The sequence below is a fragment of the Oryza brachyantha genome, chromosome 4 (assembly GCF_000231095.2).
Source record: "Oryza brachyantha chromosome 4, ObraRS2, whole genome shotgun sequence".
In the NCBI taxonomy this organism is placed as follows: Eukaryota; Viridiplantae; Streptophyta; class Magnoliopsida; order Poales; family Poaceae; genus Oryza; species Oryza brachyantha.
In genome coordinates, this window is record NC_023166.2 from 4,629,153 (window position 1) to 4,690,100 (window position 60,948).

Here is a 60,948-nt window from a genome sequence, read left to right on the forward strand (position 1 = left end):
GCGATTGTCTAGGAGGGATTAGGTGAAAGGTCTTATCATGGTTTCTGTACTAAGGTATCATGGTGATACGTTGGGGCATGGTAACATGCTGCGGAGCCATGTCTTGTGGGTAAAGTTGTACACCTCTAATCAGAGTAAAACTATTCGAATAGGCGTACCCATGGTTATGAGGCGAACTGACAGATTCGCTGGGATTAGTTGAACCTTTAATAATCTGATGAACACGGAATTGGTTTGACCCTGCACAATGTGGTGTAACTTTGGTAGTGGTTTGGGTCTATCACAACGTGGTGTAACGTTGGGCAGAGGGTTGACCCTGTTGCAGAGTTTGGGCCTGTTGCAATATGGTGTAACGTTGGACAGTGGATAGTTATTTTTAAGCATTTACTTTACTTTTTATTCAGTCTATTTTATCTACTGTTTTGCTAAATACTACCGCTTTTGTGCAAACTGACCTTAGACATTCTTTGATATCCAATTGCATTCATTATTCTTTCTCTCTTAGGTGTTACTTGTTGAGCACAGTGGTTTGTACTCAGCCTTGTTTAATTTTTCCCCACTAGAGCGAGTGTCATAGCCTGAGTCATTAGGTTGTTTCCAAGGTTGAAGTGAGGATCAGTCCGCCGTTGTCACACCCGGAGTTTTATCCCAAGTCTAATTCATAAAAGAAATTGGTAAACAATAATTGGCTTAATTAGCTCAGGAAAAATCCCTCTAAAGGAATTAATTTAATTAAATCAAGGTTCGCAAATTGATTAACTGGATTTAAACTCAAATTGCAGAATATAAAATGTTTCCCAAAAACTTAAGTTAAAATTCGGCAAAGTGGAGCTTTCCTTTTTCCCTCTTTTTTCTTTCTTTTTCCCTTCCTTCTCAAATTGGGCCGGAGTCCAATTTTCCTCCCTCTTTTCTTTTTTTTCCTTCCCTCCTCCTTCATCTCCCTCCTCCTTCTCCCGGGCCGGCCCAGCCGACCGGCCCATCTCCCACAGCCATCGCGTGGCCCAATGCCTCCCCTCCTTCCCACGCGCTCTCCTCTCTCTCCCGAGCTACCTCGAACCAACTCTCGCGCTGCCGAAGTCTGCGTCGCCTCCCTCGCGTCGACCGAGTCCGACTTCGCCGCGTCACCGCCGCCGCCGAATCCGGCGTCGTGGCCGACTCAGTCTCCAACCACCACCCCACCCTAACCGGCCACCCCCGCGCTATAAAGCCCCCACCGCGGCGCGTCACCGTGCCCGTTTTCCCTCCGCCGCCGCACCCGAGCTCGCCGCCGCCAACTCGATCTCGCTGTCCGTGCCTCGCCATCAGCCGTCACCACCCGTCCCACCACCTCACTGACGCAACCTCACCTACACCGCTGCCGGTGAGCGCCTGCATCTCTTCCTCTCCCTCTCTTTTCCTCTACGCCTGTGACCGCTTGAGCCGACGCTGCCGCCGTGTCCTTGCGCATTCCGGTTGTCGCCGTCATCCGTCCGCCCACCGTCTTCATCGCCTCACTGTCGCTGATGTGACCCCGTCGTCGTGGAGCGCCGCCGGGCCTGGCACGCTGTCGCCGCCTTCTCCCCGAGCCGGCGCCATCCTCCGTCGCCCTATTCTTGGTGCGGCCACCGTCTTCGTCACCGTCGTCCCGCTGTTGCCCCTCCGCTCGCTGACGCCGCCGGTCTGCCGACGCCGCTCGGCCGGACGCCGCCACCCTCCCCTACTTGGCCAGTGCCATCTCCCTCCCCTCTCTGCCCCGAGTCACCGACCGGTGGTCCCCACCCATTGGGCCCCTTTCCTCTCTCCCCCTATCACCGTCGGGTAGGCCCGGCCTATTAGCCAGACAGCGCCTCCCCTCTCCTCTCTCTCCCCCAGGCCCGCGGGTCATCCTCCCCTTTCCTCTCTCTCACCGACAGGTGGACCCCACCTGTCAGGCGCCATGTCTCTCCTATGCTGATGTCAGCAGCCCGTTAATTGCGCAATAAATCTATTTAGGACTTTTCTGTTTAGTTAAAAACACAGTTAAACTTCTAAAATTCATAGCTAATTCATCCGGTCTCTGTTTAAGTCCATTCAAATTTCATTAAATTCATAAAATTGTCAAGAATCCATTAAAAATACTTTCTTTTACTGTTTCAGTAGAGTTTGTGTCTGTTTTATTTACTTTTGTGCTTTGTCGCTTAGATTCAGACCCCGCCGAAACGCCGGTTTATTTCGAGATCATCACCGAAGTACCCCAAGGACCAGAGCAAGGCAAGTGGCACTCATCTTTGATCATATTGGACCCATTATTGCAAATTCTCTGCTTTATTTATTCAAACATGCATTGTTTTAATTAAAGTACTTATTGTATTTATTTTATAGGTAACCTATTGTTATGTCATTGTTTATCCAGCTTTATTTCATGATTACCAGGGGTAACTTGAATAGAGTTAGGTCTAGGTTAATGCTTAGCCATGCTTAGAACAAGTAGCTCATGGGATCACACTTTAATCTTTACTAGCTCTAAATAGTTGTTAATTATGATTCATTACCCGGTTCGGGTCAATGCCAACTAAAATATTGATAATGGTGGGCTGTTGGTGCATTGGTTTTGAGAGTCGCGCCCATGGCAATTAAGGACTGGTTCACAGTAAACCCTGGAAGTAATTTAGTGCTAACCACATGCCGAAATGGGTAAGGTGTGATTTGGAGCATGGCTTCGAACTATTTGACATACTACAGCAAGGGTAGGCGTGATGGAGTATGGATGGGACATCGTGGTGTAACGATGGCCTCTACTGCTTCCGGATCTACCAAGGCACAAGAGTGGACTGCCCGACTTAGTGTAAAGGAGGGGGTGAAACATGAAGTGCGGTGTGATTAAATAGAGAGGGTTATGTGACGGGTCCTATCATGGTCTCCTTTCTGGTATACCATGGTGGTATGTCGACGCACGTTCAAGCTGAGTCGTGTCTTGTGGATACAGTAGTACACCTTTGATCATTGTATAATCTATTCAAATAGTCGTGCCCACGGTTACGGGCGGAATCCTAGCTTCACTGTGATTAGTTCAACCTTTTAATGACTTGGGTAAACTGGCTTTCACTTGAGACTACTGCAGCGTGGTGTAGCATTGAGTAGTGGTTGGGCCTGCCTCAACGTGGTGTACCGTTGGACAGTGTTGTGGTATTTTACAACTATTAGTTATTTATTTATTCTTTAATTGATTTAATCACCTTTTTTTAGTTTAATCTCTGTTACTTATCTAAATGTTGCTTTATTGCAACTAACCCTAGCCTGTCCTTGATGATCCTTATGCATTATTTACTACCCTCTTTTCTATGCTGCTTGTTGAGTACAGTGGTTTGTACTCAGCCTTGCTCAATTTCCCCCCTTCAGAGATAGATGTGGAATCCGATGGAGGTGCCTCTCAGGAGTGAGCTGTTCCGCTGTCGAAGCATTGCCTGTGGACTGGAGCCGTATCCGCTGGAGCTAGTCTACGTTATCTTTCCGCTGCATTTCTCGTTAGAATAAGTGTTATTTTCAGTTGTTTCTAAGAACGATGGTTATGTAATCAACATTGTCTTTTTGTATACCCTGGCTCGTCCTGAACATGGATTTTAATACACAATTAAGTTCAGAAATTCGTGTGAGGAATTTCTGGCCGTGACTCAAGAATGTATGTGGAGTGGAGCCACGGTCGCCAAGCTGAAGATTAGATAATTGGAGTTTGTTTTTCTTTTTCCGCTACATTTCGATATACAATTGTTTTTATTTAAGTCATGGAACTGTGTATTCAAGTTGTCATAGTGCATACTCGGGCTGATTCCTGGACCGAGAATTAATTAATACATGCTATCGTTCGGAAATTGGTGTTAATTTATGGGTATGACAGATTAGTTGCATCCGGGGTTTCTGCAGCGCCAAAACCATCTCCCCCACGATACGCAGAGTTAGGTAAAGGTTCTCCACAGGTACTGGCCGAGAGTGCATCATCCATCACTTCGACGGGACGCACTACTCCTAGCATTCAATGTCACCGTTGCCATGGATTTGTCCATGTGCATAGAGATTGCCCTAGTCAGCATGCATACGTTACTACAGAAGATGGCTACATCAGCACCTCCGATGTTGAAGATGATGAAGAAGAAGAAGTTGATGCTAAGGATAGAGACGGAGAAGTCTTTAGTGGTAAGGACACATCGCCCTATTTGAACATCATTGTACAGTAGGTACTCAGCACACAAGTAAAACAACCTGAAAGGTTGCAACACAATAATTTGTTTCAAAGTTTCTTTATCATCAACAACCGTCGCACACGCGTGATCACTGATGGAGCAATAATTTGGTGAGTTCTGATTTGGTAAAGAAGTTTGGCTTGACCACACGCCAACACCCACATCCTTAACATATTCAGTGGTTAAATGACTCAGGACGAGCAAAGGTAACACAAGTTTGCATAGTTTCATTCTCCATTAGGTCGTATGTTGATTATGTTGATTGTGATGTGCTTCCTATGCAAGCTTGTTCATTTTTGTTGGATCATCCTTGGGAACATGATAATGATGCTACACACTATGAGAGAAGTAATAAATGTACTTTTGTGCATAAAGGAAAGAAAATTACTTTGGTTCCTATGACCCCTGCTGAAATTGTACAAGCCTTTAAACATAAGGATTTACCTAGTTCTAAGGCTAAAGCAATTAAATTGAAAGGTGGTGTTATGCTTGTGCCAAATGTGATCTTGCTGATGATATTTGTTATTCTTTGATATGCAAACATGCTCCATTTTCTCTTGATGATATCGCTAGCTCGATACCTTCTGTTGTCACTAACATTTTGCAGGAGTATGATAATGATATTCCAAATTTGAGAAAATCTAGGTTAGTGAAGCTGAAGGTCCTTTCAAAATTATTGAGAAGCTTCAGGGTGCATATAAACTCGAGTTTGGGGTTAGTCTCACTTTTAACATTTCAGATTTAAAGCCATACTTGGGTGAGGAAGATGAGCTTCAGTCGAGGATGGCTCCAATTCAACAGGGGGAGGATGGTGAGGACATCACTCCTTCGGATAAACATGACAACCCTTCATTGACCATTCAAGGTCCAATGACAAGAGCTCGTGCGTGACAATTGACTTTAGGGGTGAGTTCATTCCTAATTTCTAGTTTGTATGATTTTAAGAATAGATTGCTACCTAATGATTATATAGTGATTAGGAACAATGCAGAGGACAAGAAGACACATAGGGAAGGACTTAAAGGCATGGAGGACCATCAAGAGGCGTCCAAATTAGTGGAGGCCCAAAATAAGTGGACTTCGAGTACGATTTGGAGTCTAGAACCAGTCTACACTAAAACAGACGCACAGGTCGCATATGAGCTCGGATTGGGACATTCTTTATGAGAGCCCAACTTGCGAGTTTAATCATTCATCTGCAATTTGGTTGCGATTTGTCTTGTTCTTGTTTGTGTTCTTTGATTTGCAAGCAGGTTGAAAACCATATGAGATGTGGTGTTGTGATTGCGGGGCTCAAGGGCATGTTCATTCAGAAGCCGGATCGAGTTGACTCGCGACTCCACCAAATCGAGAGATTATCAGAACCTTTCGGAAGATCGAGAACCCTAGTCTATATCACAAATTGTCCATAGAGAATTATGGATGGTAGACAAAACCTTCATTGCTATTTAATTAACAATCATTGTATAGAACCTGAAACGGGTTTGTGAAAACTATTTGAGAAAGCCGCTTTTATGCAAAAGAACTCTATAGCATTCCTTGTTGAAACCTTGCATGTGCATATTTCCGTGGTGATTTGCTGAGTACTCTGTGTTCACTCTTGCTAAATTTAAACCTTCAGCCCTTGAGGAAGAGCCAATCGCAGACCCTTACGAGTGCTACGAGGAGTCCCCTGAAGGAGAAGATGCTTAGAGGTCACTGTCCTCCAGTCGTTGCTTGTGGAGTTATGCTGCCTAGATCATGCTATCCTACTCCCTTTATATAATTATACTTCCGCCAGACTCAGGCCTTATGTTCGGCCAAGTGCCCTAGTGTAATAAAATCCTGTGAGACTCTGTTCTGTATATGCTACTTGATGCTACATCTCAAAATTATGTGTACCAACTACTCGATTCATGGATTGGTACAACTAAACACGAGGAATTCCGCTATTAAAAATCGGGGTTCCATAAAAGTAAAAGAGACTGATCTCAAGACAACTAGGGAATGATAGGATTTATCTTAATCTTTTCGTAGCTTGGTTAGAGCAAAATCTACACATGATTTCCACTATTACTTGGGGGAAAAGGAAAAGGGTGATAAAGGGATCGAAACCTCTTAGCTACTTTGAGGATATAGAGGCTTCGAGCCGAAGGAAAAAAGCTACTGCTCCGGCTCCGCCTCTCGCTTCGTCCCCTCCTGCCGCCACCTCCTCCTCCTCCTCTCGCCTCTACCCCGTCACACCTAGCTGCCCATCCATCGGAGGAGAGGGAGGGAGGAGAAGGGCCAGGTGCGCGCTCGTCTCGTTGGATCTACCGCCGCCGCCGGCGGCAAAGGTCGTCCGACCCCCTTTTCCCTTCGATTCAGGGGACTTCGGTCAGCGGCGGCGGGGAGGGAGGTCCAGGTAGTCAGGTATATCCCGTGGTAGGATTAATACTATTGTGACTTTGTGTCACGAACATAAAAATGTATATGCAACTATGAAAAAGTCAGTCGCACATGTACACAAGAAGTCCAAGTAGAGAATGTTCAAGATGCCTTGGCTTTGTATATCTCATTAACCTTGAGTTCAACAGGGTAGGGGTACGGGCTTTTATAGCCCCGGAAAACCCCTTGTACAATGACCCAAATACCCCTGGGTAGTTACTAATAGAGCCTAAGGGTACAAGGGTAAAATAAGTAGCTTCTTAGGAACCACCACATCAGTTGTCTTCAACACTCGAGTGCACTCGAGAGCTGGTCCCCAGACATCTTGGCTAGAATATCCCTCAGAGTCGTGACGGGCAAGCTTCCGTATTCTGACCTGGTCCGAATCGTCGAGGGGGTGCCGGTAGCGCCTAAGTGTTTTACTCGAATACCAAGGCATCTTGGCCGAACATGCCACCGGAGGCATGATACTCGAATACCAAGGCATCTCAACCGAACATGCCACTTTGAGGCTCGCTTTTGGGCGAATAGGATGGAAAGGAGGGGCCGGTACCAACAAGCCCCTCACGGGAGAGGTTGAAAACTCGCTTCGGCCGAACACGGGTTCCTTCGAGAATGCCAGGTTCGCCTTTCCCCTATTGGCCGAAACGAGCATCAAGTGGCGTGCTTGGACCGAAAAGGTCAATGCAGATATTATGTTCATTATTACTTTACATATATATTTATTATTTTTTATATATTTTTCATTATTATTATTATTTATTTATTTTTTAAAAAATATATATATTTTTTAATTATTATTATTATTATTATTTTACCACTCCTCGGTAATCGAACCGTCGCATTCTCTCACCGGGTCCTCTATAAAAGGAGGGGGGTGTCCCTCTGAGGATTCTTACTCTCCCCTTGCACGTTCTTTGACTTCGCCATTCTGTTCCTGTGGTTTTCGAGTTTGATTGTCCTAGCGACCTCAACATTTCGCTTTCGTCGACCATTCCCGTTCTTTCGAGCATGAAGAACAGTAAGCTTCCTGCTCCCCGGGGCAAGTCGAAAACTCTAGTTTGTTCGCCGCGTGGTAGTAGCAGTTTGCTCGGGCCGACCAGTATGGAGTGGAGTATTATGTCCCAGATGATCAAGTTGAAACAGATTTGGAAAGCGGATGATGTTATCCTTCCTGAGAATGAGGAGTTCCCGGTTACCACACCTGCTGGCTATACCGTTGTGTTTCAATCCTACTTCGATGCTGGCCTCCGCTTCCCTTGCTCCAGGTTGATAGGCGAAGTGTTGAGTATTGATCAGATTGAATTGTGTCAGCTCGCGCCTAGCGCTATTGTTCGGTTAGGCGTTTTCAAGTGGATGATTCGAAGCTGTGGTGGGAAACCTCATGGTGCTGACTTTGCGTACCTTCAGAACATCAGGCATTATACGCAGTGGAACTCGTACTTTGGGGGGATGAACTTTCTTACTCGCAGCGGGCGAAATCATCTGTTGCCCATTCCTGGAATTCGAACGAAGTGGGGTAAGGATTGGCAGTCTCGCTGGTTTTACCACAAGGTTGGGTCTCCTGATGGGACTGGCGGGAACCGCATTCTTTAGTTTTGTGGCGACGTAACTGATTTCGTGCCGGAGCCTATCACACCCGGAGTTTCGTCCTAAGCCTAAATTGTAAAAAGAAATTCGTAAGTAACAATTGGCTTAATTAACTCAGGAAAAATCCCTCTAAAAGGAATTAATTCAACTAAATCGAGGCTCGCAAATCAACTAACTGGATTTAAATTCAAATTGCAGAAGTATAAAATTTGGCCAAACAAATTAATTTAAAACTCGGCAAAAGTGGGGTTTTCCTTTTTCCCTCCTTTTTCTTTTCTTTTTCCCTTCATTCTCAAATTGGGCCGAAGTCCAATTTTCCTCCCTCTTTCTTTTTCCTTTTCTTTTTCTTTTTCTTTTTCTTCCCGGGCCGGCCCAGCCGAGCCGGCCCACCGCCTCCCCCTCGGCCGGCCCAGCCGACCGGCCGCCCTCCCCTCTTCGCGCGCGCCCCCGCCTGGGCCACGGCTCCGGCCCATCTCCCGCGTCGCCCGCTCGCCCGCGCCGCGAGTCCGCGCCGCCTCCCTCCTCTCTCTCGCGCCACTGACAGGTGGGGCCCACCTGTCAGCGACCGAGCTCCGCCAGCCCGCGCCGCGCCGCGTCGGCCGAGTCCGAGTCCGCCGCCGCGCCGCAACCGCCGCCGCCGCAACCGCCGCCGCCGAGACCGTGTCGTCGCCGACTCGGTCTCCAACCTCCGCCCGCCCTAGCCGGTGCCGCCACCCTATAAATCCCGAGCCGCCGCGCGCCGTCGCTCACTTTCCGCCGTCCGCTCGAGTCGCCGCCGCGCTGCTGCCTCTCGCCGCCGCCGCGCAACTTCGCTGTCGGACGCCTTCGCCGCTGTCCAGCCGCGTCATCACCTCCGCGTCGCTGTCGCCGACCAGTCGCCGTCCTCGTCGTCGCCGGTGAACGTCCCCGCGCCGCGCATTCCTCCGTCACGTCGTCGCCGTCGCGCCCGGTCGCCTCGCCGCCGTCGATCGATCTCCGCCTCCACCGCCGATCTCCCGCACCCGCCCGCGTCGCCACCTCCGCCTTGGTCTCGCCGACCCGCCCGCGCCCTCGCCGCCGCCGGTGAGCACCCGCATCCTCCTCCCATTTTTCTCCCCCTTTCCGGCCGACCGTCGCCGAGTCGCGTGCCGTCGCAGGACGAGTCCGAAGCTCGCCGCTCCCGCCGGCCGCCGTGGTCGTCGTCTCCTCCGCGTCGCCGACGTCTGGCCGCCGTTGCTTGCCCCCGCGCGTGCCGCGCTGTCGCTGCTCGCCAGTCGCCGTCACCGCTGTTCTGCCGGGTTGCGCCCGTGCGTCGCCGCCCCGGCCGTCGTCGCCGTCGCGCCGTCGCTGTCGCGCCGCCGTCGCCGTGCGCCGCCACCGCCGCGTCGCCCGCCGCTCCCGCCGGCCGCCGCCGTCCGCCCGAGCCCGCGCGCTCTGCTCCTCTCTGTTCCCCTCCCGCTGACGAGTGGGCCCCACTCGTCAGTCGTTCCCCGCGCCCGCCTCCTCTCTCTCCTCCCCGGGCCCGCGTGTCAGTCTCTCCCTCTCCCCTTCTCTCACCGACAGGTGGTCCCCACCTGTCAGCCGTCAATTTCCTCTCTCCTCGCTAACGTCAGCAGCCCCATTAATTGCGCAATAATTGATTTAGGACTTTTCTGTTTAGTTAAAAAACCCAGAAAACTTCTAAAATTCATAAGTAATTCATCTAGTCTCCGTTTAGGCCCATTCAAATTTCATTAAATTCATAAAATTATCAAGAATCCATTAAAAATAGTTTCTTTTGCTGTTTCAGTAGAGTTTGTGCCTGTTTTATTTATTTTTGTGTTTTGTCGCTTAGATTCGGACCCCGCCGAAGAGCCGGTTTACTTCGAGATCGTCGCCGAAGTTCCCCAGGGGCCAGAGCAAGGCAAGTGACACTCATCCTTGAACATATTGAACCCATTATTGCAAATTCCCCGCTTTATTACTTCAAATATGCATTGTTTTAATTAAAGTACTTACTTTATGTTATTTTCGGGTAAACCTTATTATTATGCCGTTGTTTATCCAACTTTATTCATTGCTGGACCAGGGGTAACTTGATTAGAGTCAGGCCTAGGTTAATGCTTAGCCATGCTTAGAACAAATAGCCCATGGTATCACATTTAATTATGCTAAGTTCTGAATAGCCGAGATAATGATTCACTACCCGGTACGGGTTAATGTCAACTAAAATATTGATAATGGTGGGCTGTGGGTGCATGGTTTTGAGAGTCGCACCCATGGTAATTAAGGACCGGTTCACGGGAAACCCTGGAAGTAAATAAGTGCTAACCACATGCCGAAATGGGTAAGGTGGGATTTGGAGCATGACTTCGAACTATTTGACGTACCCAGGCAAGGGTAGACGTGATGGAGTATGGACGGGCAATCGTGGTGTAACGAAAGCTTCTCCTGCTTCCGGATCTACCAAGGCACAAGAGGGGACTATCCGACTTGGTGTAAAGGAGGGGGTGAAACCTGAAGTGTGGTGCGATTAAATAGGGAGGGTTGTGTAACGGGTCCTATCACGGTCTCCTTTCCGGTATGCCGTGGTGGTATGTCGGCGCACGTTCAAGTGTAGTAGAGTCGTGTCTTGTGGGTACAGTAGTACACCTCTGATCAGAGTATAAACTATTCGAATAGCCGTGCCCACGGTTAAGGGCGAACTCCCAGCTTCACTGTGATTAGTGAACTGTAATAACTTGAATAGATTTGTTATCACTCGGGACTACTGCAACGTGGTGTAACGTTGAGTAGTGGTTGGGCCTGTTGCAACGTGGTGTAACGTTGGACAGTGTTGTGGTACTTTACAACTGCTTATTTTATCTATGCTTTACTGTACTTAATTACCTTTATTCTTTAAGCTCTGTTATTTATTTAAACTGCTGCTTTATTGCAACTAACCCTAGCCTGTCCTTGTTAATCCTTATGCATCATTTATTTTCCCCTTGTCCGTGTTACTTGTTGAGTACGGTGGTTTGTACTCAACCTTGCTTAACTTTCCCAACCCAGAGCTAGAAGCAGAGTCCGATGGAGGTGCCTCTCAGGAGTGAGCTGTTCCGCCGTCGAAGTGTTGCCTGTGGACTGGAGCCGTACCCGCTGGAGCTAGTCTACCCCTTTGTTTTTCTTTCCGCTGCATTTCCGCTAGAATAAGTGTAATTTTCAGTTGTTTCTAAGAACGATGGTTATATAATCAACATTGTCTTTTTGTGTACCCTGGCTGGTCCTGGACAGGGAATTAATACACAATTAAGTTCAGAAATTCGTGTGAGGAATTTCTGGGCGTGACAAGTTGGTATCAGAGCCTCCTTTGACCGTAGGATCAGCCCAACGGAAACCCTAAGAACCCTCTACTTTTCATGTTTGTGCATAGTCTGCGAAAGTTAGAGTGTTTTGAAAATGGGTTCGTGTTTTTCAAAAGCGTGAGTGATTTAAAAAGACAAAACCCCTTTGATTGAAAAGCATGAGTAAATCGATTTACGGGTAAAACTTTATTTACTTTGTTTCTTTTATGATTTATTTATCTTGAAATAAAATTTTGCATCTATTGATTCCAAATCCTTGTGTTCTTTAGATGGCTGACCACCCCTTGTACCATCGTGGAAACGGAATGGCTGGATTCGTGGTAGAGTTGGCAAGAGTCTCGTTCACGGCAGGATACCCCTACGAGCCGGAGTACACCACGATCCATCCTCTGGAAGGCGAGTTTCCCCACCGAGTAAGATTGGAGCTGCATGGAATCCCCGGTTTCCTCCCTAACTTGGAAGCAGAAGGAGCCGGAGGCACACATGAGCATGCCTGCCAGGAAGCTGCCTACAGTCTGATGACAACGCTCAGGGCCAGGCATGACCTGACGTTTCGACATTCGGCTTACCGGTATCACCCTAGTCGTGGACCCAACTCCATGGTCAGTAGGTTTCGGTCCGCCCGAAGTGAGCAAGACCCTACCTTCGGTAGGATGTGCACGGTGCTGCAGGGCCTCGACCAGATGCATCACGACCTCCACGAAGCGTCCAAGGCTCTGAACGATGCCAAGCTCACCCAGATCGTTCGTCTGCAAGATGAGGTCGATCGGTTGAAGAAGGAGAACGCCAGGCTCAAAGGACTCCTAGAGCCCGGAGGTGCAAGGTGTCGCACGACGGCAAGGAAGCGAACCCGTGGGCCGCCCAGAGTTCAGTCTTACCCCGGTGCCCCGGATGAACCAAGACCACTGATGCAGATGGTGCCAACCTCTCCGACCCAGTGCCTGAGGAAGGTGTCTCCCCGTTCAACGCTGCAAGGAACCGCAACAGGGTCGTCACGGTCTCGAGCAGCAGTGAGTCCGCTTCTGGTGAAGATGAAGATGGCCTCCCCAGCAACTCAAGAAGCCGCTCTGAAGACGAGGAAGAAGATCCGTCTCCGGTCGTCGATCGTCGCTCTCCTTCCGTGCCCTAGACGCCGCCCTTAGCTTCGTTTTAGTCGTTGTGTGCTAGTTTTGGTGTGTTAGGTTTGCTTCGCTTGGGGCTAGTGGTGAACCATAGCAGTAGTGGGGTTATGGTTGTACCGCCAGGAGTTGTGTGGTTTTAAGTGTGTTTCTTAAGCAAGACAATTACAGTTCACTAATTAAATAAAGCCCCTGTTTGCTTAGTCGTTTCTTTTTCTTCTTTCTCTTTCTGTTCCTCCCGCCCCGCAGATGGTGAACACCCGCCACGGCAAGCCTCCACCAGAGAACCCGTCGCTTGCCCAGATTCTTGCTAGCCAGACGCAGATGCTCTCTTGGATGATGCAGCAGATGCAACAGCAACAGCAGCAACACCAACAAGTGCTCCACCAGCTTCTAAATCAAAGTCAGAACAACCAGCAACAGCAGGGACCACCCCCTGTGCAGTCCAAGTTACCCGAGTTTCTCCGTGTCCGTCCCCCAACTTTCTCAAGCACCACCAACCCCATGGAGGCAAGTGATTGGCTCCATGCTATCGAGAAGAAACTCAACCTACTGCAGTGCACTGACCAAGAGAAGGTTTCCTTTGCCGCACATCAACTGATGGGTCCCGCCTCTGCTTGGTGGGATAATTTCCTGGTTACCCGCACCGCTACCACGGAAGTGACTTGGGCGGAATTCTGTCTTAACTTCCGCAAGGCCCATATCCCCGATGGGATAGTCACCCAGAAGAAGCGTGAGTTCCGCGCTTTGCAGCAAGGTACCAAGACGGTGACTGAGTACCTTCGTGAGTTCAATCGCCTAGCGCGATACGCTCCCGAGGATGTCCGCACCGACGCCGAAAGACAAGAAAAGTTCCTCGGAGGCTTGGATGATGAACTGAAGAAGCAGTTGCTTTCGGGCGACTATGCCGACTTTGAGAAACTAGTGGATAAGGCCATCCGTCATTAGGACCAGCACCTCCAGATGGACAAGAAGAGGAAGGCTTCGCAGTTCAGGTCTAACCAGCCGCCTCCTCAGAAGCCCCGATTCCACACCGGCCCCTATCCTTCGAATCAGCAGCACGGGCAATCAACCTTCATTGTCCGCCAACATCGTCCTTACAATCCCAGCAACTTCTCCAGTGGTTCATCTCAGCGTGCTCTTCCCGCACCAGCTCCTCGGCAACAGAATGCTCTTCCACCGACAGCTCAACCTCCTCCAGCCAGGAAGGATGCAGGTGCAAAGCCTGGGGTGTGTTACAACTGTGGTGACCCAGGTCACTTTGCTGACAAGTGCCCGAAGCCGAAGCGCAGTGGGCAAAGGTTCGTGCAAGCTCGCGTGAATCACGTCACCGCCGAAGAAGCACAGGCTGCGCTGGAAGTAATACTGGGTACGTTTCCTGTCAACTCCGTACCTGCTACAGTACTTTTTGATTCTGGTGCTACACACTCTTTTATTTCAAGGAAGTTTGTGGGAATGCTTGGGTTAAGAAGGGAAAAGTTAAGAAACCCGATGCGGGTTAATACTCCAGGGCATAGTATGTTTTCGGACCTTTATAGCCCTGACGTGCCCATAGAAATCCAAGGGACACCCTTTCTAGCCAATCTCATCCTTCTCGAATCTAAAGACCTAGACGTCATTTTGGGAATGGACTGGCTTACCAAGCATCAAGGAGTGATTGATTGTGCCAAGCGTACAATCACTTTGACCAGTGAAGAGGGTAAAGTGGTGACTTATCAGTCGCTGGAGTCAGTGACAACCAGGACTTGTTTGAATCAGATGGAAGCCGAAGAGCAGCCCTCAGAAAAAGTCAAAGACCCAAAGAAGTTGGAAGACATACCAGTGGTTTGTGAGTATCCGGAGGTGTTTCCAGATGATCTCACAACGATGCCGCCAGAAAGAGAGATCGAGTTCCGTATCGACTTGGTACTCGGAACCGCACCGATCTATAAGAGACCCTACAGGATGGCCGCCAATGAGATGGCCGAAGTGAAGAAGCAAGTGGATGAACAGCTCTAGAAAGGTTATATCCGACCGAGTACCTCGCCTTAGGGTGCCCCGGTCATTTTTGTTGAGAAGAAGGACAAAACTAAGAGAATGTGTGTGGACTATCGTGCTTTGAACGATGCCACTATCAAGAATAAGTATCCTCTGCCAAGGATTGATGACCTATTTGATTAGTTGAAGGGAGCCAAAGTTTTCTCCAAGATCGATTTGAGATCAGGGTATCACCAGTTGAGAATTCGGGAAGAAGATATCCCTAAGACGGCATTCACTACTTGCTATGGCTTGTATGAGTGTACGGTAATGTCGTTTGGACTTACTAATGCCCCGGCATTCTTCATGAATCTCATGAATAAGGTGTTCATGGAATACCTGGATAAGTTTGTGGTTGTCTTCATCGACGACATTCTTATCTACTCCAAGTCAGAAGAAGTGCACGAGCAACATTTGCGGATTGTGCTAGAGAAGCTAAGAGAACACCAGTTGTATGCCAAGTTTAGCAAGTGTGATTTTTGGCTGCATGAAGTGAAGTTCCTTGGCCATGTGATCAATGCCCAAGGTGTAGCAGTGGACCCCAGCAACATGGAGTCAGTGATCAAGTGGACCCCGCCTAAGACGGTTTCCCAAATCAGGAGTTTCTTAGGACTTGCGGGCTATTACCGCCGGTTCATTGAGAATTTCTCGAAGATAGCCAAGCCAATGACACAGTTGTTGAAAAAGGAAGAGAAGTTCAAGTGGTCAAGTGAGTGCGATAGGAGTTTTGAAGAGCTCAAGCAAAGGTTGGTTTCGGCACCCGTGTTGGTTTTGGCGGATCAAACGAAGGACTTCCAGGTTTACTGTGACGCATCCAGAACAGGACTGGGATGTGTGCTGATGCAAGAAGGAAAGGTGGTTGCTTACGCCTCTCGTCAGTTGAGACCACATGAGGGTAACTACCCGACTCACGATTTGGAATTAGCAGCTGTAGTGCATGCCCTAAAGATTTGGCGACACTACTTGATCGGTAACAAGTGTGAAGTATATACGGATCATAAGAGTTTAAAGTATATCTTTACACAACCAGATTTGAACCTCCATCAGCGAAGATGGTTGGAATTGATCAAGGATTATGATCTAAGTATCCATTACCATCCAGGCAAAGCAAATGTAGTTGCAGATGCTTTGAGCCGGAAGAATTACTGCAGCTCTGCGATGTCAACGGAAGTTTGTGAGCAGTTACAACAGGAGTTTGAACGACTAAATTTGGGTTTAGTCGAAGAAGGTTTTGTGGCAGCCCTAGAAGCGCAGCCCACTTTGGTGGATCAAGTTCGCCAATCCCAAGCAAATGATCCGGAGATAGCCGAGCTAAAGAAAAATATGCGAGTTGGTAAAGCTCGAGATTTTTCAGAAGATGAACATGGGACAATCTGGATGGGAAACAGGTTGTGCGTACCAGATAACAAGGAGTTGAAGGAGTTGATACTCCAAGAAGCTCATCAAACCCAGTACTCTATTCACCCCGGGAGTACCAAGATGTATCAGGACCTCAAAGAAAAGTTTTGGTGGGTTAGTATGAAGAGAGAAATTGCAGAATACGTCGCCTTGTGCGATGTTTGTCAACGAGTCAAAGCAGAACACCAAAGGCCAGCAGGACTATTGCAACCTCTCCAGATTCCAGAATGGAAGTGGGAAGAAATCGGGATGGATTTCATCACTGGTTTACCAAGGACCGCTGCCGGTCATGACTCGATTTGGGTAATTGTTGATCGTTTGACAAAGGTCGCTCATTTCCTACCAGTTCACACTACCTACTCGGGGAAAAGACTAGCTGAGATTTACTTGGCTAGGATCATGTGTCTACACGGAGTACCTAAAAAGATCGTTTCTGACCGTGGAAGTCAGTTTACTTCAAAGTTTTGGGAGAAGCCACAGGAAGAATTGGGAACCCGACTGAACTTCAGTACAGCCTATCATCCCCAAACAGATGGTCAGACGGAAAGGGTAAATCAGATTCTTGAAGATATGCTCAGAGCTTGCGCTCTCGACTTTGGTGGAACTTGGGATAAGAATCTACCATATGCAGAGTTCTCATACAATAACAGTTATCAGGCCAGTCTGCAGATGGCACCTTTTGAAACATTGTATGGGCGAAAGTGTCGTACACCTCTCTTCTGGGATCAAACAGGAGAACGTCAAGTTTTTGGGACTGAAGTTCTAAGCCAGGCCGAAGAGAAGGTCAGAATAATCCGCGAAAGGTTGAAAACAGCTCAAACCAGACAGAAGAGTTATGCAGATAATCGTCGAAGGGACTTAGCCTTCGAAGCAGGAGACTATGTGTACCTCCGCGTCACACCTTTACGAGGAGTGCACCGGTTTCAGACCAAAGGAAAATTTGCACCACGTTTCGTGGGACCATACCGGATAGTGGAACGCAGGGGAGAAGTTGCGTATCAGTTGGAACTGCCCGCTAACATGGCTGGAATCCATGACGTGTTCCATGTGTCGCAGCTCAAGAAGTGCCTACGTGTGCCTGAAGAATAGACCAACTCCGAGCACATCGATCTGCAGGAAGATCTAACTTATGTGGAGAAGCCAGCACGGATTCTAGAAACCAGTGAGAGGAAAACTCGGAACCGTGTGATCAGATTCTGCAGAGTTCAGTGGAGTCACCACTCAGAAGAAGAAGCAACATGGGAAAGAGAAGATGAGCTCAAGGCCGCCCATCCACACCTCTTCGCCAGTGCCTCCGAATCTCGAGGTCGAGATTCCGTTTAAGGGGGTAGGTTTGTCACACCCAGAGTTTCGTCCTAAGCCTAAATTGTAAAAAGAAATTCGTAAGTAACAATTGGCTTAATTAACTCAGGAAAAATCCCTCTAAAAGGAATTAATTCAACTAAATCGAGGCTCGCAAATCGACTAACTGGATTTAAATTCAAATTGCAGAAGTATAAAATTTGGCCAAACAAATTAATTTAAAACTCGGCAAAAGTGGGGTTTTCCTTTTTCCCTCCTTTTTCTTTTCTTTCTCCCTTCCTTCTCAAATTGGGCCGAAGTCCAATTTTCCTCCCTCTTTCATTTTCCTTTTCTTTTTCTTTTTCTTTTTCTTCCCGGGCCGGCCCAGCCGAGCCGGCCCACCGCCTCCCCCTCGGCCGGCCCAGCCGACCGGCCGCCCTCCCCTCTTCGCGCGCGCCCCCGCCTGGGCCACGGCTCCGGCCCATCTCCCGCGTCGCCCGCTCGCCCGCGCCGCGAGTCCGCGCCGCCTCCCTCCTCTCTCTCGCGCCACTGACAGGTGGGGCCCACCTGTCAGCGACCGAGCTCTGCCAGCCCGCGCCGCGCTGCGCCGGCCGAGTCCGAGTCCGCCGCCGCGCCGCAACCGCCGCCGCCGCAACGGCCACCGCCGAGACCGTGTCGTCGCCGACTTGGTCTCCAACCTCCGCCCGCCCTAGCCGGTGCCGCCACCCTATAAATCCCGAGCCGCCGCGCGCCGTCACTCACTTTCCGCCGTCCGCTCGAGTCGCCGCCGCGCTGCTGCCTCTCGCCGCCGCCGCGCAACTTCGCCGCCGGACGCCTTCGCCGCTGTCCAGTCGCGTCATCACCTCCGCGTCGCTGTCGCCGACCAGTCGCCATCCTCGTCGTCGCCGGTGAACGTCCCCGCGCCGCGCATTCCTCCGTCGCGTCGTCGCCGTCGCGCCCGGTCGCCTCGCCGCCGCCGATCGATCTCCGCCGCCACCGCCGATCTCCCGCACCCGCCCGCATCGCCACCTCCGCCTCGGTTTCGCCGACCCGCCCGCGCCCTCGCCGCCGCCGGTGAGCACCCGCATCCTCCTCCCCTCTTTCTCCCCCTTTCTGGCCGACCGCCGCCGAGTCGCATGCCGTCGTCGGACGAGTCTGAAGCTCGCCGCTCCCGCCGGCTGCCGTGGTCGTCGTCGCCTCCGCGTCGCCGACGTCTAGCCGCCGTTGCTTGCGCCCGCGCGTGCCGCGCCGTCGCTGCTCGCCAGTCGCCGTCACCGCTGTTCTGCCGGGTTGCGCCCGTGCGTCGCCGCCCCGGCCGTCGTCGCCGTCGCGCCGTCGCTGTCGCGCCGCCGTCGCCGTGCGCCGCCGCCGCCGCGTCGCCCGCCGCTCCCGCCGGTCGCCGCCGTCCGCTCGAGCCCGCGCGCTCTGCTCCTCTCTGTTCCCCTCCCGCTGACGAGTGGGCCCCACTCGTCAGTCGTTCCCCGCGCCCGCCTCCTCTCTCTCCTCCCCGGGCCCGCGTGTCAGTCTCTCCCTCTCCCCTTCTCTCACCGACAGGTGGTCCCCACCTGTCAGCCGTCAGTTTCCTCTCTCCTCGCTGACGTCAGCAGCCCCATTAATTGCGCAATAATTGATTTAGGACTTTTCTGTTTAGTTAAAAAACCCAGAAAACTTCTAAAATTCATAAGTAATTCATCTAGTCTCCGTTTAGGCCCATTCAAATTTCATTAAATTCATAAAATTATCAAGAATCCATTAAAAATAGTTTCTTTTGCTGTTTCAGTAGAGTTTGTGCCTGTTTTATTTATTTTTGTGCTTTGTCGCTTAGATTCGGACCCCGCCGAAGAGCCGGTTTACTTCGAGATCGTCGCCGAAGTTCCCCAGGGGCCAGAGCAAGGCAAGTGACACTCATCCTTGAACATATTGAACCCATTATTGCAAATTCCCCGCTTTATTACTTCAAATATGCATTGTTTTAATTAAAGTACTTACTTTATGTTATTTTCGGGTAAACCTTATTATTATGCCGTTGTTTATCCAACTTTATTCATTGCTGGACCAGGGGTAACTTGATTAGAGTCAGGCCTAGGTTAATGCTTAGCCATGCTTAGAACAAATAGCTCATGGTATCACATTTAATTATGCTAAGTTCTGAATAGCCGAGATAATGATTCACTACCCGGTACGGGTTAATGTCAACTAAAATATTGATAATGGTGGGCTGTGGGTGCATGGTTTTGAGAGTCGCACCCATGGTAATTAAGGACCGGTTCACGGGAAACCCTGGAAGTAAATAAGTGCTAACCACATGCCGAAATGGGTAAGGTGGGATTTGGAGCATGACTTCGAACTATTTGACGTACCCAGGCAAGGGTAGGCGTGATGGAGTATGGACGGGCAATCGTGGTGTAACGAAAGCTTCTCCTGCTTCCGGATCTACCAAGGCACCAGAGGGGACTGCCCGACTTGGTGTAAAGGAGGGGGTGAAACCTGAAGTGTGGTGCGATTAAATAGGGAGGGTTGTGTAACGGGTCCTATCACGGTCTCCTTTTCGGTATGCCGTGGTGGTATGTCGGCGCACGTTCAAGTGTAGTGGAGTCGTGACTTGTGGGTACAGTAGTACACCTCTGATCAGAGTATAAACTATTCGAATAGCCGTGCCCACGGTTACGGGCGAGCTCCCAGCTTCACTGTGATTAGTGAACCGTAATAACTTGAATAAATCGGTTATCACTCGGGACTACTGCAACGTGGTGTAACGTTGAGTAGTGGTTGGGCCTGTTGCAACGTGGTGTAACGTTGGACAGTGTTGTGGTACTTTACAACTGCTTATTTTATTTATGCTTTACCGTTCTAAATTACCTTTATTCTTTAAGCTCTGTTATTTGTTTAAACTGCTGCTTTATTGCAACTAAACCTAGCCTGTCCTTGTTAATCCTTATGCATCATTTATTTCCCCCTTGTCCGTGTTACTTGTTGAGTACGGTGGTTTGTACTCAGCCTTGCTTAACTTTCCCAACCCAGAGCTAGAAGCAGAGTCCGATGGAGGTGCCTCTCAGGAGTGAGCTGTTCCGCCGTCGAAGTGTTGCCTGTGGACTGGAGCCGTACCCGCTGGAGGTAGTCTACCCCTTTGTTTTTCTTTCCGCTGCATTTCCGCTAGAATAAGTGTAATTTTCAGTTGTTTCTAAGAACGATGGTTATGTAATCAACATTGTCTTTTTGTGTACCCTGGCTGGTCCTGGACAGGGATTTAATACACAATTAAGTTCAGAAATCCGTGTGAGGAATTTCTGGGCGTGACAATGATCAAGCTCCCGCCGTTGCCAATCCTGTTCGAGCCGAGTCACCCTCTGTGCCCCTGGCTCCTGTTCAAATTGCGCAGCCGCCGGCTCACCTTGTCCTGCCGTTGCTCAAGATCCTGCTGTTGGCACTCGAGTCAAAAACGTTACCGTTCCTTCGGCCCCCGCTCTTGTGCCTAAAGCTTCGGGGCTATAGCAGATTGCGGAGCTATGTTCCGCTGAACTCAAAACCGGCTCTTTCGACGAGCCTCGAGTGGCCACTCCCTGTGATGACGTCGTGAATCAATTACTTTGTACGGTTGCTCGTAGATGCCATGGTGATGGCGCTCGGTGTCTTGGCATTCCGACATTTCCGGAGACAAGTTCGTCTTCAATGGTGGCAGAATCTTTTAAACTTGATGACTTGACGAACCGGTCTCCCCTAAGTCAAGTTGCCGGACTTGCTGCCTCGAGCCTTGTCAGCCCCGATCTCGAGCGTGAATTTTTATCTAAGTATCCTGTTGGGGTTGCTTTTGATGCTTTGGAGGTTGCTGCCGCAAAGGTGCGTTTTCGAATTATGTCTGTCCGTAGTTTCGTTTCGAGTTGCCTTGTCAGCCTCCTTCGAGCTTGAGCAGTATGTAACTGCTTTAAATAACATGAACCAATAGCTCTCCGCCTGCTGCCAGGAAGTCCACAAGACCCTTCAAGCCATAGGAGTCGAATCAAGCATTCCTGAAGGCGCCCAAGGTTTTCCAGAGCTTGCTGACTGGTTAATCGAAGCTTCTGCAGGTTTGCAGGCCGGCGTACCTTCCCTGGCTGCCAGGTGTTCGAGGGTTGCGACTGAGGCGCTACTTGCCGCTCTGTATTCCTTCGGATGTACTCATATGAACGACATCCCAGCCGTGATGAACCGCCTGCTTGCTGAATACGCCAAGTTTCGAGCTCGGAGAGATGCCGTCACTCCGGCTGTTCGAGCTTTTCAAGTGTTATACTGGCATCCACGTGGTTTGTCTGACACGCTCGAAGCCCTGAAAGCCTCGCTCGCACATGGACCTGTTGGCGCATCTACTTCTGGCCCGAAATTGCCAGCTAGGGATGCTGACACTGGGCGCCAGGTGTGACGTGTTTTAAGTTGGGTGGGTGAATTCGAATCGAAGTCCCCCTCATTTTGTAATTAAACTATTTTTTGCTGGTGTTCGGATTGTTAGCTACAGGTCGAACATCGATGGAAATGCACTGCTGGGTGATGCCCTGTTTTGGCTAAGTTTAATCTGAAGCATGTTGCTTCTCGTTCATTCGAGAAGTGTTATTCACCCGATGATTGCGCACATGGAATTGCCTGTGCGCATTATGACGAGCAAAGGTTGTTTACCCTTCGATTTCTGCGATGGTCCCGTGAACACGAAAACGGTAGTTTGAGGCAATATGTACTCAAGTGTCGCCGTCATGTAGGAAATTTGGCAAGAGCATCATTATGCTCTAGCTCGCCTTTCCCCTCACCCTTTCGGATAGGCGTAGGAGATAGTTCTCGAGTTCATCTTTGACAATTCGAACTCGACCTAAGCGCCGGTTGCAGTTCGACTACGCCATTCACTTCGGAAATTTGGTGAGAGCATCATTATGCTTGAGCTCGCCTTTCCCCTCACCCTTTCGGATAGGCGTAGGAGATAGTTTTCGAGTTCGTCTTTGACAATTCGAACTCGACCTAAGCGCTGGTCGCAGTTCGACTACGCCGTTCACTTAGGAAATTTGGCGAGAGCATCATTATGCTCAAGCTCGCCTTTCTCCTCACCCTTTTGGATAGGCGTAGGAGATAGTTTTCGAGTTCGTCTTTGACAATTCGAACTCGACCTAAGCGCCGGTCGCAGTTCGACTACGCCGTTCACTTTGGAAATTTGGCGAGAGCATCATTATGCTCGAGCTCGCCTTTCCCCTCACCCTTTCGGATAGGCGTAAGAGATAGTTTTTGAGTTCATCTTTGACAATTCGAACTCGACCTAAGCGCCGGTCGCTGTTCGACTACGCCGTTCACTTAGGAAATTTGGCGAGAGCATCATTATGCTCGAGCTCGCCTTTCCCCTCACCCTTTCGGATAGGCGTAGGAGATAGTTTTCGAGTTCGTCTTTGACAATTCGAACTCGACCTAAGCGCCAGTCGCTGTTTGACTACGCCGTTCACTTAGGAAATTTGGCGAGAGCATCATTATGCTCGAGCTCGCCTTTCCCCTCACCCTTTCGGATAGGCGTAGGAGATAGTTTTTAAGTTTGTCTTTGACAATTCGAACTCGACCTGAGCGCCGGTCGCAGTTCGACTACGCCATTCACTTAGGAAATTTGGCGAGAGCATCTTTGTTGTACTGCCCTTGTCTTGTTGAGGTAATATGCTTCTTGTACATATTCAAAAACTTTTCTGCATCGTCTTTTTCAGGCAATGTGCTTTTAGTTGCACATTATTAAGTTTGTCCCCATCTTGCTGGGGGAAATATGCCTCGTGCATATTCAAAAACTTTTCTGCCTCATCTTGTTGAGGCAATGAGGCAATATGCTTCTAGTTGCACATTATTAAGTTTTTGTCCCCACCTTGCAGGGGAAATATGCTTCTTGTGCATATTCAAAAACTTTTATGCCTCGTCTTGTTGAGGCAATGTGCTTTTAGTTGGACATTATTAAGTTTTTGTCCTCATCTTGTTGAGGAGAATATGCTTCTTATGCATATTCAAAAACTTTTCTGCCTCATCTTGTTGAGACAATGTGCTTCTAGTTACACATTATTAAGTTTTTGTCCTCATCTTGTTGAGGAGAATATGCTTCTTATGCATATTCAAAAACTTTTCTGCCTCATCTTATTGAGACAATGTGCTTCTAGTTGCACATTATTAAGTTTTTGTTTTGGCAACTTGTTTTATACAGGTTCAAGCCTCCATTACGGATAATAGCCCTACGTCCCGTGTTTTCTTACCATAACTTTTGTGAGTATGTACACCGCATGCCTCCTATACAAGTGATCTACTTTCTCTCTCTCTTTTTTCTCTTTTTATTCTTTCTTTTTCTCTTCTTTTTTTTCTCTTTTTTTTCTTTTTCTCTTTTTTTACATATAGAACTTCTTGAGTGACATTGCATTCCAAGTGTGGTCCAACTCTCTTCCTTCAAGGGTCGCCAACTTGAAAGTTCCAAACCGCACTTGTTCTTTGACGATGAACGGTCCTTCCCACTTGGATTCCAACTTCCCAACTGATACTTCATTGAGTACTTTCTTCAGCACTAGGTCGCCCTGCTTGATAATTTTTGGTTTCACTTTGCTATTGTAGTATTTTGTTGTTCCATTGGCATAACGTGCCATTCTTTGTAATGTCTCGATATGAACTTCATCCACTTCGTCCAAGGATATCTTTCTATCATCCAAGGACCCTTGGTCAAAAATGACTCTGGGAAAAGGCTCCTATCTCGCTTGGGGTCATTGCCTCATCTCCATATACCAATCTGAAAGGCGACGCTCCGGTCACCCTTACTGGTGTTGTCCTAAGTGCCCATAATACTAAGAGCAATTCCTCTGGCCACTTGCCCTTTGCTTGATCTTGCAGCCTTTTCTTGATTGCCTCTACAACTTTGCCATTTGCTCTCTCCACTGCATCGTTGGTTTGAGGGTGTCCAATGAAAGCGAAGTTGATTTGAAGGTTCAGCCCCTGGCACATCTCCTTGAACTTGCCAGACTCGAATTGTTTGCCATTGTCACATACAATTTCCTTTGGAACACCAAAGCGACAAACTATGTTTTTCCACACAAATTTCTGTACTGCGGCGAAAGTGATCTTGGCAAGGGTGTAGGGGGTATTTATAGGGGGAAGCTAGAGATAGATCTTGTTATCCATCCCCTATTAACAAGGAATAGATAAGGTTTCAAAGAGATAAGATTTAGAATCCTAATTAATTGGAATTGATTTTTTTGGTGGAGATAGAGATGAGGCTGCATGGCTTGGAGAGGAGGGGGAGAGGATCGTACAGTCCAGGGAGGAGGAGGAGTTCGGCCAAGGGAGAGGAAAAAGGAAAAGAGAAAAAGAAAAGGGAAAAAGGGAAAAAAGGGAGAAGGGAAAAAAAAGAAAGGAAAAAGGAAAGAGGGAAAAAAAAGAAATTGCCTCCAATTTTGCCAATTTTTATTAAGTTGATTAGAGCAAATTTTATTGACTGCAATTCAAATATAAATCCTGTTAATCATTTAAAATGCTTTCGGGACATTTTAGAACATCCGAAAAGCTTCCAATTAAATTAAATTAATTTATTACACTGTGTTTTCTCCTGAACTTTAATTAATAAATTATTTTTAATGCATTATTTACTTATTTCTTGGCTTGGGTAAAACTCAGGGCGTGACAAATCTACCCCCCTTAAACAGAATCTCGTCCCCGAGATTCGGAGGAGCTGTTAAAGAGGTGCAGACGAGCAGCCTAGAGTTGGAAGAAACGGCTCGGTTTTCTTCACTTCCAGTTGCACCAGTGTTGTTGCGGTCGTTGTCGTTCCTTGTGTTCACCATCTTCAGAGCAGGAGGATAGAACAAAGGGTGAGGAGAAAACCAAACAAAGGGCTTTTCTGAATTATTCGACTGTAATTTTCTGATCTGGATTAAAACACTTAAAAAGAGCACTCAACTCCTTGTGGTACAACCATAACGCCACTACTTGTTATGGTGAACCGCTAACCCCAAAACAAACCTACACACACAAAAACTACCAAGCAACGACAAAAGACGATGCTAGGGTAACGCCTACGGCTCGAAACGGCTGCGACGACTGAAGAAGCAACGCTTGACTCTTGAACGACTCCATCTTCAACTTGAGAGCGACGCTTGGAGTAGCGCAGACCTGACTCTTCACCTAAATCTTCGGTCTTGACACTTGATCGGCTGAAGTTGCTGACGACTGCTGCGACGAAGGCACGGGCTCGTCGATGGGATGACACACATATAGAGAGATCAAGGTTTGAGAAGCAAGTATGCTCACTAAATTTTCAAAACCAAAAGACTCGACACCCTTTTCTTTGCAAACGACTCAAATTTTGCAAAACCTAATGCATATGAAGAAGGGCTCCTAGGGTTTCCATTTGGCTCATCCTACGGTCAAGATTGGCTCTGATACCAACTTGTCACGCCCAGAAATTTTCACCAAATTTCTGAACAATAGCATGCATTAAATCTCGGTCCAGGATTCAGCCCGAGTACACACTATGACAAATTAATACACAGTTCCATGACTTAAAAACAAATAAAAACAATTATCTATCGAAATGCAGAGGAAAAGGAAAACAAGACTAGACCATCTAATCTTCAGCTTCAGCTGGCGATGACGGCTCCACACCACAGGCATTCTTGACGGCGGACTGGACCTTACTTCAACCTTCGGAACAACCTTCTGACTCAGGCTCTGGCACTTGCTCTGGTGGGGGAAAAATTAAGCAAGGCTGAGTATAAACCACCGTACTCAACAAGTAACACCCAAGAGAGGAAGAATAATGAATGCAATAGGGTATCAAGGGATAGGCTAAGGTTAACTTGCACAAAAGCTGCAGTAATTTAGCAAAACAGTAAATAAAAAAAATAGACTGAAATAAAAGTAAAGTAAACAATTAAAATAAACATCCACTATCCAACGTTACACCACGTTGCAACAGGCCCAAACCACTGTCGAACGTTACACCACGTAGCGACAGGGTCAACCCTCTGCCCAACGTTGAACCACGTTGCGACAGACCCAAACCACTGCCAACGTTACACCACATTGCGCAGGGTCAAACCAGTTCCAAGATTAAATAAAAAAGGGGTTCAACTAATCCCAGTGAGTCTGTCAGTTCGCCCAATAACCGCGGGCACGGCTATTCGAATAGTTTTACTCTGCAGAGGTGTACAACTTTACCCACAAGACATGGCTCCCAAGCATGTTACCATGCCCCAACGTATGACCACGATACCTCAGTACAAAAACCATGATAAGACCTTTCACCTAACCCTCCCTAGACAATCGCACCACACTTCAGGTTTCACCCCCTCCTTTACACCAAGTCGGGCAGTCCCCTCTTGTGCCTTTGTAGATCCGAAAGTAGCAGAGACTTTTGTTACACCACGATTGCCCGTCCATACTCCATCACGCCTACCCTTGCCTTGGTACGTCGAATAGGGACAAGTTAGATTACGAGTCTCACCGTTGCCCATTCTGGCTTGTGGTTAGTACGTGTAAGACCTTCAAGGTTTCCTGAGAACCGGTCCTTAATTGCCATGGGCACGACTCTCAAAACCATGCACCCACAGCCCACCATAAGCAATATTTTAGTTGTATTAATCCTCATCGGGAGATTAATAATGATTACAACCATTAAAGGTCTATCAAAGTGTAACAGTAATTAAATGATAATTGGTGAGCTAGTTGAACTAAGCATGGTTAAGCATTGACTAACCCTAAGTATAGTCAAATTAACCCTGGGATGACAATAATAATGAATGGGAATCAACGGATATATTGGTAATTGCCCAATAGATAAATAAAATAAATACATTTGCATAAAACAATGCATGTTTGAATATAAAGCGGGGATTTTATAACCATAGGTTCAATATGATCAAATAAGGGTGCCACTTGCCTTGCTTAGACCCACGAGGAACTTCGTCGACGACTTCGAGAACGAACGGCGCTGCGACGGGGTCAAAACCTACGACAAACAAGGCAAAACAAGAAAAACAGGCTATAAAACTACTGAAACAGAGAAAGAAACTATTTTTAATGGATTCTTGGCATTTTTCTGGATTTAGTGAAACTTGAATGGACCTAAATGGAGACTAGATGAATTACTTATGAATTTTAGAAGTTTTCTGGGTTTTTAAACTAAACAGGAAACCTTAATGAATTATTGCGCAATTAATTGGAGGGATGACGTCAGCACTGAGGAGAGAGGGAAGCTGACCGCTGGGACCCACTGGCAGTGAGACAAGAGGAGAAGAGGGGCTGACAAGGGGGCCCACGAGGAGAGAGAGATCGATTGGCCGGGCCCGCTTGACAGAGGAAGAGAGCAGAGGAGGGAGGGGAGAGCGCCGGCGCGGCAGGCGACAGGCGGCGGGGCGGCGACGCGAGCGGCGACCGGCGACGTCGGTGCAACGGCAGCGACCGGCGGCGACGACCGACGGCGCGGCGAGCGGCGGCGCTAAGGATCGGCGCGGTGAGGCGGCGGCCGAGGTAGAGAGGAGGCGCATGGCCGACAGCGGCAACGGCGCCCGACGGCGACGACGGCGCGATGGGAGGGCGACGGCGCTCCGGCGTCGGCGAGGTTGCGTCGGCGACGGCGAGGCGAGGGTAATGATGGGCGGAGGGGCGACGGTGACATCTGGGGCACGCACACGCGTGGCGGCGGCGGCGACCTCATCGACATCGTGCGGAGGGAAAAAGAGGGGGAAGGGGGACGGCGACGGCTTACCGGCGGCGACGTCGGTGAGTCGGCGTCGTGGCGGGACGGGTGGTGACGGCCAGCGGCGCGGATGGCGGCGCACAGGTGGTGAGATCGGGCGCGGCGGCGAGGTGGCTAGGCACAACGAAGGCTCGAGCGGAGAGGGGAAAGAAATGGCGGCGGCGGGCAGGGAGGCAAATTTTATAGGGGCGGCCGGCTAGGGCGGAGGCAGCGGTTAGAGACCACGTTGCACACGCGGGCGCGGCGGACGGCGGCTGTTGCGAGCGCGGGAGTTGGAGTCAGCGGCGGCTTCGGCGCGGGAAATCCGGAGAGCGCGGCGGCGCGAGGCGGCGGCTGGCGGCCGGGAGAGGCGGGGCGGTGGTTACTCCGGGCAATGGATTTGGCGGCGACCGGGGAAAGCAGAGTGGTGGTTGCGCCGGCGTGATGGAGCGGGGCGGCGGTGCACGGCGAGGCGTGGCAGCGGCGCAGCACGATGGTGCCGACGCTGTGGCAAGCAGAGGAGGTTGGACGGACGCAGCGCAGCGGCGCTAGCGCGAGGGCGACGTGGCAACGGGCGACACATCGTGGGTACTCGGCTTGTGCCGTGGCGGTGAGGGGTGCAGGCAGAGGAGGGTGGCGGATCCGGCGCGGAGGGCGGCGAAGGACGGCGGTTCTGCGGCGGCGATGGCGAGGCGATGGAGACGGCCCCGAGAGGGTGCGTCGGCGGCGGCAAACGGAACGCGCGCGCGACGGCGACACACCCGTCGACGACGGCGGCCGAAGTGAAAAAGAGGGAGGAAGAGAGAAAGGGAGAGGCTCACCGGTGATGAGAACGGCGGCAGCGGGTCGGCGTGGACGAGGCGGAGGTGGCGTGCGGCTCGGAGCGGCGGCGTGTGACGGAATCGGGTGGCGGCGGCATCGGCCGAGCGGAGGAGGGAGAGGGCGGCTGAGCGGCGGCGGTCCACAACCAGCGATGGCGACGGGGTCCGGTGACCAGTGGTGGCGGATGCCCAGCGACGGCCGGTGACTGGCGGCAGCGGAGGTGAGCCGAGCGGCCAAGCGGCAGCGACAGAGGAGAGGAGAGGCGGCCTTGGCAGCGGCGCGGGGGCAGCGACGGCCGGCGACGGCTTGACAGTAGAACGGTGGTTGGCGACGGTGCGTCCGACGCGGAGGAGGTGGGGGAGGTTGTTGGCGGTGGGCACGGATTGCGGCCGGTGGTTGCGGCGCAGCCGTTGGGCTGGCGCGGCCTGGGCACGGCGTGCACGTGGGCAAGCGCGAGGGCGGCGCGAGCGCAGGGCGGCGACCAACAGTGCGAGCGACATGGCGCGGCGCAGCGCGGTCGAGCAGCGGCGAGCGGCTACGCGGTTGGCACAGCGGGGTGATGCCGGCCCGAGAGCGGGGCGGCAACGGCAAGGAGAGGAATGAGGGGGATCGGGAAGAGGCGACGCACTCCAACAGCGGTGGCGACCTGCGCGTGCAGAGACGAGCAATGGCGAAGAGGGACCGGCAGCGACCGGGGAGACGCGGCAGCGACCAAGCGGCGACGGCGCGGCAGCGGCCACGGCGACCGAGCGAATGGTGATGGCAACGCGGAGCAGCGGTGACCCGAGGGCGGCGCGGTTATGACGGTGAGCGGCGGCCAAGCACGGGCGCGAGGCGCACGCACCGCGTGGCACGGTGGGGACGTGTCGCGGCGTTGGCTCGACGGCAGAGGCGAAAGGCGGCCGGTGACGCGGCGCGACTGCGCGGATGCGGCGCACGGTGGTGAGCGCGGCGACGAGGCAGAGCGGAAGCGTGCGCAGGTGGAGCGGCACAACGCGGACGGTGTGGCGGCTAGGCGCGACGACACGACGTCGGGCGGCGCGAAGCGACGCGACGGCGGGCGCCGAGGGAGAGATTGAGGAGGAATGGGAGAGCTCACCGGGTGGACAACGACGACGGTGGGGCGGCGGACGACCGACGATGGCCGATGACCGGTGGGCGAAGGCGCAAAGGTGGAGACCGAAGGCGATGGCCGACGGCGGGGAGCAGCGCCCGACGGTGAACGCGGCGGCGACACGACGGGAACACCGGGCGGCTCGGGGAGGCGAAGAGGACTTGGGGCTCGGCGGTTTGGGCCCGGTGCGGGAGGGAGAGAGGTAGGGCGAGCTGGGCCGCGGGAAGGACTGGGCCGGCCCAGCGGGAGAGGAGGAGGCTGAAGGGAGAGTGAGGGAGGGAGGTGGGCTGAGGGAGGTGATGCGGACTTTGAGCGCCGGTTGGGACACGACTCGGGAAATTGCAGACAGTACACGCATTCACACGACAGAACCAAATCATGCACGAATTAGAGATTCGTACGACAAATTAGATTCGATACGTGAAACTGTGAACTGTTAGCGGAACAATGGCAGGAGTTAACGACCCGTTAAATTGAGATTTAACGACTCGCTAAACTAGAATTAGACGATTTTAACGTTAAACCAATCTACGCTTACGAAATTGAATTCCGCACCATAGATCAATCTCACGCTTGCTAATAGATTGGAAAACCTAAGCAATTACACGGTAGATTAACGATAGATTGATTTGCATGAATAAAACGTATGCAAACCTGAGGTTTGGTGGAGAGATCAGCAACGGATTGCAGTTGTTCCTTGCTGTTAGGCTAGAAAACCTGAACAATTAAACGGTAGATTAATTTAGATTGATTCGCAAGAATAAAATATATGCGAATCTGAGATTTGGTGGACAGAGACCAGCCGGCGACGTGCTGCGAACAAGGATGCAGCAGGGCTGCTAGCGGCTTGCTGCGCAGCTGCTGGGATAGGGGCGGCACAGCTGTAGCGGAGGCGGAAGAGGCGACTGGAGATGCACGGGAGAGGGAGACGGGGAAAAGAGGCAAGGGTGTAGGGGGTATTTATAGGGGGAAGTTAGAGATAGATCTTGTTATCCATCCCCTATTAACAAGGAATAGATAAGGTTTCAAAGAGATAAGATTTAGAATCCTAATTAATTGGAATTGATTTTTTTGGTGGAGATAGAGATGAGGCTACATGGCTTGGAGAGGAGGGGGAGAGGATCGTACAGTCCATGGAGGAGGAGGAGTTCGGCCAAGGGAGAGGAAAAAGGAAAAGAGAAAAAGAAAAGGGAAAAAGGGAAAAAAGGGAGAAGGGAAAAAGAAAGGAAAAAGGAAGGAGGGAAAAAAAAGAAATTGCCTCCAATTTTGCCAATTTTTATTAAGTTGATTAGAGCAAATTTTATTGACTGCAATTCAAATATAAATCCTGTTAATCATTTAAAATGCTTTCGGGACATTTTAGAACATCCGAAAAGCTTCCAATTAAATTAAATTAATTTATTACACTGTGTTTTCTCCTGAACTTTAATTAATAAATTATTTTTAATGCATTATTTACTTATTTCTTGGCTTGGGTAAAACTCAGGGCGTGACACATGTTGTCTGTGGAAGGGAAGAGTATTTGCACGGAATAGCGCAACATCTGCTTCATTGGCGTCTTGATCACTGCTGCAGCCCCTACACCTTTGTCATTCCAAGATCCATCCGAGTATATGACCCATGGTTGTTCCTCCTTGTCGGATTTCTCAACTTCTATGGAGTCCACTCTGCCACAAAATCAGCCAGTACCTGTGACTTTATGGAGGTTCTCGCCACATACTTTAAGTCGAATGGGGCCAGTTCCATTGCCCACTTAGCGATTCTTCCCGTTGCCTCCTTGTTTCCTGTTATTTCTCCTAGAGGGTGGGAAGACAGAATCTTGATTTCATGAGCCATGAAGTAGTGCTTCAACTTCCTTGATGCCATCACAATGGCATATACAAACTTTTCTATTTCAGAGTATCTTATTTTGGCACCTTGCAATGATTCCGATACAAAGTATATTGGTACTTGCTTATCATCTTGTTCTTGTACCAGCACTGCACTGACGGTTTCCATTGTTGCTGCCACGTATAACAACACTTGTTCTCCTGTCTTTGGGCTTGCCAAAGTTGGCATGTTGTGCAAGTACTGTTTTAGATTATCAAATGCTTGTTGACATTCGCTTGTCCAATTAAATTCTGATGCCCCTCTCAGGGTTTTGAAAAACAGTAAGCCTTTTTCCGCATATCTTGCCAAGAATCGGCTTAGGGAGGCCAATCTGTCTGTGAGACGTTGCACTTCCCTTGCATTTCTAGGCGGTTCCATTTGCCTAATTGCTTCTATCTTTTCTGGGTTCGCTTCTACTCCTCTTTTCGTGACCAAAAATCCGAGCAACTTGCCCGCCTGGACACCAAAAACACATTTTTCTGGGTTCAACTTCATTTGTGCCTTTTTCAAGTTGCTGAATGTTTCTTGTAAGTCATCTCCATGGGTTTTTGCTTTCACGCTTTTTACCACAATATCGTCCATATATGCTTCCACATTTCTACCAAGTTGACTTAGCTAGCACCTTGGCCACTAGCCTTGCGAAGGTGGCACCTGCACTCTTTAGCCCAAAAGGCATTCTCACAAAATAGTATGTTCCAAATGGTGTGATGAATGATGTTTTCTCCTCATCCTCCTGTACCATGAATACTTGATGATATCCCGAGTATGCATCCAGAAAGCTCATCAACTCGCATCCAGCGGTTGAATCGACTAGCTGGTCAATCCGTGGCAGTGGGAAATCATCTTTTGGACAAGCCTCGTTCAAGTCTATGAAGTCGACGCACATTCTCCATTTGCCATTCGCCTTCTTGACTAGCACTGGATTTGCCAGCCACTTTGGGTGTTTGACTTCTCTTATCACGTTTGCCCTGAGCAACTTGTCTATTTCGACTTTGGCGACCTCTTGCCTATCAATCGACATTTTCCTCAACTTTTGCTTTTTTGGCTTGCATTCACCGTTTACTGCAAGTTCATGCTGTATTAAGTTTCTGCTTACTCCCCTAAGCTCTTGTGCTGACCAGGCGAAAACGTCAAGGTTGTTTCTGATGACTTTCATGATGTCATCTTCTTCTTCCTTGGACAAATTTTCCCCCACCAGTATGCACTTTTCCGGGTTGGATTCATCCACAATCACTTTTTTCGTTTTTTCCCTCTGGGGTTGGTCTTTTTGATGTGTAGGTGGCTTGGCCAACATTCCTTTCTTGCATGTTTACTTTCTCATGATGCTCCACCATGTGAATACATTTGTTACTTGGTGTCCCAACCATCTCTAATTGCCTGGCTGCTAGCTGACTCCCTTGTACCTTAATGACGCCTTGAGGGCCTGGCAACTTCATGCAAATGTAATTGTGGTGGATCACCGCTTCAAACTTGTTGATGGCAGACCTTCCCAATATGGCGTTATACTGGTATGGGACGTCCACCACATCAAAAACCACAACTTCACTTCTGACATTAGCCCCTTGCCCCAATATCACCTCGAGGCCTATTTTGCCAATCGCTTCCACTTGCTGCCCTCCAAACCTTGCAATGGTACCTCTGACCTTGTCAGCATGTCCAAAGGTATCTGCATCTTCCTGAATGCATCAAGGAAAAGAACATCTGCCGAACTTCCTCCGTCTACCAAGACTCTTCGTACTTCACATTGTGCTATATCCAATGATATAACCAGGGGGTCTTGGTGAGGAAAAATTATAACTTCTGTGTCTTCTGGGCCAAATGAAATTACTGTTTGCACATGTGCTGGTTTGGCATATTTGAAGCTTGCTGCAACATGGTTAACTTGCCTCACGTATGCCTTTCTTTGTCTTTTTGAACTCATCCCTGAAGACGAGCCTCCAGTGATCGCATTGATTACTCTTTTTGGTGGCGCTTCAATTGTCACGCCCAGAAATTTACACCAAATTTCTGAACAATAGCATGTATTAAATCTCGGTCCAGGCATCAGCCCGAGTACACACTATGACAAATTAATACACAGTTCCACGTCTTAAAAACAAATAAAAACAAGTATCTATCGAAATGCAGCGGAAAAGGAAACAAACTAAACCATCTAATCTTCAGCTTCAGCTGGCGAAGACGGCTCCACACCACAGGCATTCTCGACGGCGGACTGAACCTCACTTCAACCTTCGGAACAACCTTCTTCTGACACAGGCTCTGGCACTTGCTCTGGTGGGGGAAAAATTAAGCAAGGCTGAGTACAAACCACCGTACTCAACAAGTAACACCCAAGAGAGGAGAATAATGAATGCAATAGGGTAACAAGGATAGGCTAAGGTTAAATTGCACAAAGCTGCAGTAATTTAGCAAAACAGTAGATAAAGATAGGCTGAAATAAAAGTAAGGTAAAGTAACAATTAAAATAATCATCCACTGTCCAACGTTACACCACGTTGCAACAGGCCCAAACCACTGTCGAACGTTACACCACGTAGCGACAGGGTCAACCCTCTGCCCAACGATAAACCACGTTGCGACAGACCCAAACCACTGCCAATGTTACACCACATTGCGCAGGGTCAAACCAGTTCCAAGATTAAATAAAAAAGGGGTTCAACTAATCCCAGTGAGTCTGTCAGTTCGCCCAATAACCGCGGGCACGGCTATTCGAATAGTTTTACTCTGCAGAGGTGTACAACTTTACCCACAAGACATGGCTCCCAAGCATGTTACCATGCCCCAACATATCACCACGATACCTCAGTACGGAAACCATGATAAGACCTTTCACCTAACCCTCCCTAGACAATCGCACCACACTTCAGGTTTCACCCCCTCCTTTACACCAAGTCGGGCAGTCCCTTCTTGTGCCTTGGTAGATCCGGAAGCAGCAGAGGCTTTCGTTACACCACGATTGCCCGTCCATACTCCATCACGCCTACCCTTGCCTCGGTACGTCGAATAGGGACAAGTTAGATTACGAGTGTCACCGTTGCCCATTCTGGCTTGTGGTTAGTACGTGTAAGACTTTCAGGGTTTCCTGAGAACCGGTCCTTAATTGCCATGGGCACGACTCTCAAAACCATGCACCCACAGCCCACCATAAGCAATATTTTAGTTGTATTAATCCACATCGGGAGATTAATAATGATCAAAACCATTAAAGGTCTATCAAAGTTTAACCAATAATCAAATAAGAATTGGTGAGCTAGTTGAACCAAGCATGGCTAAGCATTGACTAACCTTAATTCTAGTCAAATTAACCCTGAGATGACAATAATAATGAAGGGATCAACGGATATATTGGTAAATGCCCAATAGATAGATAAAGTAAATACATTTGAATACAATGCATGTTTGAATGTAAAAGCGGGAGATTTTATAAACATAGGTTCAATATGATCAAAGAAGGGTGCCACTTGCCTTGCTTAGACCCACGAGGAACTTCGGCGACGACTTCGAGAACGAACGGCGCTTCAACGGGGGAAAAACCTACGACAAACAAGGCAAAACAAGAAAAACAGGCTAAAAAACTACTGAAACAGAGAAAGAAACTATTTTTAATGGATTCTTGGTATTTTTCTGGATTTAATGAAACATGAATGGACCTAAACGGAGACTAGATGAATTACTTATGAATTTTAGAAATTTTCTGGGTTTTTTAACTAAACAGAAAAGTCCTAAATCAATTATTGCGCAATTAATTGGAGGGATGACGTCAGCACAGGAGTGAGAGGAGGCTGACGGCTGGGACCCACATGGCGGTGAGAGAGAGAGGGAGAGGGGAGGCTGACCGGCTGACGAGTAGGGCCCACTCACCAGTGGCCCAGAACAGAGGAGGACGGGGTGGCCTTGGCCGAACAGAGGGGAGAGGCGGCGCCGGCCGGGCAGGCGGCGGAGGGCGGCGACCGGCGGACGGCGGCGCGGACAAGCGGGCGGCGACAGGCGGCGGTGATCCATCGGATGGCGATGCGAGAACCGGCGGCGACGCTGAGAGTGGCGGCGCCAAAGGAGGACGGTGGCAGCTCGGGGAGAGTGACGGCAGTGACGCGATGAGCGCGGCGGTGCTCCGACGGTGGCGGGGTCGCGTCGGCAACAGCAAAGCGAGGGTGGCAGCTGGCGGACGGGCGACGGAGACGGCCGAAGCGCGCAAGAATGCGGCGGCGGCGTCGGCTCCGGCGGCCATGGGCGGAGAGGAAAAGAGAGGGATAGAGAGGACAGCAACGGCTTACCAGCGACGAGGACGGTGGCGGCAAGTCGGCGTGGGCCGAGGACAGGTGGTGACGGCCGGCACGAGGTAGATCGGCGGCGGCGATGGAGATCGATCGGCGGCGCTAGCGCGGTGGCACGACGGACAACGGCCAGCAACGGCAACGGCTGAGAAGAGAAAAGGAATCCGACGGGGAGAGGAGGGAGGAGCGGTGCGCGACGACGGCTTGGCGTCGTGGCGTGTGCACGGGGAGGCAGAGGACGATGGAGGGAGGGGAAACCGTGGCGAAGGCGGCCGGGGACTGGCGGCGGTGTCGGCGCGACGACGGCTTGGCGTCGCGCGGCGCGGTGACAACGACTGAGGGGGCCCGCTTCAGCAATGGTAAGGCGAGGGGGACGACGCCAGGATGGCTCATCAGCCCATGGTGGCGGCACATGGGCTGGCGGCGGTGGCCGAAGGGGAAGAAAAGGAGGGAAAGGGGAAGGGGATGCTCACCGGCGGCGCGAAGGGCGGCAGCGAGTCGGCGTCGAACGGGAATGGGTGATGACGCGGCTCCGCGACGGCGACCGGAGGTGAGGCGCGAGCTCGACTAGCGGCGGCGAGGCAAAGGGCGCAGCGACAGCTCGGGGACGTGCGAATAAAGGCGGCGGCGGCTCGAGGAGAGGGGGATTTATAGGTGGCGGCTACCGCGCGTAGGGCGGGGACGTCGTTAGCGCGGCGACGCGGATTGCAGCCGGTGGTTGGCGACGGCGCGTCCGACGCGGAGGAGGCAGGGGAGGTTGTTGGCGGCGGGCACGGATTGCGGCCGGTGGTTGCGGCGCAGCCGTTGGGCTGGCGCGGCCTGGGCACGGCGTGCACGTGGGCAAGCGCGAGGGCGGCGCGAGCGCAGGGCGGCGACCAACAGTGCGAGCGGCATGGCGCGGCGCAGCGCGGTCGAGCAGCGGCGAGCGGCTACGCGGTCGGCACAGCAGGGTGACGCCGGCCCAAGAGCGGGGCGGCAGCGGCAAGGAGAGGAATGAGGGGGATCGGCAAGAGGCGACGCACTTCGACAGCGGTGGCGACCTGCGCGTGCAGAGACGAGCAAAGGCGAAGGGGGACAGGCGGCGGCCGGGGAGACGCGGCAGCGGCCAAGCGGCGACAGGCGGCGGTCGGCAACCAGCGATGGCGACGGGGTCCGGTGACCAGTGGTGGCGGATGCCCGGCGATGGCCGGTGACTGGCGGCGGCGGAGGTGAGCGGAGCGGCCAAGCGGCAGCGATAGAGGAGAGGAGAGGCGGCCTTGACGGCGGCGCGGGGGCAGCGGCGGCCGGCGACGGTTGACAGCAGAACAGTGGTTGGTGGTCGGCGGAGGACGTCGGCCGACGGCGAGCGGCGGGCGGCGCAACGACACGAAGAAAAAGAGGAAGGAAGGAGAGCGGGCTCACCGACGGACGACGGCGGTGAGGGCGCGAGGATGACGACGCTCAGGCGGCGATCGGTGACATCCCGAGGCGGGGCGTCGGCGCTCGAGCGGCGGGATCGGTCGGGCACGGGTGAGGCGGAGGAGGGCGGCAGCGTAGAGGCGACGACGAAAGAGAGCGAGTGGCGGCCAGGGAGGGGATTTAAAGGTGGAGGCCGGCGCGAAGGGCGGCAGGTAGTTGGTGACGGGCGCGGGAAAGGGGCGGCACCGGGAGAAGCGGGGCGGTGGTTACGCCGGGCGATGGATTTGGCGGCGACCGGGGAAAGCGGAGTGGGTGCGGCGGCGCGAGGGCAGCGGACAGCGGCGGCGTCGCGGGGTGGTGCGGCCAAGAGGATGTGAAGGGGCGACCGGGATGCAATGGCGACGACGGCGCAAGGCCGCGGCGGCGAAGCGAGCGAGGCGCGGCCGAGACAAGCGAAGATGGCAGCGCGGCGATGCCGTCGCGGGCGCGACGCGCACGGGCGCAGGCGCCGACTGGAGGTGGAAGATGGGGCTGATTGGTGGGGACCACCTGTCAGCGTCCCAGGAGGAGAGGGGAGGCGGCCTGGACTTGGCACGCGCGTGGTGGCTATGGGCCGTGGCTCGGCCCACGCACGGGAGAGAGGAGAGGCGGATGGGAGAGAGGCTGAGGCGAGCTGAGCGGGCCGGCTGGCTGGGCCAGGAGGAGAGGGAGGAGGAGTGGGCCGAGGGAGGTGATGCAGACTTTGAGCGCCGGTTGGGACACGACTCGGGAAATTGCAGACAGTACACGCATTCACACGACCGAACCAAACATGCACGAATTAGAGATCCGTACGACAAATTAGATCCAATACGTGAAACCGTGAACTGTTAGCGGCACAACGGCAGGAGTTAACGACCCGTTAAATTGAGATTTAACGACTCACTAAACTAGAATTAGACGACTTTAACGTTAAACCAATCTACGTGTACGAAATAGAATTTCATACTGTAGATCAATCTCGCGTTAGCTAATAGATTGGAAAACCTAAGCAATTACATAGTAGATTAACGATAGATTGATTTGCATGAATAAAACGTATGCAAACCTGAGGTTTGGTGGAGAGATCAGCAACGGATTGCGGTTGTTCCTTGCTGTTAGGCTAGAAAACCTGAACAATTAAACGGTAGATTAATTTAGATTGATTCGCAAGAATAAAATAGATGCGAACCTGAGATTTGGTGGAGAGAGACCAGCCGGCGACGTGCTACGAACAAAGATGCAGCAGGGCTGCTAGCGGCTTGCTGCGCAGCTACTGGATAGGGGCGGCACAGCTGTAGCGGAGACGCAAGAGGCGACTGCAGATGTACGGGAGAGGAAGACGAGGGAAAGAGGCCAGGCTGTAGGGGGGTATTTATAGGGGGAAGCTAGAGATAGATCTTGTTATCCATCTCCTATTAACAAGGAATAGATAAGGTTTCAAAGAGATAAGATTTAGAATTAATTGGAATTGATTTTTTTGGTGGAGATAGAGATGAGGCTGCATGGCTTGGAGAGGAGGAGAGGATCGTACAGGGAGGAGAGGAGGTGCGACCAGGAGAGAAAAAGAAAGGAAAAGAGAAAAAGAAAAAGGAAAAGGGAAAAAAAGGGAGAAGGGAAAAAGAAAAGAAAAAGGAATGAGGGAAAAAAAGAAATTGCCTCCAATTTTGCCGATTTTTATTAAGTTTATTAGACCAAATTTTATTGACTGCAATTCAAGTATAAATCCTGTTAATAATTTAAAATGCTTTTGGGACATTTTAGAACATCCAAAAAGCTTCCAATTAAATTAAATTAATTAATTACACTGAGTTTTCTCCTGAACTTTAATTAACAAATTATTTTTAATGCATTATTTAATTAATTCTTGGCTTGGGTAAAACTCAGGGCGTGACATCAATCGCCTCCTCCTTCATGACCTAAGGGGCTTCGATCATATTCTGAGCATGTTGTTGTTGATTCTGAGCTTGTTGTCTATTTTGTGACCCTTGCATTTGCCTCTGGTATAAGAAAGGAATTGTTCGGCACTCATTCATCATGTGATTAGTTTGGCCATGCAATCTGCAATACTTTGAATTGTCAAATTGCCTGTTGTCATTCTGCTTGTTCTTGAAATTGCCCTTGTTCTTGCTCCACTTCCATTGGTTAGGCTTCCCTTGGATGTTGTTGACTTGTTTCTTATCGTTCTTGAATTGTTTCCAGGGTTTTTGATTTTGCTGTTGTCATCTTGTTGCTGGGGTTGTTGGGCTGAACTAGTTGCCGATTGAGGTGTAGGTGCCACCACAATGGGTCCGCGTTCCGCGTCCATGCGCAATTCATCTTCTTCTGCTCTTGCAAACTTCTCCATTCTTTCAAACAATTCTCTTGCTGAATTTGGCCTGTCTTTGTTTATGTCAAAACGCAATGGCCCTTTGAGCAAACCCCTTCTAGCTGCTGCAATGACTATGCTGTCATCTGCTTTTTTTAATTTGACATTTCACTCTTGAGAACTTGCACATGAACTCCCTTATGGTTTCTCCCGGCATCTGCTTGACCGCATATAGATCATTTGACTCCTTTGGTTCCTCATATGCCCCAATAAAGCCTGCCTTGAAGATATCCTTCATAGGCTCCCATGAGTATATGGACATCGAGGGGAGCGTGGTGTACCAAGAGATAGCGACACCTTCTAGCATGGTGGGAAGCATCTTAGCCTTTGTCACATCATCTCCTCCTGCTGCCTCCACAGTTGTTTCATATATCCTTAGATATTCACTTGGGTTGGAATCTCCCTTATACTTTGTAATATTTGGTATCTTGAAGTTGATTAGCCAGGGTGCCAACAGCAACATGGGACTTAGCGGGCTAGTATCCGACAGTCCTTTCGTATTCTGCGTTTGCTGGTGTGGCATGTACATCTGTTGAGTTTGCTGAGGTATGTTCATTTGACTTGCCCAGAACTACTGCAAGTTCACCATTTGCTGCGACATTGGCTGTGTTGGGTGATATGGAGCATGCAAGCCTGGTGTTTGTGGTACGTTGAACCCCCACTGGCCCCCTCCTGACGTGTACTCCTGAAATGATGTACTTTCTGTTTGAGGTGGAACATATGGAGGTAAAGTCGTATGTGTCTGGATCGATGGAATGTAAGGCATATGCTGGTTCTAGAAGTAGGGTGGTTGCTGTGGGAGGGAGCATGGGAATGGAATGTTGGGCTGCATTGGGGGTATCTGGGCTGAAAAAACTTGGGTGGGAGTTTGAGTCGACGGAATTTGAGTGGAGGGAATTTGAGTTGATGGAACTTGAGTCGAGGGAATTTGAGTGGATAAAACTTGAGTCGATGGAATTTGAGTCGAGGAAATTTGAGTCGAGGAAATTTGAGTCAACGGAACTTGAGTCGAGGGAATTTGAGCCGATGGAACTTGAGTCGAGGGAATTTGGGTCGAGCTGTGCAATTCTCTCAACCTCTGCAGCTCCCTTTGCATTTCCTCAAACTGTTCTCTATTCACCATGAGAGCCCCTTGGGCTAGCAACATCTCTGCCAACTCAGTCTCAGTCAACTCCCCGCTCCTTGACGAGCTTCCACCAGCCCCGCTACCACCTTCCATATTCTGACTCGTTGCTCCTTTTGAGGTGTCCACTGGGCTAGGAGTGAAACCGTATCTGACCGGGGCTGTTCTTTTCCTCCGAGGCCTTGCGTACATCTACCACTTGACTTCACCTTCTTGGAGATTTATGGAGTCCCCACGGACGGCGCCAATGTTGTGACTTTGTGTCACGAACATGAAAATGTATATGCAACTATGAAAAAGTCAGTCGCACATGTACACAAGAAGTCCAAGTAGAGAATGTTCAAGATGCCTCGGCTTTGTACATCTCATTAACCTTGAGTTCAACAGGGTAGGGGTACGGGCTTTTATAGCCCCGGAAAACCCTTGTACAATGACCCAAATACCCCTGGGTAGTTACTAATAGAGCCTAAGGGTACAAGGGTAAAATAAGTAGCTTCTTGGGGACCACCACACCAGCTGTCTTTAGCACTCGAGTGCACTTGAGAGCTGGTCCCCAGACATCTTAGCTGGAATATCCCTCGGAGTCGTGACGGGCAAGCTTCCGTATTCTGACCTGGTCCGAATCGTCGAGGGGGTGCTGGTAGCGCCTAAGTGTTTTACTCGAATACCAAGGCATCTTGGCCGAACATGCCACCGGAGGCATGATACTCGAATACCAAGGCATCTCGACCGAACATGCCACTTTGAGGCTCGCTTTGGGGCGAATAGGATGGAAAGGAGGGGCCGATACCAATAAATACTTTGCTTTGTTTGTATTTTCCTTTCGCTGTGCAGCTCAAGAGGTCGACGACATCGCGTCCTCTTGTTTCGGTGCAAAACCATGGTTGTTCATCTCTCATGGTGATAGCTCTGTGTTTTCCCATGGCGTCTTTAACTAGATGTGTTGCAGGTTTCCGTTTTAGCGGGTGGGCCATCATCTTTATCTCTGGCGATACATCCACAAGAACGTTGAACTCCTTTGTCAACAGAGGCAGATCTTTAGGGAGTGGCCGAACTTTCTTGTTGTTGTCAATGAAGCTTCAATCTCCATCTTCGGAGGCCCCTTTCGGGTTTGCTTCTTGGCATCCATCTCTAGCTACTTGTGGTCTTCAAATCACTGTCGTTGTCGCCATAGTTGTCTTCGTCCAGGCGGAGAAGCAGCAAAGGACCTGATTGCTTTTTTTGGATCTTTTAGAGTCCTTTGTTGCAAATGTCTTGAGCTTATGTTAATTTGGCCATCTTTAAGGGGCCTCTTTGTAAAACTGCTTATTCATGCAGTTAAATTATCGGTGTCGAGGCTAACTCATGGCATGTGTACTTTTCTATAATAAATAAAGTGCATGAGTTCTAAAAAAAATTGAGGATACAGCGGTCGGATTTGAAGAAGGTCGCATTATGTGTTGGCAAGAATCCCTAGTTGGCTTGTCTTGTAGCATGGGATAACTCGGTGCCAAAGGAGAGTTGAAGATGATCATGGAGGAAGGCCTTCAAGGGAAGGAGGAATGGGTCGTAATTGGCTGGCTCGAATCCAATGAAGGGATTTTATTTTTTTCAATAAAAACAATTGCCGAAATGATTTTTGAATTACTAAAATTACTTCTTGAGCTATAAAAATCCTAGAAAATTCCAAATACTCTATTTAGATATAGCAATATTTAACAAAAATACTCCGAGTCACATTTTATTGGGAAATTATTTCTAATATTAACTTCCCTTGTTAATTATTACACTATAATATAAATTATAAAATTTATTTATTAAATCCCTAAAAGGAAGTCAGCATATTAGCTTATTATATACTTGGTTTAAAGAAGAAAGCTTGCATGTGTTTGGCCACGTTCTTGGCTGTGGCAAGTAAGAGCAGCTCCAACAGTTAGGCAAAAATAGTTTGCCAAATTTGCTGTTTTAGCAACTTGGTAAACAATATGGGAAACGAAAAATTATTTTATCTCCAACAGTTACCCAAATTCCACTTGCCAAAAACAGATATAGTCAATAAAATCGGTTGGAAATTGAGGAAGATCGCACCAGATAGAAGTCGCTCTCGTCGCCCTGCGCCCCCTGCCAGCCGTGCCGCCTCTCCGGCGCCCCCACGACGCCCACGCGCCGCCGACCGCGCCGCCTGGACGCGCCCCGGTGACGCCCTGTGCACCCTGCCAGCCGCGCCGCCTCTCCGGCGCCCCCGCGACGCCCGCGCGCCACCGGCCGCGCCGCCTGCTCCGCGCACCCACGACGGTCGCGCGCCGCTGACCACGCCGCGTGCCCGCGTCACCTGCTCCTCCCGCGCCCCCGCGAGGTCCGCGTGCCGCCGGCCGTGCCACCGACGCTATTTGTCATCCTAAAAGCATGCCTATTTGTCATGCTACTTTTTTTGTGTAGTGCCTTATTATCGATGATGTTGATCGTCTACTTGAGCAGAACTTTGAGGAGGATATGAAACAGATATTTAAATGCATTCCTCTGCTATATATCATCTGCATCTGACAATTATCACTATATGCAAACCATAAGTTGTAGTTCTATGCTGACATAATCTTTTTTTCTTTTGTAAATCACCATTTATGCTATGTAGAATAGACATACAGTTCTTTTTTCTGCTACACTATTTATACTCCCCTATAAATATGAATTCCGTGGCTCCTCTTCAGTTGGCTCATGTGATGGTCCTAATACCTACACTATTTCCACTATTTCCAGAGACAAATTATATCGATCCATTTGATCAAGACTCCCTTTGCAAGCTAATCTGCTTCACCTCTACGGCCATTACCACCAATAATATACCCAAGAGCTTGTGAATGATCCATGAAGGGGCTAGCGGGAGAAGTCTGTTACCTGCATAAGACAAGCTCAAGGCGGCGACGAGCTGGGCCACGGCGACGAGCTGGGCTACGGCGAGGTGGCACGTGTGCGGGGGACAGTGGGGGCACCGACGGACGCGAGCGCGCGGTTCCGCGGCGTGCCGTCGGGCCGTGGGCGTGGGTGCAAGCGCGCACGACGGCGACGCTTGCGGGCGGGCCGAGGCGCCAGGCGGCGAAGGCGACGCGCGCGGTCGCGATGAACTGGGCCGCACCAAGTTGGCGTGCGTGTGGGGAGAGCGGGGGGCGGCGGAGGCGGCGGCGCCGGGGGATGGCAGCGGTGGCGTCGCGACGCCGGGTCACGAGGAGATGGCGTCGACACAAGAAAAATGCGTGCGCTGAAAGTTCCTGGCGAAAACGCGAGAGAAATCTAGCATCGCACTTTTCTGGATGCTAAGTGAAACTTCGTCTCCCATATATGCGCGCAAACAAGAGGATATGAAAAATTGCTAAAATTTGGGAACTCAGATGCCAAACTGTTTGAGACAATGTTTTTAGATTTTGCCAAAAAACAGAGATGGCAAATTTGGATGAGAAGTTATTGGAGTTGCTCTAAATGGGCGGAAAACGTAGTAAAAGATTAACATATTATTAATTAGTTATTAGCTATAAAAATTAAAAAATAGATTGATATTTTTTAAAAGCAACTTTTATATATAATTTTTTTTAAAGAAATGGAGAATCACGCTTATTAACCGGGATGGACGAACAGCCTTTGTCTCACCTGTACCATATTCAGCTCTTCACCGGTCCAGTTTGGATAACCTCACGCTTTTCCTCAGAAAAACTTATTATAACCGTTTTTTAGTTCTGTTTACGCTTATAAGCTAATATTTAAATTTTCAATATTAAATTTAAAGTAGATATTTAGAATTTTTTTATCAGAGTTATTTTTAACATTGATTTTTGGATAGCTTAAAAAATATATATATAAAGTTTTATTTATAAAATTATTTTTTATTAAAACCAAGCGATCAGCCCTTAATTTGCCAAAAGAAAAGAGACACGTGCTCTGATATATTCGTGCGGATCCAACTGTGCCGCGTATTACATTCTCAGCCCGTCTTTCTTCTTGTCCAAGAAGAACGATGGCATCTGGGTTTCCGGCACTTCAAGCAGACAGCGCAAAACAATCCTAAAAGAAATCTATTTACAGAACAACCCACATCAATCCATCATCCAGCCCATGGCAGCGTCAAAAATACAATTTAGGAATAAACGAAGGACCAATACGCAAATAACCAGGGTTTTAGCCGGCCTGCCTAAATCCAGCGCCACCGAGGAGGCAAGGAGCTGCCTCCCCAAAACCGTTTCATCCGGCGCCGGCGAGGCAACCAGGCCGAAACCCTAGCTACTAGCCCCATTCGCTCGCCAAGATGAGGTCGATCCGCGCGGCGCAAGCTCTATCCTCCCGCACGCTCCTCCTCTCCTCGCGCGCTCTCCATGGGGCCGCCGCCGCCGCCGCCTCCACTGCCACGTCCGCGGGGCCGGGCGGGAGGAGGTTGGGCGCCCAGCCGCTGCCCCTTTCCCAGGCAGCATCGTCATCCTCCTCGCGGGCCATGCCGGGGGGGATCGCTGGGGCCGTCTCCTTCTCCCTGACCTTCGCGACGATGGCGGCGGCGGAGGCCAAGGCCAAGGAACGGCCGCCCCTGGATCTGCTGCCGCAGAACGTGGTTCTGTACCAGTACCAGGCGTGCCCCTTCTGCAACAAAGTCAGAGGTGAGGCTTTCTTGCTTCCGTGAATTCCTCCAATCTAGCATTTTGAACGTGCATTAGGCCTGATGAGAAATACTTTTCTTATTGATCTACTTACACCAAAATATTTCAGTACTACTGGTTTGCCTTTAAATCTTAATGATTAGTATTGAGAATATAGATTATAATGTATATTTTGGTTAAGAGACTTGATTATACTTCATCAATTAGATTGTTGTAGAAACAGCTTCTGAGGTTGGGTGATTTTCGAGTAACCATAGAAGCTAAGGACAGTCAATTGTCACGAGTTTGCAAGATCAACATTCTTCAGTTGAGATCTGATTGGTCCTTTCCTCATTTTATTGAGTGTTTTTGGACAATACGAAAAGCTACAGAACATAAGCTTCTACTGCCTTTTGACATATTTCTCTACTTGTATTGCATTTGAATTAGGTAAATGTAGAATACAGTCTGGCCGGTGATTCCATTTTGAAATTTGGCCCATAATTATTTCTGCTGACAGGGTACTGAACATCAGAATAATTTTTTTTTCTTTTTATCAAGGCCATTTTTGCTGTTAGCCATGTAAAATTAATCTAAATAGGTAAACATTACACTGTGCAAAGATCAGTCTGTTGTACTTAAGAGTTACACCATGGGCATGTTTATGCAAATATTGGTTATGATCTCAAAATTTCTACAGATAGTTCTGTTAGTGTTTGATAATTTTATTTGTCTCACTGAATTTGCATGTGCCTATCTATTACATGTTTAAGGACTGTTGGTGCATTTTACTCCATGTTACCACCATAACCTTCAAAATAGAGGAGCCTCCCAGCTAATAATTAGGGAATTTTGTTTATTGAATCAGACCTTCCAGAACTACACAATTTATTGTGAAACTTGGTTTCCTTTTGTCCTCGTTTGTTCATACTTTTAGTAAGTCAATCCCTTTTTTGACAGGTGTTAGCCTTGCCTACAGCATAATTTTTTTAATCTGATTCAATGGAAGCACGATGTAATGATTTACTACTCCCTCTGTCCTAAAATATAGCAACTTCTTTACCTAGTCCCTCATCTAAACAAATCACAACAATCTCTCTAATTTCTCTGCATGCCTCCCCATCTCAACAGATGACAATCATCCTCCATTTGATTTCAAGCCCCGTGAAATACTACAGAAGTGCTTATATTTTGGGAGAGGGAGCATGCGCGAAATTTTGACATGTTACTCAAACTGGGGTTGTCATCTATGAATGGGTTCACAAATTATCTGTAGTACAAGTACAATGTACAGACACTTGATAACTAAGTGTTATCCTTATGGAGAAATCTTATTATTAGTTATTACTCGTACGTTTGTATATTAATAACTTTGAGCATTGAATATAATATTTTAGATTTCTGAAGTTTGAAAGTTGTTTGGAGAAGATCAAGACTGATCAGTAACTTGTTATTCTGAAATCGTTGTCGGTCTCTCTGTTCTGGCGCAATTTCTTTTAGTTAAAACATTCTTCATTTGCTTCATTTCAGCTTTCCTAGACTATCATGATATACCCTACAAAGTTGTGGAAGTGAATCCGTTGAGTAAGAAGGAAATCAAGTGGTCTGAGTACAAGAAGGTCCCAATACTGACAGTGGATGGTGAACAGCTGGTTGATTCATCAGGTTATATTCATTTCATACTGGTGTATTCCAATCCACTTCCTTTACATAGTTATGGTTTAAATCTTTTAGTAAAATGATTCTTTTATGCATTAAACTCCAGAGTTAACATTTCTTACATATGGTGGTGATAGATATAATCAATATATTACAGCAAAGGATCCATCCTGATGATAAAGTCAGTAATGAAGAGGAAGAAAAATGGCGCAGGTATTTCTCCATTTCTTTCATCTATTTATGTGGCATCTAGTTTTTGTCTTGGTTCTAACTTTTTAAATTGTTAATGTTGTAGTACTCCTATTCCTAGAAACAAAGATTGTTCAAAGATACATCTACTTTTCTCTTGAAATATTTTTGTTCTAATATAATAAAAGGATCATTTGCTACCTCATTACCTTTGTTTCATAGTTTTACTACATAAATTAATTGGTGAAACAAAACAAAAGGCTTGCCTATTACAGTTATTTCTGCGTGACTTGATAGTTACATGATAGACTTCTTTCCCTGGATTTGGTCATACCGTCATATTAGTGTTTCCCAACGATCTGGTCATATTAGTGTTTCAAAGCCAGGCAAGATCAGTATGGCCATCATCAGCCCTCTTTACTTTGTTTTTTTTAGTACTCAAATTAATTGATGAAACAAAGAGCTTGTACATTACAATTTGTTCTATGAATGGTCTGATAGTTACGTTATATATAGAGTTCTCTCTGCAACTGGTCATAGTAGTTTACCAAGGCTAGACATGACCAGTAAGGCCATTATTAGCTTGTATTAGGGGTTATGTATTGTCTGATAGGATTCACAAACTGAAAGGTAAATGCACAAAAGGCCAGGGAGTATTACCAACAAATTGTTTGCATTTAGGCTTCCCTGGGTGGGATGAGCCAAATTCCCCTAGAAGCAGTATGGGGTACCCTAGTTGCACAAGTAACTACCATTTCAATCTCCAACAATACATGCAAACTTTTGTTTATCTATGGTAGCATAACTTCAATTATCCTTGTTTTAGGTGGGTTGATGAGCACCTTGTGCATGTCTTGTCTCCAAATATATATCGGACAACTTCAGAGGCATTGGAATCTTTTGATTATATTTCAAAACATGGTAATTCCTTTGAACTTTTAACTTTGGTGTCTGTGTGCTGCTATATTTTATTTTTCCTTTGGATTCAAAGATATGGTACTCCCTCTGGTCACAAATCCCTTTTGTTTGGGACAAGCATCTGATCAAACCTTCAAAATTACTATCAATATCTTTTAAAAATATTTAGTTTAGCTACATGAGAATCAGATATGTTGAATTTTCAGTGCGTTGGTGGGTTTTACAAATATATTACCATAGAAATCAATGGTCAAAGTTATATTTGGAGACCATATCCATGTGCAGAACATCATTTATTTGATACAGAAGGGAGTAAATTATTACATAGACAACTAATAGGAGGTAGAACTTATTTATTCCTGATTCACAAAAAAAAAAAACAGTCGCCTCTTTCAGATGATATTACAGTATACCGGAAATGTTGCAATTCTTTCTATATTTTACAGTCTTACCTCTTATTGCTAATCAAGGAAGCACCTTTTTTTATTTTAATTTAAAATAACTACTTGGATTGCTGCTCAGCTTGTTTTCAGCATTACCTGCACTGCAGAACACCGTGTTCCATCTTGCTCACATACTCTCTGTGTTTATTTACAACATTACAAGCAGTCCAGCAAACTGTTCCATCTTGCTCACGTACTGCTTGCAATGATTCTAATAAGGCACAAGCACATTTCAAGATTCAGACAGTTGTGTTTTTTTGGTGAACAGAGCTTAGTTTAGACATTAAAATTAAAGATAAGAAACTTTGAAAGAGTTTTATGTGATCGAGATTTTGTACTACCTCCATTCCAAAGTACAATCATTTCTAGGTTGTTTAGCAGAAAATAAGGTTAAGAAGAAAAGACCATATTCTCCCTTAATAAATGAGGAATGGATGGGAGTGGGAGGGTAGGTGGGGATAAAATGAGAAGAATTTTGAATGAGAAGTGATTGGTGACAAGTACTGTGAATAGGGCTAGAAATGATTATATTGTGGGATAAGATTCAAATGCTAGAAATGTTTACATTTTGCAATGGGAGTAGTTACTAGCATTATATCATATAAGAGATACAAAAAATTATGGTTTGATTTTTTAAGACCATGCCAAGTCAAACCTTAACTTCTTAAATGAACTAATGGAATACTAAATGTAGTATACTCATATAACAGGGCTGCTCAGGACCACATTTGGTCTATCCTAGGCACACCAGATCTTCACAAAACTTACAAATGTTGTAACCAACTGTTTGTTTGGAGATTAATACTAAAAAAATATCATATTTATGATACTAGTGAGGTGAAATACTATAATAACTTAGGCTTGCTTACTACTTTTAATCTTCAAGCCAGTATGAGTTCATAACTCATTTCTATTTCTTCATGATCTTTCTTGTTTTTGGTTTCTTTGTTTTTATGAGATTTTTTACAAACATATCACTAGTACCTCTCTAGGCAGTAAGCACTGCATCCAGTTGTAGTGAGTCAGTACAACTGTAGAGGCACTTGTGACCCAAGATGTTTTTGGTGGGATTAGTCTTAGTTGGAGAGTTTAGACAGGCTGGGGGCAACATATAAACCAATGAATTATAACCATAGCACTTCTAGGTTAATCTTTTGACATGAAGCAACATATAAATGGGCCTGTTTCCCTCAGAAGAGATAGGCTAATACAGATTTTGAAAGCTGGGGTCATACCATTGATACCAGAGGTTAAAACCTTTTCTACGCGAGTTGTGTGTATATGGCATGTAAACGGTATGGAAATTCCTGACCATACATACCAATACCATTTCAGTAAAAATAATCTAAAAGTTATCTTTTCCGACCATTCTGTTTCTAAATTTTAATATCTTTTAACTTCTATCAGCGACATACTGAAGTCACTACTAAATAGTTAAATTCATTAATATGGAAAATTCCCAACTGTTTTCGTAAAAATAATATAAAAATGATACCATTTCTGGCTGTTTTCGTCCCTACTCATGGGGGCATAAAGCATGGTTACCAACTATTGAGAGGTTGTTCTGAACATTTACTTCCATCAAAGGCTATCAACAAGGTTGTAGGATTTACTTTCATTGGAGCAACACATGGATAAAAAAGAAGAAACTGTGCTCCCCAGTTCATCCCCCCTTAAAGGGGGTGAATGTAATACCGCAGCCATGTGGCCCAGTGTACTTTTGGTTAGATTAGTCTCATGATTCATAAAGAGAATTTAGATATATTAGGGCTAGCATAAATTGACTTGTTTCAACCATAGAACCTTTAGGTTAACCCTTTTACACAAAACGATGTTGAAAGTCTAAATAGAGTGCTATGCGTACATGGGACCTGCCCCTCATATGCCATGAGAGTTGTGGAAATGTGAATTTTCAGAAGTTAGGGTGTTACAGTGAGGTTACATACAGGATCTCTCTGCATCATACTTGGCATGAATATTTTGATTTTGTGAACCCAAGGAAGAAATATTGGCAAGGTGATCAATATTTCTACATTCTGTTGTGTATTACATTACCTAAAATTGGAGATAACACAATTTGATAAATGCTCTCTGTTCATCATGATTGTCAACGAATGCCCTATAACTGAAATGCTTTACACATAATGCACATGAACAGGGATTTCTGTTGTGGCGGTGCCAAGCTAACGCAGTTTTGACAGCAGAGGTTGGTTGAGGAAACTTGATGTGCATGGTAAAAACTGTATAGGGAAGATTTGTTTGTGCTCACCATTCAGCAAAATCCCCCTCCTATGATTACTTGTTTACTAACATTGATCTCTTATAATATTCAAACTAGATAACTAAAAACTAAAAGTTTAAGTTCCTTTCTATCTTGGGACCTAAATTCCTTCTCTAAACAAAAAGGAAAGTGAAATTGGGGTGCAGCGATGGTGCTCTGCTTTTAATAAATTGTTTGCTCATTTGATCAGAAAAGACATTATTTTGTTATTGCTACGTATGACGACATGCACCCAAACTCTGTAATGCAGGCAACTTCAGTTTTACAGAGAGGTTTGCTGTGAAGTATGCTGGTGCTGCAGCAATGTACATGGTGTCTAAGAAACTAAAGAAAAAGTACAATATAATCGATGAGCGTGCTTCATTGTATGATGCTGCCAACACATGGATGGAAGCCCTTAATGGAAGGGATTTTCTAGGTACGAATTTTTTCCATAAGCAACAAAAAAAGAAAATGGGAAAAACAGCCTAAAATTGTGAAAATCCACATGCATCAAATTTTATCCCTTTGCACTGGTATTAACTTTGCTTTGTTGCTTGCATTTATCCAGGTGGCTCCAAGCCTAACTTGGCAGATCTTGCAGTATTTGGTGTTTTGAGACCTATCCGATACTTGAGAGCTGGAAAAGATATGGTTGAGCATACTCAAATTGGTGAGTGGTACCAACGTATGGAAGATGAAATTGGACAACCATCGAGAATCCAGGAGTAGAACAAATTAGTAGATTTCTTTTTGGCTATTTAAGTCTGACCATTTCAAGCGGTGGGGAATATATGTGCGAGGCATTGAAGTTATGAAAATTTTGCAGAATTTTAGTTAGAATGTAATAATGCGACGTGATATACCAAGTTATTACTCACAGAATTGAACATGAACAAGAGGAAAGGAACTCTCGCTTGCTGTTATATCCCTTTTTTTTTCAGTTGTGATGTCATTATCTACTTCCCATTCCTGCCTTCCTGATTTATATGAAAACATTGGGATTGTAAGGCACTACTAAGGTTGTGTTCTTTCATAATGAAAGATGAAATATTTTCTGATTTCTGTAGATCGATGATGTTTAAGCTGCATTTTTTTTTTAAATTTGCATTCTCCTTCGGTATCTTGTGACATGTATGTTGAAGCATCTTTCATGTGGAGATTTAGTGCAAATGACGCTTAATCGGATTCTCCAAACACGCTCGAGAAGAACTAGATTAATGTACTCTATTTCTTTTCTGAAGTACGAATGTTTCAACATGTTGGCAGTCAGCGAGTTTTTTTTATTTGCATCCTCCTTTGACAAAGATAATTTGAAAATTTACATATCAGAGAGAAAAAATCAGATCACAGAAAGCAAGTTGGTACCATATAACTAAAAAATTTTGCAGGATGGCATTCAACTGAGTGTGCTTTGCCACGGTATATATTGGTTGGTTACTTCAAACATTGAGAAGGAAGAAAAAGCTATGGAAACCCATGAATATAGAAGCAGTGCAAAAACATGGTGGTTCGACTAATAACAAACAGATGCTATGGGGAAAAAAAAAGAAGAGAATATATAGTATCCAGAGTGTATCTGGAGCTCACTTCTGAGCTCACCCTGAAAAAAAAAACCCTTGAAATGCCGCCTTCTCATAATCTGAAGCATAGAGGTTACCAAGAAAAACACAGGTCAGGTCTCGAACGGTGGAATCTCCTGCCTGCTTTGCCAAGCCTAGACACAAAGAAAATCACACAGAAAGGCAAATAAATGGTTGCAAAAAATTATAACTAAAGTTGCACGACTCGACAACCAGAAGTTGCACATGTTTGAAAATGACAACTATAACAATTGAGTCCAAAATACTAAATGGAACAAATTTAACTACATTTTTTACTATGAGTAGTATTAAACAGAGTCATTGCACTCAAAAATGATATCATGAGCTTAACCTTTACGACATCAAGAATGACTAATCAACAAATTAAATTAGACAAAATGCAGCAATAGATTAACCAGTTATACCAGCCAAACTACAGATCCGAGACAAATAGAGGGGCATCTCGGCAGTCTTTATCTGCTATTGATTTGCTTCATTCCCAAAATGATGTTTAAATCCACAAAATCAGTGTACGAATGTACATTTTGTAAATCGAATGTAGTATCGGGTGGGGGCTCTCCAGGGTCCAATTAACTGCATATCTTAGTAAAATGGATTTAAGGTCAAATATCCGCAAAGAAAAATCTCCAATCAATCTACGAGGTTTTCCCCAATGTTGGAACACACGTGCCTTGTAGTTCATATCTAGAAACAGACTAAATCATGTCCTATAATCCTAACCTTCCCCGTGAAAAAAACAAAAATGTTATACGTACGACCTTGATCGTACGATGCGAGGTCATACGTATGCATGCAAACGGCGTGAGATCATACGTATGCATGATGGGCGCTAAACCATCTCTTATTGTACGTGTACGCATAGCAACGCTGGAAAATACTTCTCTATACTAATATAAAAAGAAGCATTTGGTTCTTTTCTAGGTGTACCCAAAGAAAATGCACACAGAACACTCCAGTCATTCACCAACTGTTAGATCTTTTCATCTGATGGCCCAAAATGGATGTAATCATCTATATCTTGCAATGCTTCGGTAAACACACTGATTCCCTAACTAGATATCCTCTGCCATCTACATTAATGATATGTATAAAGATAGAGTCAGGTGTGTTTCTTTATTAATGCAATAAAATATTTTTTATTAAGCTAGTTTTCTTTTTATATATTCTCATGCAAGAAAGTTTTCTTTAATAAATGTTTAAAGTCGACTCTAAGCCGTTGTCATGCATGATAACAACTTTTCTTTTTTCTTTTCTCTGTTTGCTCCACATCACCAAATTTACTTACATGAGGATGATAAAAGTCAGCTAATAGATATCTTTGTACATGTCTAACACCGCCACCCATCTTGCTATCCTGCAGCCGCGACATCCGGCCCTACCATAACATCGAAGCCATGAAATCCTCTCCCCGACAACCGCTCCTCCCGAGCATCACCTCACCGCTTCCCTACACACCTCGCTGCACCGCAGCCATCGCCACTCCGTCGCCTATCTGGTGTTGCCTCCAGTGTCCTCCCAGCTTCTCCGTGCATCCTCCCGCCGTGCAGCTTGTCCTCTTGCTGCAAATCGCTTTCTCCCGTAGTAAATGAATTCCTCCGCCGTCACGTTGCTCCGCACTTTCGTCAGCTGGTTCATCGATCAGGTCATGCGTCTGGTGTTGCCGCCGCCATCTTCACTTTTCTGGTGAGACTTGATTCAGATCCAAGTGATGATCATGATTCCCCATTAGTGCTCTAATTGGACTTTGTTGTTCAGCTGAATGGTATGCGTATAGATGTTAAATTTCCCCTAATGGTTATGTGTATCAGCTCTTCACCTTGTACCAACATTTTAATTTAAGCATAGTCGAATATATGATGATAGATAATAATTTGAGTATTATAATTTTTGTCTGGTAACTTTCCCTACGTTCTAACACTGTAGGTGCAGGTCTCGAGCAATATCTCGCACCGCCGCAATCACTGTCTTTTGTTCTTCCTCAGTTTACTTGAATGGATGTAGAAAGCCCTAGACCACAAATTTCTGCAATGACAGGTAATTAGTCATATGTTTATAGTGTTGCGTGTTAGTTTTTTTCTATATATATATTTGAGCACAAATCTGAATTTCTCTGCCTTTTACACTTCTAGATCGAGACATGAAAATTCCTGAACAGGTAAATATGTGGTTGGGTTGTATTAGTGTAAATTGTTAGTAATCACTATATTTATCAGTGAAAATACCAATGTTGCTGGAGACCTACAGTTGGTGGTCTGACTTCTGATCCTTATTTGCACATGAAGGTTTAATGTGACTTGGTGTTTCTGTGAGATGGAGTCAACATTGTGTTGTTCGAAACATGTAAAAATTTGGATGTCATTGGTCATGTTAATTGCTCAAAGTTCAAGAAAAGACCATTCTCAATGCTAGAAGGTTCATCGCCCATTTTTGGCTTTATGTAAACTTTGTTGAAATAACCTTGAACACCATAATTAGTACTGAATGAAGTGGTAATAATCCAAGAAAAAAAATCAAATTCAGAGATTAAAGGAAACCGATGGGGCTTAGTTCGCTCTATGTTGGCAGCAAAAACTTTACACTAGATTGGTTCAGGCAAACATCAGTGATGTCCTGTAACAGCTGCACTTTAGACGCTACATCATACATTTACAGAAAATGATAGGAAGAAAGCAGGACATAGTAAACTGCAAAAATAACCATTCAAAATGCCATTTATGGGGCTCTCTTTCCTGAAACAGTCATGCCTCTTTTCTTTTGCTGAGGCAATCATCCAATTGTTTTTATTTTTTGATATCAATCAATGACACAATAAAATGTTCAATGGATAAAGAGATAAATATAGCAGTATTGTTTACCATGTGCATAATGAAAGATCCAAAATTTCATCTGGATGGCCATTACTTTCTAATTAGAGAAATCTTCAAAATAGGAAGCAAAACTACCCATCCCATGCTCACATTTCCAAACTCCTATCATTTCTCCTGTACACACTTGATATAGAGTAAACAAATTTTCTCACATGGAAATTCCATTGAGTAACTGTCCATAATAAGAAAAGGCGGGCAATGAAATTCATATATGTGTGTGTGTGTTTCTATGAGCAACACTGTAACACTGCACAAGTGGTTGAGTAATAACCTGTTTTTTTCCAGTTTAGGTCCAAATAGCAGCAGAACCTATCATGGATATACTACAAGGACTTGGCGTAAAGATGTTTGATTCAGTCAGAAGAACTCAAAAGAGGTTAGTAATTTCCATGGACAACCTATAGTAATGTGCTTTAAAAACAACTTCACTGACATCAAGATTTCCTTTATTGCAAAATCAAGAATCTGTTGATTGATTTATTTACACATATGGTTAGATTCTTCTTTGATATCAGTGATGTTAGCTACAGTAAGGAGGTGTGAATCATAAATATTCAATGACATATATTAGGAAAAAAGAAATTTCAGCAAACATAGTGATAGCCTGCAAAAAGTTCTATGTTTTACGTTGTACACAAACATATTAGAATAGGGAAAATGAACAATAACACATGGACCAACAATTAGTTTAGTCAGTAACCAATGCCAATAGGTGGTTCATGAGAAAAAGAGGAACAAAGCGATGGCGACACTTACTTGAGCTTGCAGTAACAGCGGAACCACAATGACGATGGCTGCAGGCTGGGATCACCGAAGAAGACAGCCTATTGGGGGTGAGGCCTTCGGTAGCGCACAACGGCAGAGTGGAGGGCGGTTGCGTCTGCTGCGGCAACATGGAGGGCCGCAGGCCCACGGCATGAAGGGCAACAACGGCCGGCTCCAGTGGTGTGGGATAAAAAAGGCAGTTGAAGAGATAACTTTATCATGTGGAGATTGGTCTACTAGAGGGCTACAATGTGGAGCCTTTTGTTTTGGAGTGGGAGCAGCAGTTCACAGTATAAATTGTGAGTAAGATTGCTAAAAAGGAATTTTTATGGATGATTTAAGCCATCAAATCAACTATTCTTACCGTTGTACATTGATTGAGATAATCATGTATATATTATTATTGGTAGCTATAGAAAAAATTAACTCCTAATTTTTATATTAGTGTAGATAATTTCTCTTCAAATTACACTCAGTCTCCGTGTATTCTTGTTATACATGATTCATATGTACACGTATTATCTGCTTGGTTAAGCACAGACGGTTTGATCATTTTATACACTGAAGGGTTATAACTTCTCAATTTTATATTAGTGTAGATAATCTTTCTTCAAACTATACTCTGTGTGTTCTTGTTATGCATTGTTATGCATAATTCATATGTGCATGTACTATCTGGTTAAGCACATGTGGTTTGATCGTTTACACACTCAACAGTTGATATCATTGTAAAGTTGTGTTGAAGCAAGTAATGATAAGTATAACGTGTATTGCACTTGCACGATTACTAGTGTCCCATAATATATGTGATTCTAACTATTCACTTATAATTTTTAACTATTCGTCTTATTGAAAAATTTAATGTAAATATAAAAATTTATAAGCAATACTTAAACTAATTTTAATAATAAAAAATAATAAACAAAATAAATAATAATTTTACTTTTTTTAAATAAGACGAGTATGTCAAACATTACCAACAGAAAGTCAAAATCAGACGGAGGGAGTAACTCACAAAGCACAAAGCAAACCGTACGATTCCTTAGATAAACTCAGCACCTCATGCCGCAGCCCTCGGCACTTGGCGGCGCACTCACCAAGCCACAGGGAACGAAAAACTCAAGAGAGAAAAATCGGACGTCCTATCTTTTCGCTTCTACGTTAATTTCAGGATTTTTTTTCATAAAAATTTATTTTTTTAACTTGATTTTTATATTGCTAAGAATACGTATATAAAATTTTTATTTATAAATTATTTTTTCAAGCATGACATAATAATCAACCCCGGAGACGGGTCTGTCGAGCAGAGAGTCCGCCTCAAACCGATGACATAACAGGCACAAAACACGGATCTATCACTGTTTCCACTACCGGGAACACGCACAAATCATGACGTGATCGAGCGGCTAATATCGTAAATACAACAAAAAAAAAATCAATTCCTCCCCAGGCCCGGCCTCGAAGCCAAAATACGTCGTGTCCCCGACCCCGACAAGCCCTCGACCTCGACCAGGGCCCATAGGAAGACGGCGGCGAGGGCGCGGAGCCACGCGGACTGGCGGAGACGACGGCGGCCAGGTTGGTCGGCACGATGAGGGTGGTTCGCGGCCCCGAGCACTAAGTCACAGGCAGCGGCAGTTACGGCTAGCCAGCGTGGGGAGGCCGAGGTCCGCCGACGGTGACCAGCCGGCGTGAGGAGGCTGAGGTCCATGGGCAGTGGCTGGCAAGTGACAACAGCAGGAGAGAGAGGGAGAGGATAGTTAGGTTTAGAGGTACTTACGTTAGGCCTATTGTGTTTTCTAAGCATGTTATTTTTGATGGCCTATTGACAGGGATAGATCCAACGTGATGACTGCGAGGGATCCAACCCTCAACACGCTACGCTAGATCCTTATCTTATAGAAAATGAGAGAGAAGACGGGAAGAAGAGAGGAAGAAGAGAGGACTAGAGAAAGAAGACTTTATATAACCCTCTCGTATGGACTTTAGGTCCCCACGGATGAACTGAATTTTCTGTTCCCTATCGGGGCCCGATCCCGCTCCCCCGGAGAAAATATCTCCCCAAACGCAGAAAAGAAATTGGCAACCCTGCCAGCCAGCAAAGTCAGTCAGTTAAAAATTAGGTACCCCAGGGCGTCAATTGACCTAACACGTCGCACTGCACGACCTCCCAACTACCCAAATAATGCCGCTGCAACAACAGGCTACAGTGGAGCAACGTCGGCATCAGCGCCTCGATACAAAAGCTTTCGGCGCTGCCGACTTCAGATGCATTCGCAGAACTCGAGTACTATATGCACACGTCTCCCCCACTCCCCAAATGAATCATGCTAACGCTCCAACCGATCTGCAAACTTTCCAGACAAGATTGAAGATCCATCTTACCAAACAACATAGGAGTATTTTACAACTGCTGCTCTCCATCAGAAACCAAGCACAGGGAGCAAGTAAACACCAACTCCAATACTAACACACCAACACCTAGCTAAGGCAGAAAACGTTATTACAGCTGAAAAAATTACTACCACTACTAGTGCAAGAGGAAACAAAAACACCTGGCCTTCTTTCTTCTTCTTCTTCCATGGACGCAGCTAGTTCGCCATGGAAGGATTTACATCACGGAGCAGGCGTTGGGGTTCTCGTCGCTGAAGGCAGCAGTGTAGCGGACCTCGGTGGAGGAGGCGCGGGCGAGCGGCGCGGCGGAGGGGTCGGACACCACGTTGCGCACGTACCCCGCCGGCGCCTTCTTGTCGTAGGCGCCCGGCGCGTAGGGGTGCGCCACCGTGTCGTACGGCACGTATGGCCACGGCTCCACCCGCTTGCCTGTCTTGTAGGCGACGCGCCGCATCACCTTCCCGGCGTCCACGTACCCCGTCACCGTCACCTTGTTCTGCTTCGCCGTCACCTCCACAGTGCTCACGCCTGCACAGATTCAGTTTGTGCTAAATCTTAGATCTCTTGGTAACGAATCATTTCCGTGACAGCTTAGCAAAAGAAAAGGTACACCCAAAGCAGAAAAGATAAGAGGAGCATGCAATCTTTTTTAGCTTATCAGGGCGTGTAAGAAAATAACCAAAAATGAAAAAGAACGGTTTGCTGGCGAAAAAGATGGTTAGGCACCTTTCATGTCCTCTAGGGCCTTCTTGATCTTCCTTTCACAACCTTCGCAGTCGATGCGCACCTTCATCTCAACCGTCTGAAGCACAAGAAATTAATTAACATGACGAATCCATAAGTTTCCACTCCAGCAATTTACACCACTGTCATGGTACAAGGACTGAAAGACACACAAAAGATGGACAAAACATGCACAGAAGAAAGTGCAATGGACGAACAGGTTGGGTACCTGGAACTGTTTCCTCTTCTTCATATGCCTGCGAGTCCTCGGCATGGAGCAGAACTCTGAGACAACGTCGACGATGCCCATCTCAACGATCTCCAACCAAACCAAATGTCTTTGTGTGAGAGTATTATGGGCCAAGCAGACTAGCAGTTAGCAGAGGCTGAGCTGAGACAGAAGCAAGCGGAAAGAGGAGTGCTGCGAGTTGGAGGATACTGGATGCTTCTCATATACTAGTAGAGGCCTCGCCGCAAACGGCGCCATCCACTGGTGCCTTGACACGTGTGCGGAGAGACTTTTCTGCCGGTGGTGTGAAGGGAGCGGAGGAGATGTGGCGAAGCCAGTCGGAAGCTGATCCGAGGCTCCCATCGGGTCCACACGTCGATGCAGGTGCCACGTGGGGTACTGCCTGCTTGCCTGCCCGCGCGCAGCATGGCCAGGTGGTGGAGGTGATATGATGAGCGAGATCTCTCCACCGCCACCGTTGTTAATGGCGGTCAAGCTTGGGAGGATGCACCTGACCCGCCTGCGGCCAGCCGACCTACGATGGGACGGAGTACATATTCAATTCGTTCAAAAACATTTTATGTTTTCTATGCACGATCAAACATCCTTCGTTTTCGTAGACTTAAATGTAATGATAATCAAATACACTTCATTTTTATAGGCTTAAATGTAATGATGTTTGGATAGTTCAAACTGCAAAGTACTTATTCCCCGCTTTACGAGACTATGCAAAGTTATTGCTACTAGGATAATTATATCATACTATTATAAATTTATCTGTTTTAAAAAATATTACTAATATCCATCTAGTTAAAATAATATTATTTTATATCAATTAAACTACGAAGTCACCCTAGAACTCTACATTGACTTATAGCCCACAACCACCGTCGCCATCACCATTAACAAGAAGCTTGACCAAACCAAGCGCTACCATGGGACCACCCCAATCCTTGGATCCCAACCTCTTTGTCATAAAGTATTAAGTTCATTTTTATGCAAGTTTATTGTTTAATCTTTAGTGTTAAAAGTTGACACATGTGAAAGATTATTTGGTTACTAAAAGTTGCTCAGCTTGTCCTTTAAATGAGATGAAATTGAAGATGGCTTATGGTCGTCTTGAGTATCTGGAAAATGTTGTGTAAATTTATAAATTGTTTTCATATCATAATTATAAAAAGCATAAATAAGTTTTGGTCGATTGTGAAAATTGGGCTAACTTGGCAAAATAAGATTCTTATTTAAAAAGTTCATTAGAGCGGTTTTGTAATGGTAAAAAGAAACTTAACATAATTTTGACTCAATCAAAAATG

The 60,948-nt window shown here is 47.3% G+C and overlaps 2 protein-coding genes and 1 long non-coding RNA gene across 4 annotated transcripts; 2 read left to right on the plus strand and 1 right to left on the minus strand.

Annotated features, from left to right (window-relative positions):
* The first annotated feature begins 45,159 nt into the window (after window positions 1-45,159).
* Window positions 45,160-51,976, plus strand: LOC102708049 (prostaglandin E synthase 2). Its single transcript, XM_040523510.1, has 6 exons — window positions 45,160-45,605; window positions 47,115-47,249; window positions 47,381-47,456; window positions 48,259-48,353; window positions 51,325-51,492; window positions 51,625-51,976. The coding sequence occupies exons 1-6, from the start codon at window positions 45,263-45,265 to the stop codon at window positions 51,783-51,785; spliced, it is 978 nt and encodes a 325-aa protein (XP_040379444.1). The 5' UTR covers window positions 45,160-45,262; the 3' UTR covers window positions 51,786-51,976.
* Window positions 51,977-54,025: 2,049 nt separating this feature from the next.
* On the plus strand, window positions 54,026-56,788 carry LOC107304091. 2 transcript variants are annotated; one of them, XR_001550084.2, is made up of 4 exons: window positions 54,026-54,340; window positions 54,581-54,691; window positions 55,810-55,900; window positions 56,325-56,788. It is a non-coding gene; the product is annotated as an uncharacterized LOC107304091 (long non-coding RNA). The 2 variants fall into 2 exon arrangements; XR_001550085.2 differs by having other exon boundaries at window positions 54,587-54,691.
* Window positions 56,789-58,597: 1,809 nt separating this feature from the next.
* LOC102707763 (heavy metal-associated isoprenylated plant protein 27-like) lies at window positions 58,598-59,822 on the minus strand. The gene is made up of 3 exons (XM_006652068.2): window positions 59,636-59,822; window positions 59,410-59,485; window positions 58,598-59,211 (listed from the first exon to the last, which is right to left on the minus strand). Exons 1-3 carry the CDS (start codon window positions 59,714-59,716, stop codon window positions 58,901-58,903), a joined length of 468 nt encoding a protein of 155 aa, XP_006652131.1. The 5' UTR covers window positions 59,717-59,822; the 3' UTR covers window positions 58,598-58,900.
* Between the last annotated feature and the right edge of the window lie 1,126 nt (window positions 59,823-60,948).

Coding starts and splice junctions, on each gene's coding strand:
- LOC102708049 (XM_040523510.1), top strand. CDS start 45,263: ATGAGGTCGATCCGCGCGGCGCAAGCTCTATCCTCCCGCACGCTCCTC. Junction 45,606..47,114: donor CTTCTGCAACAAAGTCAGAG/GTGAGGCTTTCT, acceptor GCTTCATTTCAG/CTTTCCTAGACTATCATGAT. Junction 51,493..51,624: donor TAATGGAAGGGATTTTCTAG/GTACGAATTTTT, acceptor GCATTTATCCAG/GTGGCTCCAAGCCTAACTTG.
- LOC102707763 (XM_006652068.2), bottom strand. CDS start 59,716: ATGGGCATCGTCGACGTTGTCTCAGAGTTCTGCTCCATGCCGAGGACT. Junction 59,486..59,635: donor AGAAGAGGAAACAGTTCCAG/GTACCCAACCTG, acceptor CTTGTGCTTCAG/ACGGTTGAGATGAAGGTGCG. Junction 59,212..59,409: donor GGCCCTAGAGGACATGAAAG/GTGCCTAACCAT, acceptor GAATCTGTGCAG/GCGTGAGCACTGTGGAGGTG.